A 72,089-nucleotide genomic window follows, 5' to 3' on the forward strand; every position below is an offset into this window, starting at 1 on the left:
GTCTTCACGCTTTCAACAAACTTCTTCTCAAGGGAGTCAAAGCAAATCTCCTCAAGTTTGTCACTCGCTTGCAATGACTCAAGGTAATGTGAATAGGTGGGATTTAGTGCTTTCACATAGGTTGTGTGGGGAACATCTATTTCAACACCGGTGGCCTTTATGTCATGCACAATGGATCTTAAATATGACACTAAGGCAAGAGGGTCATCATTTCTCAACTCAAGATTGAACAACTTAATCATCAATTGAACAACTCCAAGTTCAAAGTGTGAGTCATACAATTCCTTCAACTTCTTTAAGGCTTCAAAGGTATTGAAAATGGAGAAATATGACAATTCGCCTCTTCATTTACTAACGTTGCAATCAAGGCATAGCCCTTGATGTTCTTATTTTCCCAAATGGCAAGCTTCTTCTTTGAAATGGGTTTTGCGGGTGCATTGTCTCCTCCTTTACAAACTCTTTTCCATAACTCATTAAAAATTAAGGTGTGTTTTATCTTCTAGAACCACTCATGATAGTTCTCTTTGCCAATAAAAACTACTCCCACAATGGAAATGAGTGAATGCATCATAAAAATTGATATGCCCAAAATAATTACAATAATTTCAAAAAAACCTTGATATTTTTGCAATAAAATTTACTAACTACAATTTCATTTCCATAAAAGTCCATTTCCATATATTAAAAAAAACAAATGCATATCCCATCTATTTGTAAGCATTATGAGTCCAACCTATAAAAAATTATGAATAATATAAATTCATCCCAATCACTCACTTTCCATATATCCCATGGAAACATACGCACTTCATATTATATGTAGTTTATACCATCGTACGGCCTTTCTAAATTCATAAGATGTCATCGCTTATAATTTATACCATACGAACATATAAGCACGACCATTCTAAATTCATAAGATGCCACCGCCTCTAATGTGATCATCAAAAATTTCAACGATCTGTAAATACACCAGCATGGAACTCAAGGCACACACAGTCTCAAACAAGTTGCAACGTATACCAAGTCAATGCAGCGTTCAGAAAATTCAACGTACAACAGCATGGAACATCACATACCATTCAAAGCGGCCATTAACGCGCAGGTATAAGGTTGGGCCAGCGGTCATACAATCCACGCAAATGCCTTCACGTAGAACGCAGCACCATAAGCAGCCCGGTCTTGAACGCAGGGATGAGATCCAACGTACATGCAGGGAAACAATATTGCTACCAGGTCACAAAATTCTCAATCATAAAAGCCATCTTCCAAATTATTTACTCAGTCGATTGAGCTCAGCAAGAAGTGAATTTATGCTCTGTTGTTCATTACAGGAAACATGTGATCCTACTGCCGCCAGTACCGATTCACAAATTCTCCAGTCACTGGAATTTCACGAAAACTTTGATCGTCTTTATCAAAATTAGCGCCTCTTTCCTCATCCGCTTCAAATCTTCAAGCAGTTGCAGCTCGTTACGGAAATCATGAATCACTACCGTTTTTCTCAGCAATCTTCCACGGCCTTCACGCACGGAATGGATAGCAAAGGGACAGAAAATAATGGTAGGAAACAAAGGAGGACAATGACAAAAGTCACCGCATTAAAAAAACTAATTTTGGGGGTTGGCTTTGATACTATGAACAGGAGTAACTCCACTAACAAAGGGATGTTTTGCATTAACATAGAACATGGATATATACGTGGAGAAAAAAAACTATTTACAAAATTGCCATCGATTTACCTAATTTCAAAGATTAGGTGTCAATAAGAACAATTTTTTGAAGGATAGCAGGGAGCTCTTGGTTTGACAACCTCTGTGTTTTTGTGTTTTTCACCTGTCGAATAACTATCATTGAATCGATTTACCTAATTTCAAAGATTAGGGTCAATAAGAACAATTTTTTGAAGGATAGCAGGGAGCTCTTGGTTTGACAACCTCTGTGTTTTTGTGTTTTTCACCTGTCGAATAACTATCATTGAATCTGCAAACACTGAGACTTTTGTGATTCTCTTTTCAATTGTCATTTTCAATCCTTGCCAATGGGCAAGATATTTAGATTGGTTGGTGGTGATAACCCCCAAGCCCCGGGCAAATTGGGTCTCTATTTGTTCATCAAGGCCAAACATATTGCCTTCCCTTCCTAGCACTCCTAGAAAAACTGCGATATCTCCCTTGTTGAATGACTCTCATTGAATCTCCATGTTGAATAACTCTCATTGAATCTACTCTCTTTGAATCTCCAAACACGGTGACTTTTGTGATTCTCTTTTCAATTGTCATTTTCAATCATTGCCAAAGGGCAAGATATTTAAATTGGTTGTTGGTGATAACCCCCAAACCCTAGTCAAATTGGATCTCTATTTGTTCATCAAGGTCAAACATAGCTTTTGTGATTCTCTTTTCAATTGTCATTTTCAATCATTGCCAAAGGGCAAGATATTTAGATTGGTTGTTGGTGATAACCCCCCAAGCCCTAGGCAAATTGGATCTCTATTTGTTCGTCCCCTAGAAAAACTATTTTTAATAGAAAGTTTAATTTCATTTAAAAAAATAAAATTTTCAATTTTTATTACAAAAATTAAAATTTGTATATTATAACTATCATTGAATCTCCAAATACGGAGACTTTTGTGATTCTCTTTTCAATTTTCATTTTCAATCCTTGCCAAAGGACAAGATATTTAAATTGGTTGTTGGTGATAATCCCCAAGGCCCGAGCAAATTGGTTGGATCTCTATTTGTTTGTCAAAGCCAAACATAATGCCTCCCCCTCCTACCACCCCTAGAAAAACTATGTTTAATAAAAAAATTAGTTTCATTTAAAAAAATAAAATAAAATTTTTTATTAAAAAAAATAAAATTTGTGTATTATACTACATTAAAAAATGGTAATTTTGTGATTTTGTTTATGGTAGTGATGATTTTCTAGACTATAGCTAACAAAATATTGCAATTTTAATGCTCTAATGAAAGATTTCAAATTCATCATAATTTTAACCCAAAAATAAATGCTTTTGATAGAACCACTCTCTAATTTAGGTGTTGATTTTTAAGGTTTTTTTTAGTCATAGTATTTGGCTTTTAATGTCATAGTTGAACATGTTAGAATTTTAAGTTTGATTTGTACTCGTGATATTTGGTTTTTAATGCTATGGTTGAAAATGTTGTTGTTGTTGTTGTCTTAAATTTATCTAAAAGGTGACGCAGCATCATCGTTTTTCGATTTGGTGGTTTTTTTCATGTTTCTTATGCAAAAATATGGGTTTTGGGGCTAGAATTCTCCTTTAGAATTCACAGTCCTCCTCAAGTTTGTAACTTTGTTTTTCTATGATGAAGGCCTGGGTATAGAAAAGGTTATTCAAGAGGAAGCAACAATCTCTTCTCCTCTATAAAATATAAAATATGGAAGTAATAATTGAATACCAAGTTCCCATGAGCCTAAATCTATAATCTTTGAGTTTTTCTCAATTTTAGTCATGGCTTATCACTAAATATTTGGTAGTAAAATACCTTGCACCTTTTGTCCTTTATTTTTCGATGTTCCTCCACAAGAAAAATGTTGAGAAGACATAAAAACTAAAAATACACACCATGTCCACTGATGTGAGCATGGGGTACAACTCACACATTGCCCACATGGCCCCTTCATCACTAGGTTGACCCTATTATAATTACATTTACATATTACCTATATATTTAATCTCATATAATATTTGTACTCATGATATTTGGTTTTTAATGCTATGGTTGAAAATTTTGTTGCTGCTGTTGTTTTAAATTTATCTAAAGGGTGATGTAGCATCATCGTTTTTCGACTTGGGAGGTTTTTTTCATGTTTCTTATGCAAAAATATGGGTTTTGGTGCTAGAATTCTCCTTTAGAAGTCACAGTCATCAAGTTTGTAACTTTGTTTTTCTATGATGAAGTCCTGAGTATAGAAAAGGTTCTTCAAGAGGAAGCAACAATCTCTTCTCCTCTAAAAAATATAAAATATGGAAGCAATCATTGAATACGAAGTTCCCATGAGCCTAAATCTATAATCTTTGAGTTGTTCTCAATTTTAGTCATGCATTGTCACTAAATATTTGGTAGTAAAATACAATGCACCTCTTGTCCTTTATTTTTCGAAGTCTTCATTTCAAAATGACCTTCAATATGAAGATGTTCCTCCACAAGAAAAATGTTGAGAAGACATAAAACTAAAAATACACACCATGTCCACCGATGTGAGCATGGGGTACAACTCACACATTGCCCATGTGGCCCATTCATCACTAGGTTGACCCTATTATATATGCATTTACATATTACCTATATATTAATCTCATATAATCCCCTGGCCCCTTGACTCCTTCCCCCCCTGCGTTGGGGTCATACTATATACATTTAACCCAATATAGGGCCCCCTTGGGGTCATAACATAGTACCCTCCTATATCCATTTCATTTGTCTTCTTTTCAAAGACAATGCCCTCCTCTATCATATTTTCCTGGTCTTTCATTACTCACGCCTTGGAGATCATACCATCATATTTGGCATGTATATCCTCTAGATGGAGTTCGACTTCTTCAAGTATCTTTTGTAGACCTTGAATTTTTTCTTCTCTCTTTTTGAAGCTTCAACATAACTCCGTCTATGAAATCCTAGTGCCGTTCTTCAATTCTAGACCACATTTCTGATGTTACCTCACCCATATCTAGGGCTTCTTACATTCATATGTCTAAATCACATGTCCTCAATAATGATTATATATATTACATTTACATATTACCTATACATTTAACCCTCATATATGCCTCCTCATGTGGTTATACCATATATATTTAACCCAATACAGGGCCCCCTTTGCCATAACGCCATTGTTTTTCTACAACCTTCATAACATAAATGCTTTTTATGATGAAAGTATGGATATAGAAAATGATCTTCAACAATAAGCAACAACCTCTTCCCTTCAAGAAAATATGGGAGCAACCATTGATTACCAAGTTTCCATGAGCTTGGATCTATAATCTTTGTGTTTTTCTCCATTTTAGTCATGACTTGTCACTGAATATTTGGTAGTAAAATCCCACACCTCTTGTCCTTGATTTTTCGAAGTCTTCATGTACCTCATGCAGTACTCAATTAAGGGTTTGGAGCTCCATCCCATGGTGTGCCTCATATATGAAAAAAATAAATATAAACAAATATACGAGCGACAATGGATGAACAACAATAATTCTAAATTTTTAGCAGTGTATAGTAGGTGATATTGTTGCTGATGATGCGGATATGACAAGAACTAGAAGAGCCAGAGAATTCATTCTTCTTGCCTAAATTGACCTCATATGCTTCTTGCTTCTCAAAAAATGAAAATGGAAATCCGACGTTTGTTGTTGGTTTATGGGAAAAAGATACAATTTATGATGTATCTCTAGACGACCTACATTTAGAATACAAGGTTCATTTCCTAGTGAATGATTGAATACCATCTTTACTCTTAATTACATGATGTATTGAGAGAATTCATGATTATTGAAAACCCTCAAGTGAGTTGGAAATAAAAACATGTATCAATAGTAAAAAAAAGACAACAAAATCCAACATTCACAAGCAACAAATCCATCCATTGAGAAGGGGTAAAGGTTGTATGGTCTATACCTTCATCAACATACTTTCTTTTCTTGCTTATGTACATACTATTTAATCATGGATGGAGTTATGTTTCATCAAGGTGAAACATTTTTTTGCATGTCATTTGTAGACAAGGTTTACAATTTCCAACCTTTTCCATATTGTAACCTCCACTATCATTATTTTCCCTAATGACCAAGTACACTAACGAGTCTCACACACTAATTATATTTCTTGCTTGGTTGCATTAGCGCTACGTTATCACCTAGCGTTTGTAGAATAATAGAGCCCAAAAAAATACCAGAGGCCCAAATGGTGAGAAAGAGCTCAAAGCAAACATTATACAGTATACAAAGAATAAGAGACTTTGGATAGGAAAGAAGCAAAAGACAAGTTGTAAGAAGTTCTTGTCAAAGAAGATTCATTGAAGGAAACAAAAGTCAATTAAGAAGTGCATGTCAATGAAAACCTTCCAGATTCAACAACAATGGAAGCTCATACACAACAAACCCTTATGAAAGTTGGATCCCTGAGGAATAACACTAGAAAAAGCAATTCCTTGGGCAGAAAAAGACAATGCTCACTCACTAAAGGGTGACCGACCGCATTTAACCAAAAACCCAAGATGGATCCAAGTTGAGAAGGGGGGCAAAAACATTTCACCAAGGAAAATAAGCTAGTTAAGATCAAACCAAAAAGTGGTAAAAATGGAAGGCAAGTGTATTTGGATCTTGAGAATATTCTGGAAAAAAAAATAGCTAGAGGGGGAATAAAATTTGTTTCGTGATGTTCGCTTGAGGGTTTGGATTGAGCCTTCATGCTTAATATCAAACTCGCAAGGATTATTAGTAGCTTTGATGAAATGTAACAATTTTGGGTCGCATTACAATTTTCTTTTTCAATTTCATTTAAACAAAACAAACAAACCAAAAGATATAAGAGAAAACCAAAAACAAAACAAAAAAAAAACACAAAACAAAACAAAAACAAAAAACAAAAAAAAAACAAAAAACAGAAACAAAACCAAACAAAAAAAAACGAAAACAAAACCAAACCAAAACAAAAAACAGAAAAACTCACTTTTAGTGATCAAATTCCAGCAATAGAAAATAAAAAAATATAGGAGTTCATATCAATCAAAAACTTTAATCAAATTTTTGGGTTAATTCAGATTTGCGAAAAACCCCTGTTGTTCCCATGCACAGACATTTAATCATTGTAGAACTCTACTTAATGCCTAAATTTTTTGTTAAATTACTTAAAATTAGTTTACTTAAAATTATTATATTTAAATAACATATTTATAGATTTCATTAACATTTTCTATGGTATTTAGTTATTGAGCCTTTGTTCTCCATGGACTGTTGGACTTCTTTGTAAGAACTTGTTGGGCCTTGCAAGGTGCATCCTTGCAATTTGTTTTTATAAGCAACTTCGCTTCCAAGGATTTAACTTGAATGGTGCATCCTTCCAATTAATTTTTATAATATTTTGAAAATATATCGAGAAAAGTCTATAATTTCTTACATGTAAAAATATTATTAAAGAAAGAATGCCAGTTCCTACATCATACTTCAAAAACAAATACACTGATTATGTAAAATACCTAAATACATAAATTTTTAAATGATACTAATTAAAGATGCAAAGCAATTATATATTTGCAGTATTTAAGTTTTTAAAGAACCATGCAAGATGAGAAAAGCAAGTCTTAAGAAAAAATCAGTTTATGCATTGTTCCCACTGCAAAACAATCTTATTAACTTGGAGTCGTTTTATGCTTTAAAAAATTAGGGTGGGAGTCGTTTTATTCTTTAAAAATATAGGGATTCGAAATTTAGCCAAAATCAAATGACATAGGCCGAAACATAACAAATATAGATGTATTGACAAATCATATTTCCTATCAAACACATGAGAATTGCAATCTTGAAAAAGCCTCCATTCGTGCATATAATCTGACCCCTCTCGTCTTGAATCTGGATGCTAACATCCTCTAGGATAATCTTACTTCAACTAACTGGCTTAACAATAGAGTGCAAGTTACAATTAAAACTTGGGAAATAATAACTGAGTTAAGTAACCATAGAGGAACAGTGTTTTATCGTGCAAGACAAGAACCATACCTTACATTACTGTTAAGAGCTTAATGGACTCAATGGATGTAAATTTATTACCTAAATTAAAACAGTTAAAAAGCTGACCACATCAAATTTTTGTGGCACTAAATTCATTATACGATCTATAATTTCACCATGGAACAACTGCTTGTTTTGTAAAGCATTGATCCTTGTAAAGTTTCCAAAAAATGAACTAAAATTCATGTCTAGTCATGCTTGTGAAGTGCTCTCTTGCTACAAGGGTTTCTATTCTTGTTGGTTTTGAGAAGAAAAGCAAAAACAGCAAACCTCCGTAGCCATATATATATAGAAACACGCACACACACACAATCTTGGTAGGCTCTTATGCAAACACAATTCATCCTCAACAACAAATTTCATTTTTTTACCAAATACAAGTCAAGTTTTTTATAATCTTCTTAACTCATCCCCTAGAAGGAGAAAGCTATACAGAGCTCTACCTTCCTGGAATGTGTTGGTTATGCTAGCATTTAGGTCACGGCTAGAAACTGTACCATCTTGATTTCTGCTCTTAGCAGTGTAGAGCAGAAAGTTGCACCAGATAAAAGGGGGAAATTCCTTTACAAGGTGTAATGCTACAATTGGTTCGATAGTTAAAGTTTGGTAACGAATGAGATTGACATGCGGTCCTGGAAGCGAAATATGCAAAAGAAGGAAAAAATAAAAATGTACTTTCATAGCAAAAATCTACAACATACAAAAATATCATTCGCATGGGAACATTGATCTCTTTAATTCTCAAGCTTCATGCTATTTTAATACCAAGTCCAATGAATACAGAAAGTAAAACAATTATCAGTTATCGCTTACTCTGATAATTACAAATAGGAATTTTCTTTTTGTGCCTTACTCTTCCTCTATGGTCATTTTTTCTGAAGAAATCAAGCTCACTTGAACCAAAACATCAGGAAGAGGTCCCTTGGATATTAGGGCAAAACATCTGTCAAATCAAAAAACTGATCATTAGAGCTTTGAAATAATGGCTTACAAAAGTTCATCAGAACTGAATTTGTGCCCCAACTCTAGTGTTTGTTTCTCTTCACTCTTGGCATCCAACCTATCAATCCAACTGACCAGATTGCCATCCATCATATATAATCCTCAGTTTGGTTTGCACACAGATAACCACATCTCAACTCGAATAGTCTCTCTAGCTAGTTGTTCTTATCCTCTTATTTGCATTTGTGTCAATGGAAATATCTAAATTATCCGCAACTTTTATATACACAGACATTTTTTCACCATCCCCTTCCAAGCATAGATCCCCCATCTCTTGAATTATAGAACGTAAGTTACGATAACCATATTTTACCAGACAAAAGTTTTTTCCGAAGGCCTTCCCATAACTGGCTCCAATATGGCCAAAGGGTAACTTTCCTCCGTTCATAGAAACAACCCTCAGGATCTCATCCTTCAAAGTATTGACATCCAAAGTCTGCCCTGAGGACTTTGAATTTACTCCTTTTTTTTCAGAAGGCAAGCCTTGTTTATCCACACCTGCAAGCAACCATTTCTGAACTGATCACATCCACAAAGATTAAGCATGACAGTAATTATTTTCAATTTGAGGTCTATTGCAATACTAAACATATTTACCAAGTAGTCATATTGAACATTCATTGAAAAAACAGAAGTTGAAACTTCATTGAAAACCCCATTTTATAGACAAGATCCTGGGAGCAGATTTGAATACTTCTACTCTACAGGGTAATTTACCCTTTGTAAAACGGCTGTAGCCTTTGATTACTTTGCCATTCAAATTAAAACCACGCTATATTTTTTGGGCATATTTATAATGTGTTTCCTCGAAAGAACAATGCAATTTGTTGTAGAAAACTGTTTCATAACTAGCTCAATTAACCTCTAAATTTTGGTGCCCTAATACACGATTCCTGAGATGAAACCTGAACATTTATGTAGTCGTCTGAAAACATGTTCTGAACTCTTATGATTTTGAACGCTTATCTGACTAAACAATACTTCAAATGTGCATTACAAATTACTGCGTTAAAACTAAGTAGCTGACATTGTTCCCTGAATAGGGTTGTAAAAACTTCTGAAAACAGTGGCTGACACAGTTCCCTGAATGGGGTTGTCAAAACTTCTGAAATCATATTCTATACATTGCTTTTTCCTTTGGTATTTATGTCAATGGGCATTCCTTGTGGTGATCCCCTGCCATTCTTGGTGAATGGCAAACTGTTGGAAATACAGAGAGGGGCGGTGAATCAGTGTTTCTTTTCAATTGTTACTTTTACCAGTTATATCACTTATATTTAGAAAAGAACACAAAATGAACAATAAAAATAAATGCTTTTATTAATAAACTGTTGGAAATACAGAGAGGGGCAGTGAATCAGTGTTTCTTTTCAATTGTTACTTTTACCAGTTATATCACTTATATTTAGAATAGAACACAAAATGAACAATAAGAATAAATGCTTTTATTAATTTCTTCTTCATAATATATCAAGCACAATATATGTAGGGCTCCAACCCCTCCAACCTGTATTTGCCAAGCACCGACTTGAACTTCCAAGGCTCCAACCTTGTCAATTTTGAGGCACCAACCTCAAGGGCTCCAACCCTATATCTAGTTCAGGCTCCGACCTGATTTCGACTCTGATCCTCTAGGGCTCCAACCCTATCCTCCAAGGCACCAACCTTGTCTTTTCAAGGCTCCAATCTCTTGGGCTCCAACCCTTACTTTACTTCATCAAGATGTATTTGGTTATACTTCACGGCTCACGATGTCTTCTTCAACAAGCCCTGTCAATCTTCATCTATGCCTTCACTTAGTCTACACATCACATCATCAATGACAACCTTATTCTTCACATGAAGGTGTCACCACTGCTCTTCATTGTACCCAAAACAAAATCTCCAAGGTCACATCATGAGGGCCTTCAATCAATGCATCATGGTCTTCAATAACATCTCCAAGACCAGCTTCTACAAGTCTTCCAAATATCTTCAAGTATCCTCCAAGGTATCTTCAATAGGCAGCTCTACCAGCGTCTTGTAAGTCCTTCAAATGTCTTCAAGAATCAATCAAGGTGTCTTTAATAGACTTCTCCAAGAGTAAATCAAAAAGTGCTCCAAATGCCTGCTCCTTTAATCAAGGTTCCAAAGTTCTTCAAGGTTCTTATCCAACAACAAGATTTGTCCACTTCAAGGTCTCCTTTAGTTTGTCCCAAAACTGCACCTATAAACTGTGCTTCAAAACTGCTTTCAAAATTTACTCTAATAAGACTATCTCCAATAGTGCTCCAGGTGGAGACAAGGATGCCTGCTCTATATTAGCTCAACAAGAAGGATTAGATCAAAGTTCTGGTCAAGAAAGTCTGCTTCAAAACATTTATGCACAAGGGTCAACAGCTACTCCAAAGTCTGCATAAGTCTGTTCTAAAACAATGCTCAGTAATGCTTCAAAGAACTATATACAAAAACTTTGTTTGTAGCTTCCAGAAGGTCCTCTAAACAAAGTCTGATCTTTAAGAGTGATAAGGTCTGCTTCAAACAACTTCAGTAGAAGGTTGAAACCACAGGTCAAGATCTGTTTAAAACAAATCCCAATAGGATGCTCTCAATTAAGTGCAAAGAACTGTAGGTCCGAGCTACAAACAAAAATCACCACAGGTCTGAAGTATTCAACTCTTCCACAGGACTGTTTTATTATTGGTCCGAGCTTTACTCACAGGTCCGAGTTCTGTGAGCAGACTGAATTTGTGGAGAGAGGTGAGTTTCCAACCAGGGCCACGTGGAGCAAGGGAGGTCGAATTCTTCCAGTGTGCAGGCCATGTAGGAGAGGGGGCTGAAATTCACAAGTGGAGGCTGAGATTTGCCAAGGCCAAGTTGACTTTGGGGGGGTGGGGAGCGAATTTCTCTTGGGCCTAAAATCCAGCGAGATTTTTCCAGCTTCTATTATGGATGTTTTCTTGTGTATTTCTGAGAGCCACTTTCCCCATGAGTGGAGCCCTGGATTTTCCAGAGAAAATTTAATGATGGAAAATTTGTTTGAGACAAATTTGAAATTTACTACATTTTTTGACTGATTTTCTAAATATTTCTATTGCAAAATTAGTGAGTTAAAACTTGAAAGTGCCAGATTATTAATGTTTTACAATTTTCAAATTTTATTTTATGGCAGAAAATATAATTGATGATTTAAACTAATTTATGGGGATAAAATAGTTGTAGGAAACTTAAATACGAACCTAGTTCTTAGAAATTAACATAGTATCATAAAAAAGAGAAGATAAGTTGTGACAACAAAATTTATTCAACATATTTCATTTTCAGCTAGGGTTTTGTGGCTAAAATTTTAATTTGGACAAAATAATCTCGAGTAGGTTGAGATTTGAAGACTGGCTCGAAAGGGCATCTAATTCCAATTCATGGAAGGAGAGGATCATGAGAATTCTAATGGAACACAATTTGTGGGAGTTTGATAAGACCAATAACCAACCTCCTTCTGATGCTACAGCACAGGCTGCTCATAATTTAAAGGATGTGAAAGCTAGAAGCATCACTTTGGATGTCGTAAAGGATCGTGTGACCCCTCACATATCAAGCAAGAATACAACCCATAGCATGTGGACATTCTTGACAACGTTGTACTAAAGCAATAACCAGCACTGGATGATAGTGTTAAGAGAGATGTTGAGAAACACTAATATGCACAAATCAAACATAGTGGCTTCATGCCTCACCAGGATTCAACAAGTTCGAAATAAGCTTGCAACTGTTGAGGAAGTTGTGCAAGAGGATGAGCATGTTAAGATAGCCTTGAGTGGTTTCTCTAGACAATAGGCTTCCTTTGTGATAGGAATCCTCGCACATGACAAGCTTCCTGATTGGAATAACCTATGGGATGATTTCACCCAAATGGAGATTTGGGAGGAATCATTGACTCGTGGACAACGTAAGGGGGTGGTGAGGAGAACCTAGCTCTTTGCTAGGCAAGCAAAAAAAGGTAAGGTGAAGGCCAAGCAAAACTCAAGTGGAGGAGCATCTTCAAATAACACGAAGAACATGAGCAAAAGCCAAGCACTTTGCGTGTCATAAATATGGACACCATGCAAGTCAATGTCCATTTCCAAATAAGAAGAAGGGCAAGGGGAAGACAACTATGGCTACATCTGCATAGATGGATGAGTTAGCCAATAAGTTTAAGAAGGAAAATTCCTTGGTGTCTTGTCTTTCTAGCACCATTACATGTGTGGTGTGGTTTGTGGATAGTGGAGCATCTTGTCACATAAGAGGATCTCATGACCTATTCACCAATATGGCTAAGGAGCACAAAGACCTATACGTGGAGCTTGGTGGCAATGCCAAGTATGCAGTAGAGGGTGTGGGAAACATATAGTTTCAGTTGGATTCTGAAAGTACTATGAAGGTGAGTGAAGTATTGTACGTACCAGGGCTTCAAAATTACTTACACTCAATTTCGGCGCCGGAAGACATAGCAGTCGAAGGGATCTAATCCTAGCCATGGTTTTAAAACTCTAACTCCGAACCGGCCGAGGGTCGACTCCGACTCCGACTCTGTATCGACTCAACCTCGTTGATTTCAATGACTCAGTTTTTGTAAAAAAATACATTAAATGTTTTTTTTATGAAAAAACATAATTTTAAAGATTTTCATTCATGTTTCCAAAATCAAAACATTAGAATATAGAGAGAAGACAACATATGATCAAAGTATGCTCATGAATATATCTATTATATCAAAATGGCACCTAGTGCACTGTCCAATACATGTAATATATAGAGATTAGAAGAAAAACACATAACCGAGGATGCTCTAAATGGCCTCTACAACAAAACATCACTAGTCACTAGTCACCGCTACTAGAGAAACCAACATCATCTCGCTCAGACTCTGAATCAAAGTGAGACGGGAAAACCATGGCCTCCTCATCAAGATCTCCTACTGCAATTGTAGAAGTAGTAGCACTAGCATGCTGAGATAGACAAGCTATGCGCTTGCGTCGTGGCTGAGTAGAGGAAGTGCCTGCAACTAGAGGACTTGGGGCTAGGCCTGGTACTAGTGGATCTGCATTTAACTGAACATTATGTTCAAGTAATGCCTCCATCTCTAAATCCAAATCAAGACCAATATCTTCATCAAGGTCAAACTCTGTTGGTTGACTCTCCACTACAAACTCCTCACAAATGCTCACACAAATGCAATGAGATAGCTGTGAGGAAATGTGTGGGTGTTGGATAACCTTTATAGGCTTGGGAGAGGGTAGATGGAGTGCCAAAAACCTTAAACCAACAAAAAAAAATCACTTTTGGAGTCCGTCTTTCCCTCTCTTTTCCGTCGCAGATTGGCTCGGCCTGGTTAAGACGGACTCGGCCGAGCCGGCCGATTGGATAACATACCGGACTTTGGTCCGGTTTTTGTACCGAGTCGGCCCAACCAGCAATCCAGCAAGATCAACTCGACCATTTCCATTTAGGTTCGACCGTTTTTTAAAACATTGATCCTAGTGTAAGGCGAGTAATTAGATGTAAAGAGTCATTTGTACTTGTTGAGAGGAAAACCAATCCAAGCCCTAGTGCATGACAATGACTACCTGTGTGCACTATAGCACCAAGGGATGGGTCACTTGCACTATAGAATTTTACCATTGTTACGAGAGATGGTCATTGGTCTTTTGAAGTTCAGCGTTTTTTTTAAACACTGATCCTAGCATAAGGCGAGTAATTGGATGCAGAGAGAGTCATTTGTACTTGTTGAGAGGAAAACCAATCCAAGCCCTAGTGCATGACAGTGACAACCTGTGTGCACTATAGCACCAAGGGATGGGTCACTTGCACTATAGAATTTTACCATTGTTACGAGAGATGGTCATTGGTCTTTTGAAGTTAAGCGTAGAGTAGGATGAAGTGTGCAAGGGATGTGCACTTGGCAAGTATGCCAAGGCCACTTTTCCAAGCAACAAAAGCAGGTCCAAGGGTGTGTTGAACTTCTCATTTCAATTTGTGTGGTCCTATGTCAATGGAGTCTATGACTAAATATTGCTATTATGTGACATTTATAACGATTTTTCCAAGATGACATGGATATACTTCCTAAACGCCAAGAATGACATCTTCAATCGATTCCAAGAGCTCAAAGCTCTAGTGGAGAACTAGACAAGGAAGACAATCAAAGTTTTCTTATATTAAGCAATGGGAGTGAGTATACCTCCAACAAATTTAAGAATTTTTGCAAGGAGGTGGTAATAAAAAAGGAGTCGACAATGCCATATAATCCATAGCAAAATGGAGTGGCAGAGAGAAAGAACAGGGCTATCATCAAAGCAGCAAAGGCCATCATCCATTATCAGGATCTGCCTATGTTCTTGTGGGCAGAGGCATGTAATACAATTGTGTATTTGCAAAATAGGAGTCCTCAAAAGGCATTGAGGAAGCAAGACTCCCGAGGAGGCTTCCACAGGAGTGAAACTAGAGGTGAGCCACCTTCGTATCTTCGATACTTTGTTTATGTCAACATACCATCTTAGAAAAGAATTATTTGGAGCCCTCAACAAAAAAGGGAACTTTGTTGGAAACAACGAGATTTCAAAAGCCCATAGGTTCTACATTGTAGTGCAAAGGAAGACAATGGTCAAAAGGGATGTTAGATTCATAGAGGGTAGGGCCTTTAAAATGTCACATGGGTTGGATCCAAATACAAAAGGACCAACAATAGGGACACAATCTTTTGATTGGGAAGAGGATTGAGATAATCCTTCGAGCTCTATCAAAAGGAGGCTAAGATGGGTCGAGCAGGCTTTAGGGGATGTCGAGGAGAGCATGTAGAGGCTCCTAGCATCACTTTCATGGAGAGTACACCATCGAGGAGATTTTCCAGTTGTATGGCCTTAATGAGTAGCATCAATGATTTCGAGCCTTCTACTTTTGAGGAGGTAGTAGACCAACAAGTTTGGAGGGATGCAATGGTGGAAGAGTACAACTCCATGAAGAATGATATCTAGGAAATTGTACCAAGGCTTGGGGTGAAGTTGATGGTCACTTCTTGATGGATTTATAAGATCAAACATGTAGCAAATGGTAGTGTTGAGAAGTGTAAGGCGAGGTTCATATTGAGAGGGTTCTTCTAGAAGGAAGGAGTAGACTATGAGGAGACTTTTGCTCCTATCACCAAATATGCATTGATCAGGGTGGTCATTTCCATTGCTTTGAGGATGGAGTGGAGGATACATCATATGCATGTCACTGCCTTCCTCAATGGGTTAATTGAGCAAGAGGTGTATATTGAGCAACCTTAGGGATTCAAGGTGCAAGGGAAAGAGTCCCATGTATGCAAGTTGAAGAAGGCATTATATGGACTTAAGCAAGCACCTCAAGCATGGTACTCAAGGATTGATGGGTACTTTCTAGGCTTGGGCTTCACCAAGAGTGAGGCAAATTCCAACTTGTACTATGTATTTGTTGATGATGAATTGCACATATTTGTCTTCTGTGTGGATGATCTCTTTCTAACGAGATCTAAGAAGCTCATAGAGATGTGCAAGCAGAACCTTGATTTGAAGTTCGAGATTGAAGACATAAGGATGATGCAATACAATTTGGGATCAAAGGTGTGGCAACAACCGAATGAGGTATTCCTTAGGCAGGGCAAGAATGTAGTTGATATCCTGAAGAGATTTAAGATGGAGGATTGCATGTCGATGTCTACACCTATGATTATCAACTTGAGGAAGCTTACTGTTTCTAAGAGTGAGTTGGTGAATCCCACCTTATACAAGCAAATGATAAGGTATTTGATGTATCTGGTCAATACCAAACCAACTATTTATTTTGTTGTTAACACATTGAGCCAATTCATGGTGAAGCTAAAGAGCATTCATTGGGTGGCAACAAAACATGTGGTCAGGTATCTTCGAGGTATAATGGAGTATGGATTGAGCTACGTTTAACTTATAGTCTTTTCATACGATTTTGCAAGTAAATTAAGACTCCTAGCCACAATCTAATCAACTAGTTGTACTAGAATAGACCCTCCACACCGTGATATGACTTCACAAGTTATTCCATGGGTTACCCTTGTATCCCCTTACCATAATTTGACATCATTTACCTACTCTAACCAAGAGGACTTGAGAAATAAACACATGTACTAGGGGTAAGTTTGTCCCTCTTTGTTGATTCTAAGTAAATTAGTAACATTTGCTTATGTTATCTATGCATAATTGTCTTATTTATATTAGTGCCTAACAATTAATTGAAATTGGAAGTGTGATTATAGGTTGGGAACCATGCATTGGGATCCATGTACCATGCCTTGAGGTGCATGCACAATGCCTTTTGATCCATGTACCTGCACTAGGATCCATGTATCTATATACAACTATATTTGATCACACTGGGATATGTGTCAAAGTTTCTTAGGATGTGTGCCTGTGCATTGGGATTCATGTCAATTGAGGTGGACAATGACAAGGTCACTGCATCATCACCAAAGGTCTACATCAACATTTATGTAAACTCAACATTATTTGAGCATCATTATTAGTCATTGTATATGTATCATCTGCACATGTGCGAGGGGAGTCCCCTTCTTGTATCCATGTCTATACTTGAGAGCTTATAGGATGTATGTGTGAACTAGTGTGTCACATCCATGAATGACACTAGTCACCATTATTACTCCTCTAGAAGCTTCTAGGAAGTGATTTAATCATTTCCCCATAAGTATTTACTTCTAAAACTTCGAGAAAGGACAACCAACTTCAAGGAGAGTTATCTTTTGACAGAGTGCCATAAGTCTGCCAAATCAATTCCATTGGATGAAAATTGACTACACGAATCTCAAAATTGGGTCATAATAGAAAAATAAATTAGGAATTGTCACATGCAAATTATCACATGTTTTGATCATTTGACATCCAAGCCTGTGAACCACTATTGAGTTAGTGCTCCACTATTTTTATTATTTTTTACCTTGTCTACCTCACATATACAAATAAAGGTTGGTTAGAAACCACTTGTATTGAGCACATTGTATTCTTTGAACACGTGGATTGTAATGAATGGTTCAGAGGCTTCCTTCTCCTATTAAAAAAAAGACACTCCACACCTCATTTTGTTGAGTTTGAGATTAACAAAAGAATTTCTTTGCAACAAGATGTTGGTTAGAGTCTTCTTATTTCCTTTGTTCCTTTAGCAATTTTTTAAGTAAGTTCCATGAACCTTTGTCTTAGCAAGGAGAGAGGCAAGTCTTTGAAGTAAAATTTTCAAAGGGTATGTTTTGCATTAAACTTTACCTTTTATTTTACTGAATTTATGTTGAAATATTAAAGTAAATTATCCATTGTGAATTTCCTTTTTATATCTCTCACACATTCCCCCAAAGAGAGGGGGGGGTGGGGGGGGTGGGGGGTTATGCCACCCACATTTTTCACACTCCAAGGGCACTTAGAGTAGTGTTTCCCCACATTCCCCTTTAGGGAAAACTCTAGGAAATACAAATAAATGTTTCATTAGTATGGGGGATGCATTTCCCCTCGAGGGTGTCTTCATTAGTATGGGGGATGCATTTCCACTTGGGGGTATCTTCATTAGTATGGAGGATGCATTTCCCCTCGGGGGTGATTAAGTGCCCTCCCCCCCCCACCCCCCAAAGAAGGGGTGTGCTCGGTTCTATCCTTTTGTAGAGTTTAGGCTTCTGTGATCCATATCAAGTTTACAAAAATTCTTCGGCGAAGATGACATGAGACATCATTGGACAAATGATGTCTCATGTGATCTTCGCCGAAGAATTTTTGTAAAAAAAATCTATCCTTTTGCTTAGATTTTGAACGCTATCATTAATTGCTTTGAGATATTTGAGAGCAATTACAACCTCATCTATAGAGAAAGTAGAATTTCATATCCCATTTAAAATTCAACAAACTTAACAGTTTTCAAAATTTTAGTATTAGCGGGATTACAAGGGGGGGCATGTCACCCACATTTTTCACACTCCAAGGGCACTTAAAGAAGTGTTTCCCCACATTCCCCTTTGGGAAAAACTCTAGGAAATGCAAAGAAATGTTTCATTAGTATGGGAGATGCATTTCCCCTCGAGGGTGATTAAGTGCCCCGCCCACCCCCCAAGAAGGGGTGTGCTCGATTCTATCCTTTTGCTTAGATTTTGAATGCTATCATTAATTGCTTTGAGATGTTTAAGAGCAATTACAACCTCATCTATAAAGAAAGTAGAATTTCATAGCCCATTTAAATTCAACAAACTTAACAGTTTTCAAAATTTGAGGATTGGCGGGATTACAACATTTCCACTAGCTTACACAATGATGAATTTGAATGGAAAGAATTAATATTGTTAAGATTATATTATTATTATAACTATAATTTTAAAGATGAGGAGTCCCCTTGAATTTCGACAAAAAATTGAGGGCACTCCTACATGTCCCCCATGTGCATCTCCCTACTCTTGCATTACATTATCCTGAAAACTTGGTGGACATTGTAATTCTTCTACACAGGGACTATGAATCTTCCCCTAGTGGCTCTAGCTCTTTCAATCCAAAAGAGCCCACTAAAGAGATGGAATCTAAAACATAAAATATTGTGGAGCAATTTATAATTTTTGAACCAAAGAGTGAACATTTATGTATATGAATCACAATTTCAATTTACATTGATTAGTTTCCATTGTAATTATATAAATAAGGATGTACATTTATGTGTTTCGAATATGAATGAGGATGAGCATATAGAGAGAGAGAGAGAACATATTCAAAGAGAGAGAATATGTACTTTCTATATGACTTGCCATGCATAACCAATAATTAAAAATGAAAATAAACCTTAAGAACCCTATAATGATACTAGTAGGAAAAACCTGAGAATTGTTGCTTCACCAACCATACTCATTTGTCTTTCTCATTTCTGAGAGCTTTGTCTTAAAGCACTACAACAAATAATAACACACTTAAAATAGGAGAAAAAATGGAGCTAGGGTTTTTTCTTCGCAAGAATGAGTTTTTGGGAGTGGTCGCCTTGCTCTGTTCTTTGGATGGCTCGAAAGGTGGTCATGGTTCTTGGAGGCAATGGAGGGGTTTGTACCAAGCGGCTTCATCGACCTCAACTTGTCTACCTGGTTCATTTTCTTCCCATGGGCCTTTGGTGGTCTGTTCTCACCGGTCGACTAGGTTGTTGTGGGCTCTTTGTTGTTCGTTGAACCAGCTGAATTTGGAGTCACGACGGCTGAAGAGGGCTTCCCTCCTCAAGTTGCTATGAGCTCAGGATGCAAGCCAAGCATGGGTTGAGTCCAGTGGCGGGCCAGGTCTTGCAATTTGGTTTTCTTCTTCCGAAGGCATGTGGCAGGGGGTCTTGCTGGGGGTTCTCGACAGACTTTTTGGCTCGGTGGTGCGAGCAAGTCAGACGCTCTGTCTACCCTAGTATCTTGACTTCTCAGGCAACAGCCTCTCCCTCCTTTTGGCGGCTTCAGACTCGGGAAAAACAAAGAAGGCAGACAATCTGTTTCCAAGTCTCTATTCGAAGCAATTTCTCTTCAGGCCAAGGTTCTCCATGGCGCAGCCAGCTCGTTTGCTAGTTTTGGTTGTTGATGTGATGGCCAGGGATTTTTCGCCTGCAATCAACCGCTCAGACCGGCGCTTTGTGGCTCTTGATCTTGCCCCTGTTGCGCGGCATGGGGGCAATAAGCGGGAGGATGGCTCTCAGTTCCGGGTAATCCCTTCCTATTTTCAAATTTTTATAAAATCTCCAGAGGTGATCCAAATTGGATCCTAGAACACTCTCTAAGTTTTCATGAACTCTTTAAAAATCATGCCAAAGATTAAAATTCTTATAAAGATCAAGCTTATCGGAGATATACTCGTAACAGTAGCAATTTGTGATCAGTGCGGAGCAACAAGGACCGTTGGTCAAGCGCGCAGACCGTCGGCCCATGGTAATGCATGTTGTCGCAAATTAGCAAATCCAAAAGCCATTTCAAGAAATGGGAGTAGTTTCTGATATGCGATTTGGGCAAACCCCTCAAAGAAGGAAAGGCCGCAAGCACCCGGACCCGAAAAATCATAAAATGCAACGGATATCGTTCCGATTCCGTCAGAAGCGGGGTCCCACAAAAACCGACAGGATATCGGAAGGGCTTCGAGCGGTAAGCGGTTTCAACCGAGTCTCACCCGATGCCATACAATGGTTGCCACGCGTCTGGCGAAAGAGAGAGAAAATCGCTCACATTGGTCACATTGGATGGGTAAACATCATGTTACTTATCCACCCGATATGGACGATGACCGTAGGATTTGGAGGCTCCAGATCAACAGCGGAGACGCGTTCCGATGGATGACCGGATTTGACGAGGTTAACAAGCAGAGTTGTATAGGATTTGAAGTCCGATGTGGACAATGCATTGGCAGAAGGTCGTGTTTCGTGGGCATTCTTGGAGTTAACGGAAAAAGCGGTTGTTTCAAATATGTCCAAGAGAACTGACACTCATCCGTTAGGAAATAGGTGGCCACCTCCCTATGAGGCGTTATACAGTGACTGATTACGCAGGACAAAGGGATTCGAATGGACAGAGGCAGGGGAACCTGAACGCTGGGAAGCGAAAACGAACAGTGAGAAATCATATTGGCTTTAAAGCCACACGCTGACAGAGAGAGAAGCAGGTGAAGAAGAAAGCTAGGAGCAGAGAACAGAGAGAAGAAGTCGAACTGACCTGCAGAAGCAAAGGCAACATCAAGCCAGAGTCAAGACAGAGACAGAGAGAGTCAGAGAGTCTGTGTGCTCCAAAGAAGGCTTGAAAGGTTCAAGCGCACTCCTCTGTAATGCCTGTCATGTATGAGTCCCAGATTGGGCTCATACTACTGTGACCAATAGAGGTCGATAGTCAGTAAGGAGAGCCTGTGTACTCCAGAGACTTGAGGGATCCAAGTACAGTCTTGCTGATTTATATCTGTTATGTGAGACTCAAATTGAGTTCACTGTTGTAAAAGCTTTGCTTTGAAAACATAATAGAGAGGCCACCATTGAAGGCTAGACCGAGAGACGTAGCCCATGAGTATTGGGTGAACTCCTTATTAAACTTGTTGTGTTCATATGTTTGCCTGTTATGTTTTCTTTAACTGCTTCATTGCCTGTGTATTTCGCAATCTTATCGATACGTTGCATAAAATAACATAGGAAAATTCATGCACATGAGTTTGTAATACCTTATTTAATTGTCTTGGATCGATTTCAGATCAAGAGGGGCTTTCCCTTTCGATCTAGGTTAGACATACAAATAGTGTGTTTTTCCTGAAGCACTCCATTATGCAGAAAGTTGGATATCCAACACACATGCAAAATTTGATTTATGGAGGCAGAGCTTTACAAGATTGCAGGTCTCTGCAGGATTACTATATACAATCTGTTGCATCCACCATCGTCCTCAACCTGTGATTAAGGAGGGGGGAGGGTCTGCCAAAAAACCTTCCAATGCAGGTAAGGGCTTCGGGAGCAATACTTCAAAAAACTCAGAAGTCAATAAGAAACAAATGAACGAAGGCCCCTCGTTTAAGAATATATTGCAAGGGAAAAAAACAGCGACGAACAAAAAAACAAGAGGGTTCAGTCTCTAGCCCATACATAGTGGAGCTAATGAACTCAATCCCAGAACTAAATATAGATGATACAGAAGCAGATGTGCACTGTGCCTCTTTCGAATCACAAGCTATTATTTGTCGATTTAATTGTTTTTGGCCAAAACCTGAGGAACTTTTTCATTGGATTTTGACCAACTGGTCCCCGATTGTGAAATACACCTTTTCTCTAAAGGATTTTCTATAGTAAAACTCCCTTCTCCAGAGGCCAGAGACAATATTTTGCAGGAGGGGCCATGGTTTTGGGGAACAACGAGACTTTTCATCACTCCTTGGTTCCCAGCATTCGATGCAAACACCATGGTCATCTCCAAAATGCCAGTGTGGATTCGTTTGCACAATCTCCCTCTTCATTTCTGGGATGAGCACATACTTTCAGGTATTGGGAACAGCATTGGGAAATATCTCAAGATGGATTCCCAAAGATTGGATGAAAGGATCTATACACATGCCCAAATTTGTGTGGATGTAGACCTCAGCAAAGGCTTGTCGGACCGTATTCAACTGATCCACAAGCAGATGAACTGGACTCAGACTCTTGACTATGAAAACACAGCTTTCAAATGTAGAATCTACAGAAAAACAGGGCATATTCAAAAATATACGCCCGGAAGCCAAAAAAGACAACATCAGAGGGAAGAAGAATGGGAAGCAGCCAAAAGGATGGAATTTCCATCCACCCCAACAAGAAGTGGAGGAAGCTGAAGCTGATGAGGAAACCCCACAACCCGGGATCAACCAGACATCACAAGTACCAGAAAAACAGGGGAGTTCACTCAAGAACCCAAGGGAACTCAGGAAATTTAGGTACAAACAGCATCCATGCCAGAAGCTATGGAAACCAGTGGGTATAAACATACCCACAGATTAGACACTTCAGATTCAGACAGGGACAATGCAAGGCCTGGTCCTAGAAACCAACTTGCACTTGTCTCTTCTTCGCCATCCCAAGGGGAATGGCGCAAGGTGGAAAAAAAAAAGAAAGGGAGAAAAGCCTAGGTTTTTCTCCCCTTTTGTATATTAGTTTGTTTTTTATTTCTGTATGTTTCAGCCTATCATCAGTCATGGACTTGATGTTGTTATGAATATTTGAAAATGTAACATGTGATTTTATTTTCACTAATAGAATTACGCTTTTTTTCCTAGGAAAAAAACACACTTAAAAATAATCGCATCAAGAGGTGACTTGCTCAAAAAAAGTAATCGCGCCAAGACAACAATTTGCTCTACAGCTCAGATGGGGATGGGTGATCGATCCACGCTGGCATTAAGTGCAATGAATCTAAAAACAGCAAACGTGGGTTTGGCATATACAATATGGACTGTAGCACAAACCCATCTCTCTAGTATGGATTTCAAGGTTCGTGAAACTCGGGGATGCATATCTCGAATTCATCTCATGTTGCTCCCTTGTATGATACTGGTGATTTATAGATAGGGACGTTGTTTGGTCTGTGGTGATGTCATTTGGTCTACAGAGAAGTCATTTTTGGTCTAAAGAAAGGTCATCCAGGCTAAAGCCAATTGATGTTTGTTCCAAGTGTTAGGGTTTCTCTACTTGCCCTTGTTTGTGGATGTTTGCTTTTGCAAGACCCTTTTTAAATGTTTTTTCAATAGAGTTTAAAAGAAAGTAGTTTCCAAATAAAAAGTTTGAAATACGAGATTTGTAAACATAAGCTTCACAACTTCAGAGAGGAGTTTACGGGGTTTAGGGGGTATCAGATACAAGTTTCGATGAGTTCGCAATAGGAATAACAACATATCAGATAGAGCTTACTGGATATAACGAGTAAACAATATGAGAACATACACACCTTTGGCATTCGTTGTTTCTTGCTAATGACCTTGACATTCCCCTACATTCAGGGAGCTCTTGGGGAAATATTCCACCATGATATCCAAATTGAATCTCGAAATCGTTCCAAGACCCTTATTGCTGACCATATTATGCCAATCCCACACAAATTTCCCGGCATTTGAGAGCGCAAAATGCACTTTTACCCTAGGTAGCGCAGCCGCGATAGTGTAACCCCGCTGACGCAACTTATGCAAAGCGGGAGAAAAGTCCACATCGCTAGACATCAAAAGAATCAGAGCAGGAGGGCTATTGTCCAAAGCAAACAAAAACATGTCGATCGGTATGGGCTTATCGGTCGCATCTTTATTCCCACTGGGGACATCAATGAGATTGATCCCAGCCTTCTGGCAACCCTATTTGATATCCTTGGACAAAGGGTTGTAGTCTTCGTTAGTCAAGAAGGTAGTGATAACTCCCTTCACTCCTCCATGAACCATTAGTGAGTTTCTAAGGTTTCCTGAGACATCCATTAGAGGGACTTCCGCCAGTATAGGGCAGTTTTCTATGTCCCACATAATGGCCATTGGTCCCTTCCATGTCAAGGTCATCCATTTCTTCCGCTGCTTCTGCGTTGCCCATATCTAGGCACCCTGTGCGTGTTTTCCTCCTCCACCAAGTCCCCATTCCTTTCTTCTCAGATATTGAAACCAGGGTAAAACAGAGACAAGAAAGGCTCCAAAAAGGCGTAGGGATTCGTATTTAAGTACATTTAAGCCTAGGCAGATGATAGGTGGGTTTAGGGTTTAAATTGGTTCCATTGAGTCGGGGAGATGGTCACACGGTTTAGAGTCCACGTGGCATCAGAAGAGTGTTTAATAAACCCACTAGCATGTTGAGAGAAGAGTTGGCATGTTATATGTTTTAGATGGGCATTCAAGTAGCAGGTATAAAGCCACCTTGTTGAGGAGTTCAAAGATAATTCTTAAATGGATCTAATTTACCCTTGTTTGGTGATGGATGCGTGTTGCTTTTCAATCATGAGATTTAATAAATATTTAATAAATAATTAAATAATTAATTCTAGGTTGTGGTTGTTTTATTTTTGGCATAGTTAAATTTATAGACAAAATGGTTTTTTTATGATATTTTACTAATTAATTTTAACCAAAATCTAGCAGAGATTTTGGTTAAAATTAATTAAACCTAAGTTGCAGGAAATGTTGGAGAAGGGTCCGTTTCCGGCCGAAAAAGAAATGGAAACAAGGCAAACTCATACCGTACGATCTGGAAACTCGTATCTGGCCGCACTGGCCCATTTCTCGAGGAGAAAACGTGGCCAGTACAGGCCGTACAATGGAGTTTCCTCTTCTAACTTGACTTTTTCATGTATTTTTATTTTATTTTCTCGCTTCTAATTTTTTATTGGGCGACTAAAATATCTTCTAGATGCTTCTAGATGCCTCTCAAGTTATAAAAAAGAGGATTTTTTGAGTGGGGCGGCTTAATTTTCAAGCCTATGTTGATATGCAGGAATTTAAAGTAAAAGTGACATTCTCCTTTATTTTTCATTTTCATCCTTTTACTTAAATTTTTAACATTACCATGAAATGACTCAGGATGTTTGAGAGTGGTTTCGCCCTCATTGGATTTCATATGGAGAAAGAAGAATTTTAGATCTCACTCAAAATCTAGCAGACTTATCTGTTTTTCAGGATTTCAAGATTGAGGGGATTGCAATGTTTCCATTGGATTTTGTCATGTACTAGGGTATGGAACTTGTATTTAATCAAGAGAACCAAGCCCTCTATGCAGGGGAAACTCCCAATAATCAATAGCACGTAGGGTACTAGGGTATGGAACTTGTATTTAATCAAGAGCACTAAGGTCTCTTTGACATGCATTGACCAAGCGTTGACTCATCAAGGGTGTGGTTTTGGTGTGGCTGCCACTCCTAAACAGGCTGCAGATTTTGGCACAAAAATCGAGGCAATCCGTCCACAGGTTTGACCAATGTTGACTGCCCTAGTTTTGGGCAACAAGTTGACTTCAATCAACAATAGTTTGACTGCGTTTTGGGGGTTGTTCAAGCGATGTTTCTTCAAGCTATTCAAGGGCTAGTTGACCGAAAATTGACCAAGCATATTAGAGGTCAATTTCAACTCGTTTGAACAAGTTTGACTCTGCTGATATAAAATTACAGAATTCTGATTTTGTACTATTTCTCTATGCTAAACTATTGAAGATAAAAGAAGATTTGATCAAAGCGTTTCCCCGCATTGGGGTTTGTCCCTGGCTAGCCGCCACATCTTGTGTCTCTTGTCTTGGCTTGTTTTCTGTTGATCGTTTAATGTTCTATTTGCACTTTACTCAATGTATATGTGATTGCTAATCTGTGGCTAATAAGAAGAGAAGAAGTAAATTGCTCTAAGCATAGAACATACCATAATTTAACAAGGATAAACTCCCATGTGGATGTGGGGCAAAATAAGGTTGCACATTAGTTGCATTTTTCCCTCTTTGCCTTGTTCTTGTATGTTGATGTTGAGTATTTGTACTAATCTGAATGGCTAAATCATCATTCCAAACTCACTTTTCTTAGGAGCTCGACCTTCGAGTCGAATAGGCTTATGTGTGTGAGCGTTATAACCAAGCATTGGGGACATAGAAAGGCCCAAAACATATTTGCATATGTAGTAGGGGGTTGAACTTCATTAGCTAAAGGCAGAAGGAAGCAGACTCCTTATCAACCATATGCCTAGGTGCCATGACCAAACGTGCACACGCTGAAGATCTGAGATGTTGAATACCATAAGCGTTGCCACCATCAGATGGATCCCACAGGTTTTACCCCGGATATTTCAAAGGGAGATCAGGATGAATCCCATCGAAATTGAAACAAAAGGACAACATGGTGGGGTGGAGTTGGATGTTAAGATTTTGGGCACATCGAGGCGGAGGACCCCCAATTCTTCACATAATGTGGAAGTTGTAATTTGTAGGGATTCGAAGACTTATGTGGGACCCAGGCCACGTGAAGGATGTGAAGATAGATGACATCACCCCAATGTTTAGTTTTGGTCATGTCACCCCAAATCTCAGAGTCTGAAGATTTCGAGTAGAGGGCTTGATAGAACTCCCAGGATTTAAATCCTGGGGTGACAAGGCGTGTAGGGCTCGTTAAGTGGGGATAAGTGTTGTGTGGCGTGAATGCATCTATGTATAGGTCAAGGGGGGGGGCTTAGCCTTATTATGAGGTGTACATTTCCATGTAGCCCTGAAGGTAGACCCTAACCCCAATGACTTCAACAAGGGACGATATTGAAACCCGCCATGATTTTATTCCTGGGGTGACGTAGCATTGGAGGACCCACACCCATTTACATTGCCTAAATCATATATATGTTGCGGGTTGGTCCAAACCATATGAATCAGATTATACATGGCACAGTGTGAACGAGTTAGCAACTGGGGTCGTGCTGCCAGGTGGTGATGAGGTGGATATGCCATGGATAGCCACATGTGCACCAAATGGGAAGCACGTGGTAGGCCATGTTGATGTGGCACTATTTGATAGGCTAATATTTGAATGGCCATATATTTTGATCCGAAGTCGGATTGAGACAAATGTAATATCGTTGAAAAAGGTCTCAACAAGATGGACCTGATAGTGTCATCCGTTTTAGGTTTTGAGGAAGTTGAGGAAGGTCAAAAAGTTTAGACCCCATTTCCATAACTATGCATTAAAGGTCGAGTCAACATAATAATTGCCTCCTTCTACCCTTAGTAGGGGCTATGGATAGTAGGGAGCATATTACATTGATAAAATATTATCCTGTAAAAATTGAATAAGATGGTCAATATTAGCTTGCTTTAGTGTTATCAGGTTAGGCCATTTTGTAAAACGATCACTGGTTATTACCATGTAAGAATGGCTCATATTGGATTTAGGATTTATAGGGCCAATAACATTCAAACCCCACTATGTGAAAGGACTCTCAACTGTGATTGTCTTTAGGGGCATATCAATCCTCTTATCTCTATCAATTTTTTTATGCATGGTAAGCACTTCTGTATAAAAGCATGTACATCTCAAAATAATGTTGGACAATAGAAACCTGCTCAAATGATCCTATGAGATCTCGCCATTGGAGCAAAATTTCCACTACAAATGCCTTTATGCATCTCCCTGAAGACCTTAATAGATTTGGAGTAGCTCAAACATCTCAATAACATGCCATCAAAATTTCTTCGAAACAACATTCAAGAAATCAATATGTAAGCATCTAATTTCATCTTCAGTGATCACCTTTCCTTAGCTATCATCCCATTTGGAAATTGTCTTGAATTCAAATGAAATATGGTGTCTATATACCATTAAGGTCTTGCTAACATTTCGTCTTATGTAACAAGGGTTGTTTTATTTGATAAATCAATGTTGAGCACTTCAATCCCACCAATCAACTTACATAATCCTTGTCCCTTCGTAGTTTTTGGTTCTTTATCTCTATGTCATACTCATGTAATTTTGCCAACTAGTTGACCCATCTCCCCTCTCTAAGTTATTGAGACAACATCATCTTGATAAGAGGATATGGAATATAAGTAGTCACATGTGAGGTTGGAATATAACTCCTAAAGTAAGAGACAACTTTGACCAAGGGAAATGCTTCTTTTCTCCATAGGAGAATACCTCACTTCATACTCTTGTAGGCATTTCTTCCTATTAGTAGGATCTCTCTCTCTCTCTCTCTCTCTCATGTATTTTGGCATCAAGGTCTTCACATATATATGGGGCTTCGAACCTTTCTATATAACCACTTATTGGTGATTATTCTAGATTAACGGTCCATGTTAACAATCTTTTGAGCCACTCTTCAATGTACTCCTTCATTGACAGAATTGTGATGTCTTGCTTAACCCAGAGTGAAAGAAAATATGTATTCTTCTATTTCTTTAAGCTCAAAGCACAATTGTTTAGTTCAGTGTTACTTTGGGAGCAGGAGCGAAAGCAGGGAGCAGGAGCGAAAGCGGGGAGCGAGAGCAAAAATGGGTGTGGGAGCAACATTTTCAAAAGTTCCCGGTTTGGGAGCAAATCCCGAAGCAGTTTTTATATATATATATATATTTTATATTTTTTATATTTTGATACATATATGTCAACAAAAACATGTAGAATGATGAATTAGATATAAAAAACATAAAAAAGCATAGATTGATCATTGAACTATATAACATCAATCATCTAGAAGTTATAATCTTCATCAACCACGTCCACAAGTTAGTAACATACAACATATTGAGTCTCGTGAATCATGATTCATCAATCTTAAAGTTTCAACTTCAAGCTTTCAAAATTGAAAATTCAATATATAACATTTATGATCATTGATCACCAAAGTTGTACTTGTAAGCTAAGTTTAACCATTACTAGAAATAATATCTAACATGAAATGAAATGTTATAAAATGAATTATGAAATGAAATGAAACAACTTTCACGAAGCATCATATTCATAATTCAGAATCATTACCAATGAGTTATAATTGCCAACTTCAAACTTCAAACTTAGATTGTCAGAGTCATATATTGTTTACAAAAAATATCATTATGATATGAAAGAGTCAAGACTCAACAGTGATGAAAACTAATAGAAACTAGAAAAGACAAGTAAACTGTAAATCTATTATCTACTACTTCATGTGGCCCTTGCCACGAGAAGTGTCTGATGTATGAGCAGGTTGTGGTGGTCTTCTAGGAGTCTCCTCCCACAAAGACCGACGACCAAAACCAGAAGGCACGTCCCCTCCACGTGAGGGTGTAGATGGAGGCAGCGACAGCAAAGGAACAAGACTCGGAACTCGAGCACTGCTACTGGAGGGTGGAGGTGGCATGGTTGTTGCTTCATCTTCCTCTCATAAGTTCTGCTTCCAGATCTCCAAGATGTATAGTGCCATCCTCCAAATTATCATCCTCTGGGTGGTTGTCCCAAATTTTATATGTTGGATCCTCATGAGCCCGATCACAGTAATGACTCAACAACCTCAAGTTGTAGTGATCCAGGTGGGATGTTGGTGGCCACCCACCTATCCCATTTGGACCCCCACAACTGTCTCTTTCAATTTTTCAGTTTCCTTAATTATAGCACAATTTACTATTTTTAGCAGTTTTTCGGGTCCTAAACTTCCGGAGCCGTTTTGAGGCCCTAAACGACGTTTTTTGGGAAATCCACCGCCAGCGATTTTTCTGATAAAAATCGCCTTTTCCGTCGTAGTCCTCGGAGAGATCTTTCCAACGGGCTATCATGCGCGTCAAACGGAGATAATACGACCAATTCGCGACCCCGGGAAGTTGGCTATCCAACTCACCCCAAAACGGGGCCCACAATTTGGCGTTTCATCTTCTAGGGTTAGGTTTTGGAATGTGAAGGGTTTTCCATTGTTTCTCAATAATAAATAGGCCTTCGAGCCTCATTGTAAACACAGTTCGAAACAATTCAGAGGCATGTAGCCGACACATCTCTTCTCAGAGATAAGCTACCATCGCCCTAGCTGGGTTATTTCTATTTATAAGCATATTTCAGTATTCTCCATTAATGAAATGAAGTATTATTTCCGCTGCATCTCTGTATTTATGGTTATCTTTGTAATCTATTGCGTTCCTGCTTAAATCCGGATCAGTGGTATCAGAGCGGTCTGCTTTTTCTCTGTTTTTCTTTGCATGTCCCCGACGAGGTCGGGATATAAGGAGTTAGGGATTGAATTGATCGAACCTTTGCAAGACCAGCCTCGCAAATCTCGACAACCTCCCATGGCGGATGAGAAGAAAAACGAGGGGGCAGGTGATCCTATCAAAATCTTGCTCGAAGAAGCCCTCGAGCGGCAAAGGAACGCGATGATGGATAGCTTTGCGCAGATCCTTCAACGGCTACCCAGAGGCGACGCATCGGCTTCCAACAGCTACTCTGGAAACGCCACACCGTTTAAGGTACAAGTTAATTTTGAAATCCCCATATTCGAGGGTCAAATAGACACAGATGCCGTAGATAAATGGTTAAATCTACTAGATGGGTATTTTTCTGTTCATGAATTTTCAAGTCGGGAAAAGATTGTTTTCGCTCTTCTCAAAGCAGCCCCCCACGTTAAGGACTGGTGGGAAACATACTGCGAGCAGAAGGATGGAAGTACAGGCTCACTGTTTTCAACCGCACCCACTTGGAATGACTTCCGGGATGCCATCAAGGAGAAGTACTACCCTGTCGGAAGCTATGAGGACAAATACATCAAATGGACCACACTGCGGCAGGGACGAGACCAAGATGTGACAGAGTTCACAAATATTTTCCATACCCTTCGCACACAGTTGGGTATCAAAGATTCTGAGCTGCATCTGGTACTCAAATACCGCGGCTGCCTACACAGATACATCCAGTAAGAGATGGAGTTCTTGAACATCTCCTCACTCGGCACAGCATACCGATACAATGTTAAAATCGAGCAAAAGTTCAAACAGAAGAAGCGAGACTTTGGATCTGCAAATCCGAAGCCCAAAGGACAAAGCCAAGGCGGGGTGACCCAAGACAACTCGTCGAAACCGCAAGAAAAGAACACCACCACAAAGCCGAGGAAGGACACAGGAAAGTGGTGTGAATTCCACAAGAGTCCCACTCATAACACAAGTGAGTGTCGGACCAAGGAGTCGCTAGTGGTCGAGTTGAAGGCTTCTGAATCAGATGCATGTTCTGACTCTGAGTCAAAACCTGACAAGGGGAATGACAAAGGGAAGCAGATCATTGATGCGGATCCCAGCGCCACTGTTGCTACTGCCAAGATCCAGAAAAATGAGCCCGAAGATCCAAAGGAGTGGGAACGTCTTTTCCACTCACAGATGTGGGTGAAGGGTTCGCCGCTGCAATTCATTGTCGACAGTGGCAGCCAAAAGAACCTCATTTCAGCAGAGGTCGTAAAGTGGTTGGGCCTACCAACTACACCACACCCACAGCCGTACAGTATCGGTTGGCTTCACGAAGGACGAGATCTCAAAATTCGCCAACAGTGTCGCCTTCCCTACAGCATCAAGCCCTTCACAGACGAGGTATTGTGTGATGTTACACCTCTAGATGTTTGCGATGTACTATTAGGCCAGCCATACTTGTGGAGGCGACATGCTGTGTATGAGTCAAGGCCTCGCGCTATCATTATTTCTTTGGATAATTCATTATACAGGATACCGGAGGTAGCGCCACCTATCGCCACCTCTTTGATCACTGCCAAGAAAGGAAGCAAGCTCATCCCCCAGACTAGGAAATTCATTTTCTGTCTGGTTCGCTCCCAAAGTAAGGGGAAGATCGTTGCTACATCCATGACCCCCGCAAAGGGTTCCTCCACACAGCAGCAGCAGCAAAGGGATACGGTCATGACAGAACACAGGAACAACTTCTCCTCACCCACAGGGGTACCACACAAGTTTCAGGTGGGCAACAAATTTAGGTTACATCTACAGAAAGAACGCCATACCAGAACCCATCAGAAACTCAGACCACTCCGACATGGTTCTTACACCAGTAACAAGGCTACGGGCAACAATGCTTTGAAGCACAGCATTCCTCCATTCCTTCGCTTGCACCGACTGTTCAATATGGATCGTCACCGACCATGCTCCCCACCATTTCTAGACACATCAGAGATTGCAGAACAACTCACCAGAGACCCAGCTCAGCAGAAGCTTCCTCATCTCAGGGAGGAACTCAACGCAATGGGGACCATTGCTTCCTAAGGGGGGAGGAATGATCCAGGTGGATGTTGGTGGCCACCCACCTATCCCATTTGGACCCCCACAACTGTTTCTTTCAGTTTTTCAGTTTCCTTAATTATAGCACAATTTACTATTTTTAGCAGTTTTTCGGGTCCTAAACTTCCGGAGCCGTTTTGAGGCCCTAAGCGACGTTTTTTGGGAAATCCACCGCCAGCAATTTTTTTGATAAAAATCGCATTTTCTGTCGTAGTCCTCGGAGAGATCTTTCCAACGGGCTATCATGCGCGTCAAACGGAGATAATACGACCAATTCGCGACCCCGGGAAGTTGGCTGTCCAACTCACCCCAAAACGGGGCCCACAATTTGGCGTTTCATCTTCTAGGGTTAGGTTTTGGAATGTGAAGGGTTTTCCATTGTTTCTTAATAATAAATAGGCCTTCGAGCCTCATTGTAAACACAGTTCGAAACAGTTCAGAGGGATGTAGCCGACACATCTCTTCTCAGAGATAAGCTACCATCGCCCTAGCTGGGTTATTTCTATTTGTAAGCATATTTCAGTATTCTCCATTAATGAAATGAAGTATTATTTCCGTTGCATCTCTATATTTATGGTTATCTTTGTAATCTATTGCGTTCCTGCTTAAATCCGGATCATGTAGTGCACATAAACCAATCCTTTTGCCCGATTTTCATTGAGTCTGTTTCTTTTCACATTATGTATGAAGTTGTTGGTGCTCCAACACCTCTCTACAGAAGAAGTATTTACAACCTGTGAGAGAACTTTTTTGCCAATTTTGGCAAAAATCCCTGGCCGCCATATGATTCCCACCATGTGAGAGCATCAAATCTGTCTGTATCTTCCATTGCATGAAAGGTACCAAACAAACCAGTGCAACTGAAGTATCTGTCTAATTCAAGACGCACACTAGCACATTCCTCCGTGTCAGGTATCAACTTTTCTAATGCTTGCAAATATCCTGTAGATACCTCTTCATCTATATGGGGTTTGACCCTAACCCCACCCCCTGGTGCAGGTTGGCCCAACCAAGATGTAGAGTAGTATTTTGGTGTAAGGATATACGCCAAGCAATGTAGTGGAACATTAAGTTTATCCCACCGTATACACACACAATTGTGAATCAGTTTAGACAAGTTGGGATCATTGTTATGAACAATATCTTTTATTTGCCCCAACATGGTATCCATCTGCTCATACACCTCACCAATCACTGGTTTATTTGTATCTGCAAACCAAATCATGTGACAAACGGGCTTGGTGAAATCCAATACTTGCCTCACATGTGCCCAAAACATACCATCAAGAGCGGCCTCCTTCACTTGTTCAAAACCTTGCCTGTCAGCTGCATTTGTAGCCCTTTCCTTTAATACCTACCAGTGTGGACTTGATACCATGCTAGCCAATGACTCTCTTACCTTCAAAAGGCGCCTGTAGGTGAGGTAATAGCTACCAAATCTAGTCATCGCAATCTTCAACAACTCCAATCTTGAGCGTGCAGAAAAGGCCATGGGTATTGCTTTGTAATAAATTTTATCATTTGTTTGCCTCTCTTGTACAAATCACCAATCCATTTGTATTGTTCATTTTTGTTCTTAACAATATCATGCATCAAAAGGTTCATTGTGTGAACCAAACACCCAGACCAAAATATGTTAGCGTATTTATCCTCAATAATTGCTCTCGCTACCTTATAATTAGGAGCATTATCAGTGATGACTTGGATGGCATTGTACGACCCAATACACTCAATTGTTTCAAGTAATTGTTCTGCAATGTTGATGTCAGTCTTGAACTTGTCTGAGTAATCATATGCTAAAAGAAAGATGGCACCACTAACAGACACAGCAAGAACATTTATTAATGGCTTGCATTTTACATTTGTCCATCCATCAGATACAATGGACACCCCATGGTCAGTCCAAGAAATTGTCATTCTATTCAAAGAATGTGATATTTTTTCTTTTTCATGATCAAGTCCAACGGTTCTTGCCTTGTCATACCCAGGGCTCTTATATCCTTTAGGGGGCATCATTTATGGCAGAAACCATTTCGTGCCAATAAGGTGAGCGAAAAACATTGAATGGTATCCCACACGCATAGAGAAACTTGTAAATTTTTGAATCCACATCATTCCTACACCCTTCATCAAGGAAATTTGATATGCTTCTAAGCCTTAAACCTAGTGACCCTGTGCCTCCATATCCACTGCCTTGGGAGGACGCTGAAGGAGTTCTCTGTGCATATGATTGTGAGCTTGGTTCAAAAAAACCCTTTGATTTTTTAGATTTGTATTGGGCTTCCTTGTCTTCCCTTATGTATTTAGCTCTATCTGCTACTGATACACCTGAACAAGTTTTGATTCCTATTTGTTTATCTCCATCGCATGGCCTTTTCCTGCAGAGGTGATTTCTGGCACGAGTGTATGAACCTGTGTAATTATTGTTGCAATAGGGGCAATGAAATTTAGTTGTTCCACCCCCTTTCCCTGCTTCAGGCCTATTAACATATTTCCACAATGGAGTTCTCATGTTCACTCTCCTCCAGCTCCTCCTCAACGGGGTTTTCATCAAATCCTCTATGACCCCCTTCTTCATCCCCTTCTTCATTTTCAACCCTCATTTTTCTACTCTCCAAGGCCATAATAACCAAAAAGGAACCAAGAAGAAGAAAATGCCAAGAAATATAACCATTATGTTTGAATCTGCAAAAAAATGGAATGGGAATGGGAATGGGAGAAAAAAAATTATTTATTTATTTAGTAATGAACATTAAAAAAAAATTGCTAGAATAGAGCCTACTTCTTTGGCCTCCAATCTCCCCTCCTTGCTTTCTCTTGCTCCTTGCTCCTTGGCACTTGCTCCTTGGCATTTGCTCTCTCCTTGCTGCTCTCACTTGCTCTCTCTTGCCCCTCGCCCTCCCTTGCTCTCACTCTCGCTCTCTCTTGCCCCTCACCCTCTCTTACTCTCCTCTTGCTCTCGCTCTCGCTCTCTCTTGCCCCTCACTCTCTCTTGCCCCTCACCCTCTCTTACTCTCCTCTTGCTCTCACTCTCGCTCTCTTTTAAAATAATGAAATTGATTGGAGGGAGGGTTTATTTATATTCCCTCCATCCCTCCCTTTCCTCCCTTCCCTCCCTTTTTCCCCCAAAATCGGCGACCTTTATTTTCCGGCAGGAATTTTTTTTTCATCCGTGCAATTTTTTTCATCGACCGGGAGCGTTTTTTATAGCCCGGGAGCGGTCAGGAGCAATCACTCCCCGAGCGCTCTTGGGCTATAAAAAACGCTCCCAGAGCGATGGGAGCGATCGCTCCCTAATTCGCTCCAACAATTGGCAAGGAGCGGAAATTTTTTTACGAGAGCACGCTCCCAAGTCGCTCCCGCCCGGAGCGCGGATTGGGAGCGGGATTGAGGGGGAGGCACTCCCCCGCAACACCGGTTTAATTAATATTGGGTGGTGTTCATTATCATTAACAAAAGTAACTAACCACCACTTAATTTATTTATTTTAGAAAATCAACGAGATTGTCAAATTCAGTGACCAATGAAGCTCTAGTTATTCTCAATTCCATCTCCAATTACTCCTTGGGTATAACCATAGACCCTCTTATTAATTGTGGTATGTTAGGTCCCTACAATACTAGTGTAACCTCCTTATTGTTATTGTTAGTGTAGCCTCTTTATTGCTAATGTTGTGCCCATGTAGCCCCCATATTGTTATTGGTGTGCCCCATATAAGCTCACTATTGTTATTGTTGTGCCCTTACATTATTATTGTTATGTAGGCTCTTATTATATTGTGACCCCTTAGAATACATACCAAGGAAGTCTTTTCATTTGTATCATCCAAGAATTGTTCATTTATGTGATGTAAAGGAGGTTTCCCTCTTTAAGAGGCTAATTTTCAATTTGTTGATCTATCATTTCTTCTGTTTTGTAATCTGGATGCATAACATTTGGTATCAAAGTTTTGGATTCTAAGGTTTTGTTGCTTCAAACAGGTCATCATCTTGGAATTTTCACTATAACTTTTTTTTCTACAATGCTTCAAAAGGTGGAATTTCAACCACGTAGAGCCGAAATCTTAATGAACTTCGTGTAAAAAGTTCATATCTCGGCTCGCTATATTTTATGAGATATGGTCAGAAGAATTTAGGGTTTTTGCATGCTCCAAAATTTAGTCTCAAATAGGTGACCTAGGGGAAATCATCATAAATTTCTCAAAAAGCATTAGATTTGAATTCCATAAAAAGTTATTGAAATTGCACATATTATAGTTTCTTGTATATCATTTTTAGGGTTGCAGGTTGAAACATAACACGTGGAATTACATACAAGTTTGCTTTACTGATCCAGTGCATAACAAGGTCATCGTGGGAGATTGGGCATAACTTTATCCTAAGGAATCCAATCTCGATTTGACTTGTGGCTTTGGAAAGAAGACTCAGAGAGCTACCACGAGATGAAACTTAAAACCTTAGAGAGTCAAAATTACAAAGATATAATTGTTTCACAATCAAGCTCCTAAAAGCAAGAAAAATGTGTCTTTTTTTTTAATTACATAGCTTTTGTTTGAAAAAACAGTTTGAAGTGATTCCAAGGGTATAATGAAGCATAGATATCAATATTTGGTTCTGAAATGTCTCTCAAACAAAAGGATTCTACACCCATTAAGCCCTCAGAAAGATGTATTATGACGCATGAAGAGGAAAAATTGCAACATAATATATCAAATTACGAGACCAAGTGCAAAAAATTTTGCTCTCACAAAGAGCAACCAAAGATGAACTAAAAGGGGATATGGATTGTTTAAAAGCAAAAATAAAAGGCGACATGAATGGTTTAAAAGAAGACATGGAAGGTTTGAAGGAAGTTGTTATAAGAAATGTTTCCTAATGGTGACAAGGTGTTCCATGAAACTCATGATGAGAACAAAAAGAATGTTAATCATGATTTTAGAGACTCTAAATTTGGGTTGAAGCCCAACCACATTCTAAAGATCAATATGAAGAAGTTTGATGGCAAGGATCCAGTAACACGGATACTACAAATGGAGCAATAAGAATGAACTCCCTATCACCAGTGACTTCTCCAATAGATAGGAGATCATTCTTGATTTCGGTAATCCTCATGAAGTAGGATTGAATGGATTATCCTCTATCCATCTTGATGTCTTTCAACTTGTTCTTAAGAAAGAGGACTTGATTTGCATTATTTACTTTGAACATCCCAACCAGCTTGTCATACATCTCCTTAGATGTTTCGAAATCAAAAATATAGGCAACCAACGGCTTGTGAATAGAATCAACAATAATTTTCTTAACTTTAACCTCGCCTTTCTTGTACTTTGTTTGTGCAGTTGCAGATGGCATTTGAAAGAGGCTCCACTACTCTTCCTTTGACATAGTCCATGGCATCATTTTCTTTCAAAGTCAAATCTAGATACATCTTCCATGCATGATAGTCTAATTTGTCCTTAAGCTTGTCCTTGGATTTGAAGTAGGATGTAGTCATCATTGGGACTAGTTCCGAGTTCTTGTCCAACAACTTCCCTTAGTGATTGTTTTTCCTCACTCTTGCTTGGGCTTTTTCTTCACCTGAGCTCTGATACCATGTTAATTTTAGATAACAATGGTATGTTCTATGCTTTAGTACAATAGCATAATTTAATTCAATGTTCCTTATCAACCCAATGACAATTTTCAATAGTAGCAATCATATTAACTTAAACACGTTGAGAGTAAATTCAGATAGAACATAAAAAACATGTGCAAAAGACAAGCCAATACAAGAAGACACAAGATTTGGCGGATGTTAGGGAAAAACCCCAATGTGGGGAAAGCCCTTTGATCAAATCTTTTTATTATTATTCAATAGTTCAGCACAGAGAAAGAGTACATAGATCAAATTTACTTGCCCAATACATAGTCAAAATAGTCTTGTCAAAATCAGCAGTCAACTACAGCCCTAACCAAAAAGTCAATGTTGGTCAAATCAACATCAAAATGTCCTCCAAGCAGCTCGATCAACAACATACTAATTCAACCTTCAAAGAGAATCAAAGTCAACCCAAAACAATTCAATCAAACCAAGTCCAAGGAGAGTGAAACATTGTTGTAATTTCTAAAGTCAAATATCAAGTCAAAGTTGAAGTCAGCCTACCCAAAACACCTTGAATTTGTGCTCAACAACTCAGCCTAGAGAAATCAAAATTTTGCCTTCAAGATCGAAGTCAAACTTGGTCAAATCAACCCTAGTCAACACTAGTCTGATTCTCTAAAATTTCGCCTATTCTGTCCTAGAAAAATTCAACCTCCTGCCACACGTGCAAAGAAGAGAGAGATTGCCCCCAAGTTGTACGAACCAAACAAGAGAAGAGAGGGAGATGAAATGATGTGATGAGTGATGTCCAAATGAGGAGAGAGGTCACTCCTATTTATACAATGCGTTGAGGTGTGGAGACACATCTATTGGGCTTCTTGAGCCTACATTTGACTGAAGTCGACCTTGACAATTTGTGCATGAGAGAGAATAAATTCAAAATTCCATTTTTGCTTTGTCAGAATGAGATGATCTTTATATCAAAATTGGACCTCTCGAAAAGAGGAATCCAATGCAATAATCATCTCCATCATATGAGTTTGTCCTAAGGTGGAATTTTGCCCTAGTTGCCAATTTTAACAATATTGAAACTTGAAAGAGAGATAGAATATGTACTTTTTATGACTTGCCATGCATAACCAATAATAAAAAATAAAAAAAATAAACCTTAAGAACCCCATAATGATACTAGTGTGAAAAAACTGAGAATTTTTGTATCACCAACCATACTCGTTTGTCTTTCTCATTTCTCTGAGCACTGCCTTCAAGCACTTCAACAAATAATAACACTTAATAATCGCATCGAGAGGCGAATTGCTCTACAGTTTGGGGGTGAGTAATCAATCAAAAAAAGTAATCAAACAAAGACCAACGAACTGTTCTACAGCTCAAATGGGGGCGCTCGATCCACACTTCGTGTAACAGTGCAATGAATCTAAAAACAGAGAATGCGGGTTTGGTGTATACGGTATAGACTGTAGCACAGACCCATCTCTCTGATATGGATTTCAAGTTCATGAAACTCGAGGATGCATATCTCGAATTCAGCTCATGCTGCTCCCTTGTATGATACCGGTGATTTATAGAGGGACGTTGTCTGGTCCGTGGTGATGTCATTTGGTACAGAGAGGTCATCCACGCTGAGCTAGTCGATGTTTGTTCCAAGTGCTAGTTTTTTCCTACTTGCCCTTGCTTGTGGAACCCTTTTAAATGTTTTTTCAATGGAGTTTAAAAGAAAGTAGTTTCAAATAAAAACGTTTGAAGTTCGAGATTTGCAAACTTAAGCTTCAAAGCTTCATAGATAAGAGTTTAGGGGGTATAAGATACAGGTTTTGATGAGTTTGTACAAGAATGACAACATATCAAACAGAGGTTACTGGATACAGAGAGTAAACAAAATGAGCAAATAGATACCATTGGCATTCTTTGGTTCTGGCTGATGACCTTGACATTCTCCTCCATTCATTGGTTCTGGCTGCTGACCTTGACATTCTCCTGCATTCAGGGAGCTCTTGAGGAAATTTTCCGCCATGATACCCAGATTGAATCTCGAAATCGTCCCAAGGCCCTTATTGCTGGCCATATTATGCCAATCCCACACGAATTTTCCGGCGTTTGAGAGCGCAGAATGCACTTTTCCCCTAGGCAGCGCAACAGCGATAGTATAACCCCGTTGTCGCAACTTATGCAAAGCGGGAGCAAAGTCCACATCGCCAGAAATCAAAAGAATCAGGGCAGGAGGCCTATTGTCCAGAGCAAACAAAAACATGTCGATCAGTATGGCCTTATCGGCCGCATCTTTATTCCCACTGGGGACATCGATGAGATTGATCCCGGTCTTCTGGCAGCCCTGTCTGATATCCTTGGACAAACGGCTGTAGTCTCCGTAGGCCGAGAAGGTAGTGATGGCTCCCTTCATTCCGCCATGAACCATCAGTGAGTTTCTAACGTTTCCTGAGACATCCATTGGAGGTACTCCCGCCGGTATTGGGCAGTTTTCTATGTCCCACATAATGGCCACCGGTCCTTCCGTGTCAAGGTCATCCATTTCTTCCGCTGCTTCTGCGTTGCCCATATCTAGGCGCCCTGTGCGTGTTTTCCTCTTCGCCGCACCCATTCTGTTCTGCTGAGATATTGACAGGCTCCAAAAACCCCAAGGGATTCATATTTAAGTACGTTTGAGACTGATCGATGTGTTTAGGGTTTTATGGGAGGTGGGTGTAGGGTTTAAATTGGTTCCATTGTGTCAGGAAGATGGTCCGGTAGTTTGGGGCCTAGTTTTCCATAAGGTTTAGAGTCCACGTGGCATTTCACGGTGTTTAATAAACCCAATAGCATGTTGAGGAAGGAGTTGGCATGTTGTATCTTTTAGATGGGGATTGAAGTTGCAGGGTAGTTTGTTGAGATTCTCAAAGATAAATTTTAAACTCGGATGGAAAGTGTATTTCTGGTTAATTTTAATTAAAATTTGGTAAAGGTTTTTAAAAATTTGAGTTTAATGTATTTTGTATTATTAAGTGTTTTTTTCATGTGTTGAATTTATTTATGCATTCAAAAAATATATTTTAAATAACAAAAAATCACAAAAGTGTTTGAGATTCTATTGTTGATTCTGATTTTGTCAAGTTGTACTACACTATTTTTAAATGGGTTTTCTTTTAATCATGAGATTTCATAAATAATTAATTCTAGGTTGATGTGATTTTATTGTAATTTTTTATGATATTTTGTATTTGATTTTAGAATCAATTTTAAAATTGTGTTTAGTTGATTAAGAGTGTGTCCTTTTCAAACGTAAGGAAATAAGTTAACAATCTAAGATCTAGATATTTTTGGTAGAAATGGAAGTATGCCCCTTACAGATTACTAGTGGTTTAGTTAAGTATAATGGTTTTCCTTGAATAGTAATGATGAATCAACATATATTCACAAATAGCAACCAATAATCGTTGTCGTTGGAACACGTGAAAAATGGAGAGCAAATTAGATAAAGTGTGTAATACATATTATTCAAATTATACACATATAAGTAGAATTTTACGACCTTTGGTTTCATCTTACAAGAGGTCTCTTGGACTCCTCATGGTTGTTATATGGGTCCAAGAAGAGAGCTAAAATACATAGGTGGGTAGTAGCCAATTGCTAGATGTGCTCTCTAAATATGGTGGTTTAAAGAAGACCAAAGACCAAATGGGGTAGCAAAAGTTAAAGTCTTCTATTGGTAGTGGTTTAAGGAAGGCCATAAACCAAAAGGGTAGAAGATGAAGTCTTCTATTGGTGGTGGTTTAAAGCTAACCAACAACTTTGGAACTTGGCTTAAAGTAGTTCATAAAACAATTCCTAATCTAGCTAGAAGTTGATGTCTTCTATGAAATGTTGAGTGCACCTTGATGATGGTTTAAGGATAACCAGAAACTGTTGAAATGGTGGTTTGAAGATGACCACAAATTGTTGTATAATATAAGTAGTGAGTCTTCTACTAAGTGGTGATTTAAAGAGGACCACAAACCAAATGGTTATCTCTAGCTATAGCTTTGACTCTAACTTTGGCTAACTCTGGCTTTAGGCTTTGGTTGTTAGATGTGGGTCTGGTTGTGGCTCGAGTTCACTTCATATGACTTCAAGACTAGTAGCTAATTATCAATTCCCACATGTCAGATATAAAGTGAGAAGATGAAAATATCTCTAGAGTAAGATGTGTTGATGAAGACCATTGCCAAGAAGCGATCCATCCAAGGTGAATCTTTGCTCTTGTAGGAGTCTTGTGTATGAAACATCTATTTGAATAACGAGTATGTTTTCCACAATGACCATAATGGTGAAGATCAAAACATTGATTTCTCATGTGGCCAACTCAATGATAATGTTGCCATTTGAGAATCTAGTGTAGCTATGGAGCAGGTGAAAGACAAGATTTCTTGAAGAAACATAGCATTTTGAAACTAGATTGGTTTGGAGTGATATGGAATGTAAAAGGTTACTTCCTCTTTATATATGAGACCAATTATGTGCTTGGTATGGATGACTTTTTCCTAAGGTCTAATGATGGGCTTGGGGAGTGCAGGTTAAACTTCTACATCTTATTTGAGTGATCACTTTTTTGTTATAGTTCATCTCGTTGAAGCTATGATTCACATTGGAGAAACTCAATTTTGTCATGTGCATCTTGTAAATAGTTTCGAATATAGGTGAGAGTGGTTTTATTAATTTTTAATTATATAACCATAATCGAGAGTATTGGAGTATTGAGTGACACTAATGACTCGTCCATTTTGAGCCATTTTCTCAACAATTCAAGTCCAACAAATGAAGGATGACAAATTCCACAAAAAATGGCACCTCTTTACAATGAATTTAATGAGTAAACTCACAAAGAAACAAAAACACTTCGCAAGTTACCATTATATTTGACTCTAGAGTTGTATGTAAGAGAGATCTACCTTTGTAATGCCTATGCAAAAATACCATAATCAAATTTGTAAGAGCTCAAGAAGATGTACAATATTAGCAAGTTCTGAGCAGCATTTTTGAAGAAGTGGTAGTAAAAAAGGGCACTTTAGAAACCATACTTGACTAACAATGCTCAAGGAGAAAATGAGGGTTTATCACTTTGTGTGTGATATATAATTGTCAATACACTAACAAATGGGTGACTTAAGTGTAGTCTTGGGATCCAATACTTGGAGAATAAACAAGCAAGCACATTGGCGCTTATGAAAGGTAACCAACAATAACCAAAGTTATTATTTCAACTGCAAAGTAAGTGCAAAGTAAGTGGGCATGGTAAGAGAAATTTTAAATCTTACATCCTAACCTTCACCTCGAGAACTACAAGGATTAAGTAAGGATTGTTGCATCTCACAGCAAAGAAGGAAGAAGTAGACTAGCAATTACCCCTAAAGGTGCAAAGGTACACCAAAATAATAGAAGATTTGGGACGAGCATATTGAAAAACTAAATCACTAAATATAAAAACTCTTATTTTTAATAGAGTAAATATTATATAAAGTTGATCTTCGTTGAGGTCCTAGAGCCTAGTGACTCATTCCTCACATTGCACAATGGGTCCTCGTGGGAGATTCCATTAGTCTAGTCAACCCTACTTCAGGAATACACATATAAGTAGAATTTTATGACCTTTGGTTTCATCTTACAAGAGGTCTCTTGACTCCTCATGGTTGTTATGTGATTCCAAGAAGAGAGCTAAAATATGTAGGTGGGTAGCAACCAATTGCTAGATGTGTTCTCTAAATATGGTGGTTTTTAGAAGACCACAGAGCAAACGGGGTAGCAAAAGTTAAAGTCTTCTATTGGTAGTGGTTTAAGGAAGGCCATAAACCAAAAGGGTAGAAGATGAAGTCTTCTATTGGTGGTGGTTTAAAGCTAGCCACCAACTCTAGAACTTGGCTTAAAGTAGTTCAAAGAACAATTCCTAATCTAGCTAGAAGTTGATGTCTTCTATGAAATGTTGAGTGCACCTTGATGATGGTTTAAGGATAACCAAAAACTGTTGAAATGGTGGTTTGAAGATGACCACAAATTGTTGTACAATATAAGTAGTGAGTCTTCTACTAAGTGGTGATTTAAAGAGGACCACAAACCAAATGGTTATCTCTAGCTATAGCTTTGACTCTAACTTTAGCTAACTCTGGCTTTAGGCTTTGGTTGTTAGATGTGGGTCTGGTTGTGGCTCGAGTTCACTTGATATGACTTCCAAACTAGTAGCTAACTATCAATTCCCACATGTCAAATATAAAGTGAGAAGATGAAAATATCTCTAGCGTAAGACGTGTTAATGAAGACCATTGCCAAGAAGCGATCCATCCAAGGTGAATCTTTGCTCTTGTAGGAGTCTTGTGTATGAAACATCTATTTGAATAACAAGTATGTTTTCCATAATGACCATAATGGTGAAGATCAAAACATTGATTTCTCATGTGGCCAACTCAATGATAATGTTGCCATTTGAGAATCTAGTGTAGCTATGGAGCAGGTGAAAGACAAGATTTCTTGAAGAAACATAGCATTTTGAAACTAGATTGGTTTGGAGTGATATGGAATGCAAAAAGTTACTTCCTCTTTATATATGAGACCAATTATGTGCTTGGTGTGGATGACTTTTTTCTAAGATCTAATGATGGGCTTGGGGAGTGCAAGTTAAACTTCTACACCTTTATTTGAGTGATCACTTTTTTGTTATAGTTCATCTCGTTGAAGCTATGATTCACATTGGAGAAACTCAATTTTGTCATGTGCATCTTGTAAATGGTTTCGAATATAGGTGAGAGTGGTTTTATTAATTTTAATTATATAACCATAATCGAGAGTAATGGAGTATTGAGTGACACTAATGACTCGTCCATTTTGAGCCATTTTCTCAACAATTCAAGTCCAACAAATGAAGGATGCCAAATTCCACAAAAAAATGCACCTCTTTACAATGAATTCAATGAGTAAACTCACAAAGAAACAAAAACACTTCGCAAGTTACCATTATATTTGACTCTAGAGTTGTATGTAAGAGAGATCTACCTTTGTAATGCCTATGCAAAAATACCATAATCAAATTTGTAAGAGCTCAAGAAGATGTACAATATTACCAAATTATGAGCAGCATTTTTGAAGAAGTGGTAGTAAAAAAGGGCACTTTAGAAACCATACTTGACTAACAATGCTCAAGGAGAAAATGAGGGTTTATCACTTTGTGTGTGATATATAATTGTCAACACACTAACAAATGGGTGACTTAAGTGTAGTCTTGGGATCCAATACTTGGAGAATAAACAAGCAAGCACATTAGCGCTCATGAAAGGTAACCAACAATAGCCAAAGTTATTATTTCAACTGCAAAGTAAGTGCAAAGTAAGTGGGCATGGTAAGAGAAATGTTAAATCTTACATCCTAACCTTCACCTCGAGAACTACAAGGATTAAGTAAGGATTGTTGCATCTCAAAGCAAAGAAGGAAGAAGTAGACTAGCAATTGCCCCTAAAGGTGCAAAGGTACACCAAAAGAATAGAAGATTTGGGACGAGCATATTGAAAAACTAAATCACTAAATATAAAAACTCTTATTTTTAATAGAGTAAATATTATATAAAGTTGAACTTCGTTGAGGTCCTAGAGCCTAGTGACTCATTCCTCACATTGCACAATGGGTCCTCGTGGGAGATTCCATTAGTCTAGTCAACCCTACTTCAGGAATGAGGCTAACGTCTTTATTACAAGAAAAAGGAAAAATTTGTTGGATTACAAAGAGCAACCTTCTACTTCAGTGGTTGCTTGCATAGTGAAGACAAAATGGATAGTGGAGGGAGTGGTGGTGCTTGAAGACATTATAAAAGGGGATGATATGCAAAGAACTCATGCATGCATAATGAAGAGCCTATGATTGGCCTTTTTTCTAAGAGCACTATTTCGGATTGTCTCATTTAGATTGTAAATGTTGGAGCTTAAATTTTTTGTGACTATCCGAGTCAATGAAGCCAGGGATTCCACCCATTTATAGATGGTTGTTGTTCCTATTTTTTTTTACTGCACCTAAGTACACTACCCTTGAGAAGGATGTGATGGCATTCTATTTTGCCTATTGGCTTGGATTCTTGATGATGGAAGCTACAAATATTGAATTTGAGGTGTTTGTGAGTGATGGCAAGGCACATTTGTTTTGTATTTGCCAAAGAAGTGACAACATTTTGTGAACAACATTCACATTCAAAAGAAATATTACTCTTGGAGAAGGAACATTTTTTATTACTCGCATAAATAAGAGTCAAGAACTTGTGCTTTTTGGAACAATTTTTTTGGCATATCTGAATGAGTGGTGATGCTTGGGTTGAGACCATGTTAACTTAATTTTTATTAAACTTATTTAAAACGAAATGTTCGTAATTACCTCCACCACCAAAATATGAGGCTCAATATTTTTATTTATAACTCTACGCTTAAAAAAAAAAATTACATTCATTGAAGTATTTATAAACTTTCAAAATCGAAAACAATGAAATTTACTGCATCATAATCATAAAAACTTAATTAGATGGAAAATTTGAAAACTCATTATACTTTATATAGAAATAAATTCAAAAAATATACACCATTTTAAGATTAGCTTTTAAAATTTTAAACATTCCTAATAAATTTAAGGACACGTGTTTTGCTAGGTACTTAATAAAGTAGGAATGATAATATGATTTTCATATACGTAATCACACATATTCCTATATTTCTTTAAATTTTAATCATCTATACTCCTAATTTTATTGAGATTGACCAATCCTTAGTGATGTGCTGATTAACGATGTAAATGTGTCCAATTCTAAAAACAGAACATATTTATACAGTTTTGAAATTTGTATATATATAAATTTTGTTTTTATATTTTAATAAACAAAATTATTAATACAAAATTTTAAAATTATTATTTGTTAACTAATTAAATCAAATTATTATGTCACCCCTCTCATTAAAATTACAATTTAAGGAGAACCACTCATTATAGACAATTAATTTAAGGAGACAATTCGCCACAACGGATATGATGAAAAAATATATTAATATCTCAAATCTATACTATGAGGGTTAGTTTTACTTCTGCTTTTGGATTTATGCATGTAATTGATAAAATGTGACAATAGAGAACAGTGAAAAACAAACACACACCAATCACAATGAACACTAGAAATGACCTGGGAAACCCTTTCCAGAGAAAACCCAGTGGGAAGGTAAGGTTGCTTCGCTCTCTCTTTCTCTAGATTGAAATGATGCAAACACAAAGAAGTGAGACATGTGGCCTGTGGATTGTTACAAAACACAAACCCTCTTTGTTTTACCCTCTGTTTACCCACTCTCAATGACTATATTCTACTATGGAACAAAACACACTCAAATATAAAGTAACCATTTTTCCTCATAGTGGCCAAGTTAAAACACAACTTAATAGCCAACTAGGAGTTAAATTGACCCATTCAACCCTCAACATGAGCTACAACTCAACCCTTCTAAAGTTTTCTTTTCCATACACGTGGTTAACCCCTTTTCTATGAGTAATTCGGGTTGATGTTCCATACTCTAGAATTATGGTGGTTAAAAATTATAGGTCAACTTACGAGTGTCATAAATTTTGTGTCTGAACTCTGATTATATGATTCTTGCATCATTGAAAAGGTCTTTTGAGTGTAGAATAGTGCTAAGATGTGCCATATTTAAGCAACAAAGTTTTACGCTCCAAAAAACATCATTTAAAGCCTCAAACTAGCCAGAGAAGGTTTCTGACTCCTATTCTCCAAAACTGGGTCCCACGGCTAAAAATACTCCTCTAAGTTAATTTCTCTAATTTTTTCACTTCAAAAGCAACAAGATGGATGACAAACAATATAGAAATCTAATCTGGATCAATGAGCCTTGGTTTCATCTTCCAAGTGGTCTATTGGACTCCTAATGTTTGTTCAAGCTCACTTGACGCTTTTCACATTCTTCTCAAGTGAATAATACAATTTACATAATCCCTTAAGGATTTTGTTTCCAACAATTGTCCTCACTGTCGATTGAATAAAGAATTATGACAAGTTTTACCAACTAACTTCAGAGCCATGACATGCATTTACTTAACTTCACATCCTTTCCCAAGTTGTTGCAATAACAATATGGAATACTTGTGAGAAGGATCAACCGCCCTATTTTCCCCAACCTTGGATGTGTTTCCCACGATGTTTTCTCTGGATCTTAGGCCCCTAATGTTAATCATGTGCATCATTATCTACATATTCTTTATCCCATTCTTTGAATCGCATGTTGCCATAGCATGCAAAGGCTTACACTAACACATGGCATTTGTGCGCCACACATTGCACTGTTCACAGTAAAATTATACTCTTGTTATTTGGATTAATAAATCTTTTAGTACCATGTATCTCTTTTTTCAAAACTTGTGCAGTTTTGAATATGTTCTAACCATGCCCAATCATTTTGCATGCATCAAGGGTAGCAAAGATGTGTTGGCCATTACATTTTTTGTGTTTATTAACACAGTGTTGATCTATTTTCTTGTCAAGACAAGAGTCAACCTCCTAGGGTATTCTTACAGAATTTATTAAGATCCCTCCTACATTTTTATAGATGTGGTACTCCTTTTTCTCATATAGATTTTCAATATACTTGTTCAACGAATAAAGCCAAACTTTCATTGTATCTGCACCTATAAATGGACTAAGTGGTGGGATAATTGAAATGGAACAAATAAATTATAGTAGAAAAATAATAGCTTCACATACAATAAACAAAATAACTACATCCATTCCATCACTTCCATGCATTCAAGTAATGAGAGAAAAATATTTGAAGTAGGACTCATAGACAAAAAATAAGATTAATGGTCCACACATTTAGAGAGCTTTAATGATTCCATTCATTTTAAATTAGAATATGCATAGGAATAGCATACATGATATCCCATACTTATATAAAGTCTGAAACCGCAAATGTTATGAACTCCTAGAATGGTTCTTTGCAATAGTAAAAAAGATATTGCAATTTTGATGTTCAAGTTCGAAAAAAAAGTGTGTGTTTATCATAAAACACAATGTTCCTAATATTTAAACAATTAAAAGAAAAGCATTTATCCAAAGGGACTGGGATGGGGCTCCCATGGACCAAATAAAATAGTAGCGGAAACCTGGAAGAAAAGGAGAAACGCAGTCAAGGGTCGATTTTACAAATGAAGAAGACACCAATAAAGCTAGATGATCAAATTATGGGATGAAAAAATGGAAATACTTTAATAATAAATGCGCTCACAAGAATAGTAGAGAAATGGTATCTCTCTCATGTCTTTTGGCATCGAGGTCTTCACATATATATCTGGGACTTCAAACCTTTCTGATATAGCCACTTCTTGGTGATTATTTTGGAATAGTGATCAACATTAATTATCTTTTGAGCCACTCTTTTATGTACTCCTTCATCGGTGGAATTGTGATGTCTTGCTTAACCCATAATGAAAATATTTCCTCTTATTTGTTTAATTCAAAGCGTGGTTGTACAAATGATGCCAAGTGGTTTGCATTATCATTCACAAAAATAACTAACTACTACATAATTTCTTCTTCCAGAAAATTAGTGACTCACTAACCAATGAAACTCTAATTACATTCAATTCCATCTCTAATTGCTCCTTAGCTACAAGCATGGACTCTCTTATTAATTGTGGTCCCTCAAGATCTTCAACAATTTCAAGTGCTTTAAGGAATACATCACTTATTTTGTCATTAATTTTTGTAAAATTACAATTGAATCTTAAAGCATTTGTATCCTTGCCAACCATGCTACTTTTACTTCTTAAAGATAAGGCTTGTTGATTTCTAAGGAAATCACTTAAAGTTGACACCTACATAACATAAGTACTTAAATCATTTTCATAAAAAATAGTCGCCATGTTCCAAATCCTTCTACAAATATTCCATAAAGGTGGAGATCCAAAGTGACAGGTCCCTCAAATTTAAAGTGACCTCCTAGCCTTCAAAAATAGTACTTACTTTCTTATTGATGTTCTTTGCAACATATAATCTCACTCCACTAAGCAATTTGGTGGCTTTCTTTACTGGAGTTCATGTCCTTGGTGTACTTTGAGTCATTTGGTCTAGAGCAACAATATTTAATGACTCTGTGAACAAAGGTTTAAGACTCAATATGTCCTTGAGTTAGCTTATTCTTCTTTTTAATCTAATATTTGCTTACTCCTACTCTGAAACACAGTGAGCAAGAGCATCTATAGTGGTTATATGCAATTTTAGGAGTCCCACTGTTTGACTCTTGAAATGTCCACTTTTGAATTCTATTTTCAAATTTATTTTTTTAATGTGTACCTTTTATATTTGCAACTTTCTCTCTACCTTATTATACTTGACATTATGCATCATTAAAGATTGCTCTTTGAAAATAGTTTTTTCCTCTTTGACAAACTCTTATGTTATCCACTGACTTTTAACAAATCACAATGCTACCTACTTGGGTACAATGGCATTTTCAACATCCATATCAATAATATGTCTTGGCCCTTTAGAATTCTATGAGCTTTTATTACTTGAGATTCTTTCCTTTTAGGTTGTGTTACTGCATCTATTCTTTCAATGTCAATGTGGGGAGAGTCATCTTCATCATCTCCTCTAACATGTCTTTCCTTGTTCGATTCTTTGCTTATATTTGACTCTTGTTTCTTCTTTGCATAGGAGGAACTCATATGTGGATGAGGGGAAGAAGGAGGTTTCACATTAGTTGCATTTCCCAGCCTTTGCCTTCTTCTTGTCTGTTGAAGTTGAGTATTTGTATTAATTGTTGGGTCATCAATTTGTCATTTTCTCGCCATTTAAAACATCTTTTTTTGACCATTTTACTGCACACTGTCACTCATACATTTCCCTTCTTACTCGATTTTCTCATGAATATGCCGAATGAATCTAAGAATGGTAAAGTAGTTGATTGTCATCATTTTCCTTTATTTTTAATGAATTAGAGAGGATTATGCTTGGTTTTACTAATGATGGTTGTGCCTAGTTTTTGTAGCTCCTATGTTGTTTTGGTAACTAGCCTTTGAGGTCGGCATACCTACACAACTCCAAGGGAAATTTCAAAACACATTGTTGTTCCTAAGTATGACGTCATGGTTTCATGTTATTTAGATTGTGCCTAGGTCGATTCCACATGCTTCCAACTCTGGATCAACAGTTTGGATAGCTTGTGCTAGGCAAGAAGGAGTGACTGAATTTGGGTGTGATTTCCAAGAATAAAAAAGAAGAATATGGAAAATCCAAGACATTGGTTTTTTTCATAACATCCCCAATTAGATTGCTAGGGGAAAAAATCTCCAAAAATTACGTGGATTGGGAGATATATGCGATTATTTTAAGGGTATTTTTCTGGTTGCAGCCATTGACCAACTATGCCCAAAACTGATCAACCAGTTAGCAAAACAAATCAAATCAATCTATTCTTAGAATATTTCATGCTAAATCAATCCTCTCTAATCAAATTTCAACCAAGAATACATAAAAGATAATCTTTTGTAAATTGATCATTGTTTGTTAGGCCATTGTTGGGGGAATTGGTTTCAATCCACCCCCTGCTCTTTCTTGTATAAATGTATTGGAAAAGAATGGGTTGGGGGTGGTAGAGGGGAGGTTTATGTCATCATTACAATCTTGCATAGTGATCACTTGAGTGCTCCTGCATATTAGTAGAAATGTAATCTATGGATCTTTTCTTAATAAGAGATTGTTGTTGATATTTGGATTTATGTCCTATGCAGTAATATGATTTGAGCTAAGTTTGTTTATAGGAAATGTTTTTGGATTGGAAAGGGCCCACCAACCCAACATGTTGCCTCATTTATCGGTGTGTTTATAGTAGGTAGTTTGGTGTGTTTTATTATAGTTTGTAAATATACCCTAGTTCATTCTTTTAAAGCACTTTGTGTTTATTAATAGATTGATTATATAATGCTTGATGGGTATATTTAATCCTTGTGATCACTTTGTGTTGTAGCAGTTGTGTGGATTAACGCAACACGAGTTTTATTTGGCCTTTAAACTTTGAATATGAGTTGTGTCACCACATTCTATATATAAATAGTGCACATGATTTTGCTTACTGTAACCATGTTAATATATCAACTCAGGCCTTGTTTTGTTACATATAAATTTATGTAACATGTGGTCTTTGCCACTGATTTGTGAGTTCAGGTCTGATTGGTAATGTTAAGGATCAAGGGTAGCATAGAGTGATACTTTGTCTTTATATTGGCTAATATGACAAACTACATATTGTGAATACTCAATGCATAGACTTGACCTTTAGCATTCACATTTTGGTAGAAGGATTTATTTCATTGTAATTGGATATGCATAACAAGTAATAATTTGTTCAATAGACACAAAGCAAGTACACAAGGGTTTCATTTGATTTGTGATACATGTCTAATTCGTAGTGTTTATGTTATGTTTATAAATACAGATTAATACCCTATTTCTCAATAAGATCAAATGAATGATTGATTGCTTCTTGTTCGTGGTGTGGTTTGTAATATAAATAGATTTAGCACTCAACATTATAACTCTATAAATGACATAGGGATTCATTTAACAAGTTAATAGGTTTCATATATGATATTTACCTTGTTTTGCACCTTGACTAATTGATAAGCACAAAGTAGGACTTAATGCACATAACAATATTTTCATTGATGAATATAGGTTTTCTTTTGTTAATGAAGCTACACCACTATGTTTTGAGATTTATTTATGATATTGGTTTGGAAGCATTGTGCATAGTTGGTGATTTCAAGTTTGCTTATGATGCCTTTGGTTCTCTTGTTTCAGATTGCTTTTGCTTTTGTTAATGAAGCATTACAACCTTCTATGGTTGTAAGAAAACCCCCCTTTTGAGTGTGAAATACTACAACCCTTGAGAGAAGAGCTATGTGACACATACCAATGATCTCCATAGGTTAGGGTTTCCTATCAAAACATTAGAGTAGATTCAATTTTATTGTTACTGGGTACAAGAGTTATATCTACTGAAGGCAAGACCTAGAAGTACCATGTTGGAACTTGAGTGACCTTGTAGGAATTAGTCTTCTAAGCTTTTTTCCCATAGAATAAACTCTTGATATCAAATAAAAGCCTTATTATAGTAGTTGAGGAGAAAATATTATCAGCATCTATATTTTTGCACATATTGTCTAACGCTTCTAATCCTACACTTTTGGATTGACATATGTATGTCATGAATTTGTTTTCAATAAGTTCACCTAACACTATCTCATTGTAAAAATCGTCATTGCATACTCACTTTTCTTTCTTGTTAAGAGTATTTGGGTCATTGTCACTAATTCCATATGTGATCTTTGTGAAAACATTGTGATACCTCGTGGATGCCAAAAAAAATAACCCTTTAAGGTCAAAACCTTTTAAGGGTTATGCTTCCTTTAGATTGAATACATTAAGCATTTCAAAGACTTCTATTAAATGATAGGAACTTCTTATTGTCACTTTAGACACATTAAAGGGCAAGGAAATCAATTCTCTTTGTTCTTTTTATCAAAAGGGTGGACCATGTCTTGTACTACCTACAAACTTCAACAACAAAATATTGATCACAAACAAATGTAGAAAGAAGAAAAGAACATCCATCATATACATACAATCTTATGTAAGTATGGTCTTTAGCTTGCACATAGATTCCATTTACTTTGAGGAAATCATTTACTTCTTGAGTTACCCTTGTTGGTTTTGCTCCAATAAACATGTATCTAAACTCCTTAAGAAATTTATCCTTAATAAGGAAAAATTGGGATGGTTCCTTATGCTTCCAAAGAATTGGTGTTTTTGGGAAAACTCCCTAGGGCTAGGATTGGAAGCCTCGACATAGTAGAACATACAATTCAATAGAGAAACTCAATAAAGCATGCATACAACTTCAAATTCACAAATTAAGTATAAGGTACTCACCTTTAGGTCCTACGGTTGATGAAGATCCCGCGGGATCCAAACCTTGACTTCTCCTTCATGGTTGCAAACTTGTAACATAGACAAGAAACCAACCACGGATCATAGAATTCAAAGCATATAAACATGTAAATCAAATTAGCTCACAATTAAATCCATTAGACATTCACATTCATGACAGATTAATAATGGAAATAGGAACATAATATGAGTCTCTTTATTGAAAAACAACAACAAAGAAGTAGTTATGATACAATATGATCCTGGTTGTTGGCACCAAAGAAACCCTCCTCCAGATCCCTCCTATCGAGGACACTGAAGACCTCCTCTCCGATAGTAGCAATGAGATGCAAGATAAAAGTGCTTAACATCAAATGAAGGAAACTAGGGTTTCTTGGAGGCACAAAAGTGCTTAAAAACATGGGATAAGCGGACCTAATATGGGGAAAATTTGGTAGAGTATTGACCTATATTGGATCATTATATTGTTTTTCATCCACCTCGGTGCTTTTAGAGTAGAAAAAATGGAGGATTCAACTCAAAGAACCCTTTTTACCAGCGGGACACCGTTTAAAAAACTAGGGTATGAAACCTTTTGGGGGCATTTTGAGGCATCAAATGACGTTTTCTAGGGGGTAAAACTTTGCCATGTCAACATAACGCCTTTCAATTCCTATTTACACATAGATACATTTCCAACAACGCAAGAATCACGTCAATCGAAGTTCATATGCGAAATTTATTCCACTTAGAAGTTGACCTTCCAATTTTCACCACCAGAATTCGAGAGGGTACCATGTCAACCCGCATAATTCATGGAAAATTAGCTGGCCACATGATTATGATGAAGAATACTCTAGAAGATTCTACATTGTGCCTATGGTTAAGAGTTGAGGTAGTCAAACCTAACCACTAGTAGGTTATCGATTTATGTTATAACAAGGCCATTAGGAGGGAAAGGGGTTCCATTCGTTTGAGTGCATTTGTCCCATAATTAAGCAAAAATAGTCGATAATTATAGGAGATAGAGCACATAGAGAGGATTTGTGCATTGTATTAGTCCACAGGCTATAAACCATAGTTCTTTATACTTGCAGACATTTTCTATTCAGAGAGAGAGTAGAGTGGCCTCACCTTCCAGTTGGGTTTTTCTCTCCAAAGGGTTTCCCATGTCATATCTTGTGTCAAATGTGTGTGAACTTTTATTTCATCGTTCTCTATTTTTTGCATAATTTAATTTACATGCATACACGATTAACAATAATCTATAGATCTAAAAATCTAAAGAGAAAGAAGAATGTAATAGTGTAGCTCTTGGATTTTTAAGTATAATTTTATCAGATATGTTATGACGAATTGTCCAGTGGAATATCCATGACAATTTATGGATCAAATGTGGATGCCAAGTACTAGGATGATATGAGGGAAACCCATGGTATGTATATATACCACTATAAATCAAGTGGGTTGGTTATGCTACGAGCTCTTGTAGGTGAGTTTCCAGTCTAACCTATAAACCCCACCCAAAAAATAATTTAATAATATTTTTTTTCCCAAATTTTACAAAGTTGTACGTGGGAATATTTACTGGGAACCATGTACATACGTGCCTTTACAGTGGGAATGTCATGTATATATTTTCAAAAATGTTTTTTAAGATAATCATAGGTTTGCATGGGAAAAGGGATTCTGCCCAGGCCAACATAAACATTTGATGAAAAAGTGTGGCAAAAGATGTTATAATAGATGCCCCCTGATGTATGAGGTTAGAAGAGGGTCTAATTGTTGAAATACATTAAGTATAGAAAGTAGAAGTCACTAGAAGGGCATAGGAGGAGATCAAAAAATTCAGACCGCATCAATACCCATAGAAGGAATAAAAAAGAAAGATCATATCCAAGGCAGGCATACCCATGCTCAAAGAAAGGAAAATATGGTTGCCAATCAAATAGAATGTGGATCCATGATGATGTTTATGTAAGTACTTAGTAAATATCACAATAGATCATAGCTGCAAACAAAACATAGTGGAGCTTATTGAAAATTGTAACTAGGTTTAGTATTCATTATGATGTAATTGTAATCATGATATTGTATATTCTTTATAAAGAAAGAAAAACGAAAGAAATAGAAATTATATTTTATTTTTGGAGTATGGGTTTCATACTCAAGTTTGAGTCAAAAGCATGTTCTTCGTGCTTTTAGGTCTTTATAGGATAAAGAATAATATTGGTCATGTATCAGAGTCCCATTTGGACTCATTGTAATGAAGGCAAATATTTATTTTATCTTGTAAAATCCATGGATAAGCCCAAGACCAAGTCAGTCCAAGAGAAAGGATGAGTTGGCCTAAGCGAGGGTTATTCAACCCTCGAGAAAGGTTATAAATAGGAGGGAGCTCGACCTCATTTGGACACTCATCTCAAGCTATTTTGTTATGCAATAACAAAGGTGAAGAAGAGTTGCTAGAGGACATAGAAGAGGAGTTGAAGTCAAAGTTTTCCAAGGGTTATCTTTCCCTCTCTGTCTCACTAGGGTTCATGAAGCTTCCAGGTACAAGAAGCCAAAATTTTGAAGCAATCACATAGGGCCGAAATTTTGTAGATAGGGTCGAAGTTGCAGTAGTTGTGTTGTAGTATCAAAGTTTTGAAGTTGTTTTGAAGCAGATTTTGTTGGGGGTTGACTTGGGGTCTCAGAGGGTTGGTTGGTTTTGGTATTTGGGCCTTGGAAGTCTCTTTGTAAGCATATTTTATACAATAAGTGAAGTGTTTTCTGTGTTTTCCCCTTAGAGGGGTTTTGCCTTGGGTTGGAGCCTATATCTTGTGTACTATGTCTCTTTGTGATATTCTTGTTTTGGTAATTGCTTGATGAACAAAATTAAAGTAGTAACAAAAGAACATCTAACATCACAAGTAATTATCAAGCTAAGGAAAATAAGTTATAATATGCAAGTCTCTAAATTTTCCAACATGGTATTAGAGCTAAGGTACAAGAAGGAGACTGAAGATCACATCTTTGTTTGTGTTATAACAAGAGTTATAAGGAAGGGTTTCAAGATTCTTGAAAATATCGCTACATCTATATAAAGGTATTTATCGAAGATCGAGTCTTATGAGCTTGAGCATCAATAAGGGTTCTACGGGAACGAGAGCGATGGCGAGGGATTCTATGAATGCATTTTGCACGGGCATCGCTCTCTAGCCCAACGATCTGGGCATCAATGGAGATTGCGCCCATCGAAGATCTGATGTGCACGTTGATTTCATCAATTTGTCAATCATTCGGCTCCTCCACTAACCAGAACATGAACTCGCAGTGATAGATTGACTCCTACATGGCTTAGGGGTGAGCTCTCCCTTCTTGAAACGAGGCATTCACCACAGATCGGGACAAGGGCTATCAGATCTAGGCTACCAGATGGTAGATCGGCCCCAGCATTGGCCAAATCCATAAAATTGTAAACGTTTGGGCTCTGATTTCTTTTAGCCCACTGTCTCCAAGTAGAAATGCAAATAAGAATCACCTTGGGAGGTTGGCATAGCGCAGGATTGTGGTTGGGATATCCGATTGGGTATTTTTCCTTCAGATCTACTCCTCCCATACCTCACGCAGTACTGTCTTGATTATGGAAAGGCAAAGATTCTGTGTTTACCTCGCAACAAGGAGTCGGCTTGTGGGAAACTCACAACTTTCCAAATATTCAGTAAAACCCCAACAGGAAAATCACTTATATTATGGGTTTGGGCCTCTGATAATGTCTGTGATATAAAGCAAAATATTCTACAATCTCTGGGCATTCCAATGCACTATCAAATCTTGATCTACGAAGGCAAAGCTATGTAGGATGAGTTGAGAATTCTAGAATACAACATTCTTCCGTCATCTACCGACATATTAAATCTGCGACTTCGGGGAGGCTCTCTAGGTCCAAGCAAACCTAAAGGAGAAGAATGAATATCCAGATCTAGCCTTCCCAAAATAACGGAACCACATCAAGGATCAAGACACGAAGGCCTTTCATTCAAAGACGTTCTAAAAGGGAAATTTGGAGTATCAACAAAACTAGATCAAACACCCAATCTACCCATCCCCTACATAGTAGAGCAAATGAATCAAATACTAGCTAGAACAATAGAACTTATAGAAACAACTGATCTACGCACCACCTGTGAATCTGTTGAAGCCCCGAAAATCGGGTCGACAACAAGGGGGATACCCACCCGGTCCGGACCTTGGTTAGTAGCTCCTTATCCATTTGGTATAGCGGGTCCGACTGGGGATAATGGGACCAGTTTCCAAATCTAAGGGTGTGTGTGTGTGCAAGGTTGGATGATGTTGATCTACAAGTTCTAATCTAAGCTACTTTAGTCTAATTCTATGATATTGTAATCTATTGAAAACAACACATCTAATCTATGCTAACCCGGGATGTATTTCTTCTATTATGCGATCTAAAGAGATTTCAGACAATAACTGGTAATAAAGATCATTCAGCTATCATAAGAATAGAAATTAATTAAGATGAACCAATTTGCATAAAAAGTTAGGCAAAACAATTGTGAACAACATATCACATAATAAGTTATTCATATATCAAACATAAATAAATGACTCCACCGTACAAAAGTGCCAAATGGTAACTCACACATTCATGCAATAACATATAAACAACTAAAAATTGTATATCACTTCAAGAATATAAGCAGAAATGGCCAAGAGATAAAAGTACCATTTATGACTGGTCCTACTCATAAGCTTCAAGCAATAATGATTTATCTCTCCTTGTTCTGATATCTACCAAGAGTACAGAAGTGCAACATCAGTAGCAGATATCAAATGCAAAAATTAATAAACCTTGATCCATTCATTTATCAAAACCTCCTTTGAGGGTGCAGAAGTGCATGTTCTGAGGACAAGTTTTTGACAAATTTCCAGACCCTTCTCCAAATGCATGAGAAGGGTTTAAATACTGCTAACTAAATAACTTAATTACATAAATTTCGGACACGGTTTAAAATGACCTCCCTTTATCTAAGCAAACTTATTTCTAAAAATTGAATCTAATCTCTAACTATTTCTGCATTTGCTCCTTAGTGCTGTGAGCATGCAACATTTGCCTGGGAAGAGTCGGCTGGTCGTCTTCTGCTTTTGTTTGAGCTATGAAAATAGAAATGGCAAGCGCTGGCACCTCTTTTTAGTAATACTAGAAGATATTTTTGAGAATAATCTTCTGGTTGGGCGAATTTACTGCGTGTATGCTTGGTAACAACCCAGATTCTTCTTCAACTGCCTCTGCTTTTGCTATCTCGACTTCCGGACTCGTGGATGACTAAGCAAGTTAGGGACTTTGCTTTTTGAACAATTTTCTTAGCGATGCGCGATTAGCGCTAGGCACTAATCACACATCAAAACTGCCTCTGTTCTTTGATCCGGGCCTTTCTGGTGCGTTTTCCGCCTTTAGCGCTTTTTCCTTTACCGGGCATGAGCTTCAGAATTTTGTAAACATGCTGCTTTTGTGAGTTTCTTGACCTTGAGTGTCGAATCGCCTATTGGCATCCGTGTATGAGGGCATCTCTTTTCTGTTCTCCGAGCATTGACGCTTTCCCTTTTTCTTTAGATGTTTCCTGCTTTTTATTCCTGCAGTTCACGCAAAGGAAAAGAGTAATGATAGTAAATTTTGACACGAAAGCTTTGAGCTCTATGAATGTATAAAATCATGACACCCACAGTGAACTGACTCTTTGAAAAACACAAAACTGTCCTTCATGAATACCTTGGCGTACATTCATTAATTTTCTTTAAGCCGTGCGCTCAATTTTTGGTTTAGGGACAGCTTTTCTTGGGTGCTGAGATGAAAAAATTTGCGATGGGTGATTTCTGCGACTCACAAATTTCAGTTATCACAGATCACAGTTATCGTAGATCGCATTGATCGCAGATCGCATTGATCGCAAATCGCAGTTATCGCAGTATCGCGGCATCGCAGATCGCTGCAATTTGTCAAGTTATTCGTGTGTTGTTTATGTGACGTTGCGATATGCGATATCGCATATCGGCCATCAGAGATTTTCTTAAGATTATTCATTTATGGGCGCTTCTCAATATATGCGATGTGATGAATTTCGCGCCGGTTCTTCGCAGCTGTCTTAATGTGCTCATAAAGGAATGCTTGACTCTTCTCCGTGCGATGCATTTTTTAGGAGTATAATACAAAAGAATTTATAAAATCTTTTTGAATTTTTTTTACTAAGGGTCCCCACTTCTTTAGCGTTATTGCTAATACTAAAGAAGGAGGGGGGTTGTTGGAGGTCACAACAGAATCACAGGTAGTTTATGCAGATTCAACGGTTTATGGCCAAAACCAGTGGATATTTTTCATTGGATTCTCACAAAATGGTCATTAAATTGTGAAATTCATGTTTGTTCCAGGGGTTGTTTCATATTAAAGTTTTCATCCTCAGAGGAATGTGAATATGTATTGCAAGAAGGGTCATGGTTTTGGGGGTATGCGGGGCTTTTTGTCACCCCATGGTTCCCCAATTTCGATGCCAATACAATGGTGGTATCGAGAATGCCAGTATGGGTAAGATTGCATAATATCCCCCTACATTTTTGGCATCACAAAGTGCTTGAAGGCAATTATAATCTCTTAGGGAGATACATTAAGAAAAACATACAAAGAATGGAAGAGTGAATCTACACTTTTGCCAGAATTTGTGTGGAGGTGGATCTCAGCAAAGGCTTGTCAAATCGTATCATCCTTACACATAACAAGCAAAGTTGGACACATCTTCTAGATTTTGAGAATATGACACTTAGATGTCAAACATGTAGGTAGATAGGACATCTACAAAACACATGTCCTATTAACCAAAAAGCATCTCGAAGGAAGAATAAACTAGGCAAACAACCCAAGAGTTTGTAGTTCCCACCACCCAAGTTTGAATATGAAGAGGAAGAAGAAGAAATGGTGTCTCCTATCGCAGAATAAACACAGATATCTCAAGACAACGTAGAAAAGAAAAAAGCAAAATATGAAGGCACAGGACCCCCAACACACACAATGAGGTAGGTTACCTTTACTGAAGCAAAGGAGACAGGGGTTTGCAAACGTCATCATATCTCTGATAGCTCAAATTTAGATAAGGAAACCCAAGAACTAATGAAGGATCCCATCTAGCAATTGTATTGTCCACTCCATCCCAAGGAGAATGACAAACGGTTGAAAAGAAGAAATGGTGAAAAACATAGTGCGTCTCTCCTTTTCGAAGCAAATTTTTTACTGTGTACACTAGTTTAGACTGGATTGCTTAAATGATTTATAAGCATCTACAACATGTGATTTTGTTAATTCATTAATAAAATTACGATTTTTTCTTGGGGAAAAAAAGGTATCTATCGAAGATCATCTCCAAGCTTGCAAAGGAGGCAATAGATGGAAGTTTTCTCTCTGCTTTATCCAACACATTCAAGGAAGAGAATGTATGGGTTATTGACAATGTTGGTTATGATGAAAATATGCTTAACAAAAGATGGCTTATCAACTTGACTCTTGTTATGAGAATGCTTAAAGATTGTGATTCCTTGTACCATGAATACCTCCCTAATTAAGAGCGAGTGTTGAAAATTGTAACTAGGCCCGTTCTTCATTATGATGTAATTGTAATAATGACATTGTATATTATTTATAAAGAAAGAAAAATGAAAGAAAGATAAAATTTATTTTATTTTGGAGTATGGGTTTCATACTCAAGTTTGATTCAAAAGCATGTTCTTTGTGCTTTTAGGTCTTCCAGGGATTTGTATGATAAAGAATAATATTGGTCATGTGTCATAGTCCCATTTGGACTCATTATAATGAAGGAAAATATTTGTTTTATCTTGTAAAATCCATGGATAAGCTTAGGACCAAAACGACCAAAGAGAAAGGAAAAATCGACCTAAGAGGGTTATTCGACCCTCAGGAAAGGCTATAAATAGGAGGGAGCTCGACCTCATTTGGACACTCATCTCAAGCTAGTTCGATCTGCGATAGTGGAGGTGAAGAAGAGTAGCTGGAGGATGAAGAAGAGTATTAGAAATCAAAGTTTGTCAAGGGTTATCTTTCTCTCTTTGTATCGCTAGGATTCATGAAGCTACCAGCTACAAGAAGTTGAAATTCTGAAGCAATTGCAGGGGGGCGAAGTTATAGGGCCGAAATTCTATAGTCGGGGTCGAAGTTGCAGTAGATGTATTGCAGTATCGAAGTTTTGAAGTTGTTCTGAAGCAGATCTTGTCGAGGTTTGACTTGGGTCTTGAAGGGTTGGTTGGTTTTGGTCTTTGGGTCTTGGAAGTCTCATTATAAGTATAAGTAGATTATACAGAAGAAGAGAGGCATTTTCTAGGTTTTCCCCTTGGAGGGGTTTTGCCTTGGCTTGAAGCCTATATCTTGTGTACTTTTTCTCTTTGTAATATTCTTGTTTTGGTAATTGCTTGATGAACAAAATTAAAGAAGTAATAAAAGAGCATCTAACATCAAAAGTAATTATCAAGCTAAGGAAAATAAGTTATAATGTGTAAGTCTCCATATTCTATGTCTTCGTAACATATAAGAGGATATATGTACAAAGCATGATGTAGAACTGATCCTCCACTGAAGTACCGGAGTCATATGTAAAGTAGTGGTACTGTATAGTACTCGAGTGTCAACATGTAAGATGCTAATAAAACTAAGGGTAGCATATTAGAGTGGATGTCATTGGAAAAAAAACTGAAGGAATGGTAAAGTGATCATGAATGTTGACAGAACCTTCTTCAAACTAATCATCAATGGTACATTTCTACACTATGGGAATAGATGAGTTTAAGTTGATAATGTGAGAAATAATTTCATTTACCAATCATTGATGTATATCGTTAAAAAATGTGAGGCAACCCATCGATAATGATAATGGGTGTCAAGGTACCATGTACAACCTAACAAGTGTGAAAACATGAGTTGAAGTTGAACACTTAAAAGAATCTATCTAAAAAGGGAAATTGATGTATTCCCACTATCAATAGGGAGGGAATCTGCCACTAATGACTGTAAAACTCCAAGGTAATGAAGAATACTCTAGACCTTACTTCTAGATAAATGAGTTGGAGTCGATGGGAAAATATCCACTAGAAGGAACACACTAGGGCATCCCACATCAACCAACACAAGTGTAACATGAAAGCTAATAATTTTGAAGATTTCAGACGAAAAAGATTGAAGAAACCACCACCAAGTATGCCTCTCACGTGCCCTATATGGAATAGAACACAAAAGATACCCTCTAACCAAACAATCATGAAAACTGACATAAAGGCGAGGAATCCAGCAATAGGGTCAAATGGAAACCAAGGTATTGCATGAATCCCAATGTATGATAATATATGTTGATGTCGAACACAAGGGAACCACTCAGTCAAATATCAATGACGTAAATCAATGTTGAGCACAAGGTCACCTATCAATGATGGAATAGGGCCAGGGTGCATGTAGTTCCCTACTTTGGTTGCTGGAACCTTATATGAAATTAGCCTTGGTACATTATTCTTTGAGGATCTTAGGTTGAGGATCCAAATATTTGAATCTTACTATGGATGGATGTGATAACAATTGTTTTTGTAGTTTGATGTTATGATGATAATATTGTGATGGACATGTTTTATAACTATTTCTAATCATATGATGGATTTGTTATGCGTTTATTTACATTAGTTAATGCTCATAGTGACAAAGATGTTGATGATTATGTCATGGTGATGATTTAGAATACATGAGTATATTTGTGACCATTATTTTGAAAAAATGCCACTGATGATTATTGAGGGTGGCAGGAGACCACCCAAATGCACTTGCATATGATGAGTCAACAACCTCTTGTTTGGTTTGGATTACATACTATTGTCTTAGGAAATTTTTAAAGTTCAATTTAAAACTCCATTGTGAATTCTAATGACTTGATAATGGTTGCAGGCACATTGTAGTTGCTTGGTTGAATGACTCACACATGGGTGATGGGGTTGTACAGATAGATGGAACTTCATGGGAGGGGCAGGACAACATCCATGATTTCACCTGATAACACTCCCGTTGTGACTTAGGTTGGAAGGTGTTGGGATACCTTCGCCTTGAAGATCACAATGTCGTGGGGGAAGACCTCAGATTGAATCGCTTGTGATGATTTTACTAGGGGGTACGCATCAAGGTGGATTCCTTGATACCTAGGGCCATTACTCTCACTATAGAGGGCAACATAAGAGAGGATAGTAGTCTCCATCATTGCACCTAGTTTTTCCCCTCGTAGTCATTGGATGCTTGAAGGGAATGTTGTGTGGCACCCTTGGAACTTCGAAATGAAGTTCTTGAAATGCATGACATGCTTGGCACCCTTGGAATCAAGAAAAAACTATTGAAATACAATTAAATATGTTATAATCATACTAATGCACATAATGTGGTAAATTGGGTTTTAGAACCAAGTTATCTAAATCAACAATAAAACTCATGGTAAATGGGAGAATAGGAATAAATAAAAAGAATGGACCACATGAAAACTCTACCCTTCCCGCATTGGAAAATATTAGGTAGATAATATGCATAAGTGTTTTAATAAACAAAAGTGGGGAAGGGACATAAAGGTAATTAGAAATGTTAATCCTAAAATAGTTTAACCTCATTAAGAAAAGAGGGTGGTGAATGAAATAAAGGATAATAAATTAAATTAGAGAAATTTAATTTCATGAGAGAACCTCCATGTGGCAAGAGCCAACACAAGGATCTCCATCTAAGAGTCAAATTGAGTTAAACTAGGGTGTAGTTGGGGGACCAAATCCAAGACATACCAGTTGAATTTAGAAATGAACCCAAATCAAGGAACATAAAGGGGGAATCAAGAGACAAGTAGGAGAAGAAATAGGGAGTCATGTTGGGGTAAGGAAAATTATTATTTTTGAATTAGAATTTAAGTAGATCATTTAGGAGAGCCTTGGTGAGAGGACACATGGGTGGGTGAATTATCAAACTTTTAAATTAATAAAAATAATTATTTATGCATGAAGTGTCAAGTGTCACCTATGAAGCCTCTTATAAAATAATGGGCGGGCTATGGGTGAAGGGGATTTTTGCCCTGTTGTTGGATGGATGAAATAATGTTATTGTGAGTGAATATGAAGTTATAATTAGTTTGGTGAGGTGGAGGTCATTAGAGAGGGGACTATTGAGCCAAGAGTGCTCTCCTCCATTAACTAGCATTTTTCCTCTATTCTACAAGCCCCATTGCAGCTCAGGGGTATGTGGGGAAGTAGAGTACCCAAGGAGTAGGTTGGGAGGCCAACTAGTGAGCCATCAATGTTTGATTGGGATGCCTCATTCTCCATGCGAGAACATGAACAACAACAAGGGTACACCCCACCTAATACTATAGGCTCACGAAGCCTTGAACATGTTATAGAACAAGGGCATGAATATGACATGTAGGACATGGGAATAACAACCCACTTGTCATCTATAGGATTATAGGCAACAACAACATTTCTATTACAATTTTTTGCAAACAGAATGAAGAAAAGGTCTTGTGGGGGTAGCCTCTTGTAGGCCATCATAAATGAATCTGACTGCACACCATTGAATTCCAGGTTGTGCAAACTCTCAACATCTTGAACATATTTGAAATCAATAGTCTAGCCAAGATATTCTCCCACAAATGATATGGAATATCAATTGCCTGCAGTCCTTGTATTTCGCTCTGCTCCTTCATGGTAAGAACCAATCTAAAAAGCAATAAAAAAGCCTCCTTATCCCTTAAAAACTTCGCAAGTCATAATCCAGAGAAATAATTAATCAAATATAACAATACTAGAAGACAAATATCAAATAACTCTACCAATGGCTATGGGAAAACCTGAAAGCATATAATATTAACCCAATACAAGGGCTCAAAAATACTTTTCCAGTAGTAGTAACCACCTTACCTCAAACAAGAGCGCATTCGACCAAGGACTAAATAATTTGCACACCCACACTATAGAATTCACACACCCGCACTGTAGAATTTACGCATGCACAACTTACACACTCGCAACTCAACAATGGGAGTACAAAATTTATATAGGCAAATCCCCCCGTGAATTCAACTCTACCCTCGATTTCCTGGAATAATAGAGGGTGATTGCAACCAAATACGACTTACAAACTAGGAAATCGGGGAAATTTCAGCCAAGTACAACCTACAAACCAGGAAACTGGGGCGCTTGTAAGCTAATCCAACCTCCAAACCAGGGGAATCAAGCCTTTGGATTATTTATCGGGCTTATTTTTTATGGATAAAATGTAATAATTATTTATTTTTTAAATATTTTTTGGGCTAACTATAGAAAAGGGGTGTAATATAAAAAATTGGCCCCTCCAAAATATAAAACCCCTTAAGTTTCGCCCCTAAAATTTTCTATGGGTTCTATTCAAATTCTAGCAATTTATAATCCTTGTAGCCTTCCACTATTTGCACGAGTCTCTAGATTCAAGTGGTACACTAAGTCTAGGTTAATTAGTATAGGTTTAATGAAGGTACTTTATTGTCCTCAATCCACATTCAGGAGATCTTGCAAATATTAGGTCATAGGTATGGGCTCCTATAGGTTATTCATATTCTTTATTTTCTTAATTTGATTGATATTAGAAGTCTCATGCTCATAACACACACACACACACATGCCAATATTTATCATCAAGATTTATGCATCGAACATAACTCTCATTCAAATATCATTTTTATCTTTAAGTGTTTTATTTATGAGTTAGAATATCATATTTCTCTTTTTAGTGATGCTTTCATTCATGAATCATTGATATGCATACCAACTTATTCCACATTCTATTATCAATTCTATATTAATAATGAAAACGTAAACAATATCCATTCTACATCCATTCTATATGACTAGTGCCACGATGGGTGCCAGACTTTTTAATGGAGCTTTATAGGCTAATATACATTCAATCTCCCTTTAAACATCAATTGCTCATTTTCTTTTGCATCTTCTCATTTCGTGTGGAGGCAACATCTCTTCTTTGGTTGTTCTTCATGTGAATCCTCTTGCTTGGAGGCACCATGTTCACTACTTTGTATGTTTTTTTAATGTTTTTATTTATTTATTTAGATTGCTCTCAGGTCCGACTTGTAACTTGTTCTCAGGTCCAATTTACAACTTCTTTGGAGGCACCATGATCTCTCTCTCATTTTCTGTCTTACTTGGCTTGCTGGGCATAACATGTTGTTGGCATTTAATGAATATTATTATTGAGCAATTGTAATATCTGTAAATTACAATGGATTTTGCATATAATTCTTTCATAGACATCGTAGATAGTAGTGTATCTATGACGTTCACAGTCAACCATGTCATAAGCAAGTGCTTGAAGCTTCATTCGGTAGCGATTCTAATTTCTTTAGTAACTGTCCGTAGCATTTTTAGTAGAATATAAATTTTTGAGCTTTGACATTTATGCTATTATTACTTCTTTGATGAAAATAATCTCTGCATCTTTGTTTCCATCTTTCTTGGTCATTTTTTCTAGTTGTGATCTCTTATGCAATGTTTTAGAGGAAAACATGTTGCTAGGCTAGAAGAGTGAATAACATAACATGTTGTTGTTGTCTTTGGCTGACCATGTGATTGATGTCTCATTGTCTCTATATAATTTTTTTACTGTATAAGTTCTATATGTGTTAGTTCAACTGTGATCTTTTGACAATGAGATCCCATAAATAGAGAGATCCCATCATAGAAAGGATTTCTTTTGAGAAATTTCAAATATAAATTGTTAGATTGATTGGATTCCAAATCAATGATATCCTAATAGTAAATAGGACTCATGTTATATAGAATATAATGACTAGTGATATTAAACATAACGCATGATGCTCTTACACCTTCCAAGATAGTCTTCTCGAATGTTGCCTCACTTCCTAACCATGAACTTCTTCTCCACTAGTAAAATTACTGTCCATTTTTTAAGTTGTTGCATGTGTTGAAAAGAATCAATGTGAAGCTTAACAAGGCATGAATCATAGTTATCATGGCCCATCTAACAATTGAAGACAAATATAGTGTTCCTAGAAACTAAGGGAATCTTCAAGGCCTAAGCATCAAAATCAAAACTCTTAGGAGCTTTTCCATCAATGATGGAAACTTATGCATACTCTATAGGAAATCCTTCAAGCTCCAAGCCTTTTTTTGGACAAGAGTAATACTGGGGGAGGTGAATCAGTATTATGAGAATATTACAATTTTTTTTGCAATTAAAACTTATTCAAATTTTCACTTCAACTAACCACCACTAGCAATGGAGCACCCACCCCTTGACTGAAATGAGAAATTTTGGCCACAACCAACTTGGAGCACCCACTCCTACAATAGACAATCAACATGCACTTAGCTTGAAGCCCCCACTCCAAGTACAAACAATTCTCCGACAAGAAAATATGATTCATAACTCAAAAATACAATTGCATAAACAAGACTAGAAACAAATGAGCACACTCATACGATCACAATTTTACACTCCAAACGAGAGAACAATTCTCTCTACACACACTCTCCAAACTGATCTTCAATCTATGCTCAAAAATTTGAAACATTGCTGAAGAATAATCTCTGAAGCACACTGCAATTTTGAAAACTCTGAACTCACTGCAATACTCATTGGTTGTGCACTTGTACTTCATGCACAATCATTCAGTCACACTGTTAGAGAACTTACCAAATGATCAACCTTTCTCCACATATTTGTAATATATGAGATAAATTAATTCCTTAGGTGATGGGACTCACCCAAAACCTATTCACATGCTTCAGATTTAATTGAGTTGGACTTTTGACCAAATCAAGGCACTCATTCCACTAGCCTTTTGATAATTTCAACTTCGATCACCTTCTAGAGATCCCACGACTTGTCTTGAGCGTTTTCTGGAAAATTTCGACAATAAAGTTTGCCAAAATCAATTTAATTCCAAATGAGCGTTCAAAAACCAATTTTTTTTTTGTGTTTTTCTTTGATTCCACATACAACACTAAGAAGATCTAGCTGGTCTTTTGCATGACACATCTCCCATAAGCCTTTATGCATGAGACTGGTGCAAAACATCAGGATAAATAAGCGTTCTTGCTCTCAAACTTGCAACAAAGCTTAAGGGGGTTGATTTGACCTCTAAGACTTCCTTCCAAGCCCAACTTGACATCAGGAAACCAACGGTATGACTCAACAAGGCTACACACATCATCAACTAGACCTCTAGCACACTTATAGCTCGGATTCAAATGAGGCCTTATTACCTCATGATATCTCTTCTACAAACCTTTTAAGAATTATCTCAACATTTTGCATCAACATGACAACCCTCAACATGTATACACCGAACTCAAGATGATACATAGAGACTCATGAGTACATAACTTCAACAGGTGACATCAATGGCAACACAAACATGTTGACAAACTCCCCCTTTGCTAATGATGTCAACCTGTAGCTTCTGAAAAATAAATATGACATTTACATACAACAATCTGAAGCTGAGCATATACACAACTCACTCTCTCTCCCCTTTGAAATCAATGGAAAGGAGTTTTACATTGTAAGAGAAAATACATAACAACAATGTGATATATGGCCAAAAATGAAGTACTCCCCCGAAAATGTGCAAAAAACACTCCCCCTGAGCTGCTGAACATTCTCCCCATGAATATATATGAGACCACACCATCTTGAAGAAGTAATATACATGAAGAAGAAGTCCATTTTGAAATGAAGCAAGAAGAAGCAAGCAAACAATTCATAATGCCTTGAAAAACATGCAAACAACCAATCACCACCCATTCCCAAAATTTTGAGCTGAAAGTCTTCTTAGTGGTAGCCATATGGCAAATAAAAACTTCACGAAAAACTCCTCAATGTCTTCAAAAAGACACAACACCGATCTGCTCTCTAAGATATTCAAATTGCTCCATTGGAAGTGGCTTGGTGACGATATCTGCAATTTGTTCATTTGAAGCAATATATTCCAACTTCACAACCTTATTGACCACTTGCTCTCTTAGAAAATGATACTTGATTGGTATATGCTTGGTCTTGGAATGAAGAACTGGATTTTTGGAGATGCTTATTTCACTTTTGTTGTCTAAGATGATGGGAAGAGGTGCTTCATACACAAAATGCATGTCTTGAAGAGTTTGCTTCATCCATAAAATGTGTGTGCAACAAGTGGTTGTTGCTATATATTCAACTTCAACAGTGGACAAATAAATATAACTTTATTTCTTTCTTTCCCAAGAGACCAAACATTCTCCCAAAAGGTGAAATGCTCCTGAAGTACTTTTCCTGTCATCAATACTACCAACCCAATCAATATCAGTAAAAGTAATCAAATTGAAATTTTTACCTTTGGGATACCATAATCCATAGTCAAGAGTGCCTTGAAGGTACTTGAAGATCCTCTTTACAACATTAATACGAGTCTCCTTGGGATTAGCTTGAAATATTGAGACCAATTCTACCACTTGCATAATATCAGGTCTAGAAGCAGTTAGATAAAATAACTTGTCAATCATGGAATGATACAAAGATTGATTTACTTCTAGTGACTCATCATCTTTGCTCAATTTACAACCGATTACCATAGGAGTGCATACTGGTTTGTAATCTTCCATGCCAAATTGTTTTAATTACTCTCTAATATACTTTGATTGGGAAATCAAAATGCCTTTATTATCTTGAATAACTTGCAAACCAAGAAAGAAAGTAAACTCACCCAACATTGACATCTCAAATTCTTTTTGAATTTCTTATGCAAAATTTTGGTCCATCTTCTCCAAATCGCTCCCAAAAATAAATATGACATTTACACACAGCAATTTGAAGCTGAGCACATACACAACTCACTCTCCCCCCCCCCCACCTTTGACATCAATGGCAAGGGGTTTTACATTAAAAGAGAAAATACATAGCAACGATGTGATACGTGGCCAAAAATGAAGTACTCCCCCTGAAAAGGTGCAACAAATACTCCCCATGAGTTGTTGAACATTCTCCCCTTGAGTATATATGAGAACACACAATCTTGAAGAAGAAATATACATGAAGAAGCAATCCATCTTGAAATGAAGCAAGAAGAAGAAAGAAAACAGTTCATAAGGCCTTGAAAAGCATGCAAACAACCAATCACCACCCATTCTCCAAATTTTACAGACGGAAGTAGTGAGAAATCTTCATCAGAAGAAGAAGAGCACAATGAATACGTTCTTATGGCCTTTGAGTCCAAAGATGAATCATATCTTGAGGATGGAGAGATTGATTATGAAGGTGAGCTCATTACTACACTCTATTATCTAAGCAAAGCTAGAAACAAAAATAAGCTGCTGAAAGAGGAAATACACAAACTAAAGGAGAATAAACCGTCTTTGATTGATAATTCTTTGAAGACCCAGTTGGATGAGGTTGAGAAATTCAAATAGAATTTGCTGCAACAAATTGTG

At 37.6% G+C, this 72,089-nt stretch overlaps 1 protein-coding gene across 1 annotated transcript; it reads right to left on the minus strand.

Annotated features, from left to right (window-relative positions):
- Nucleotides 1-8,481: 8,481 nt before the first annotated feature.
- LOC149266343 (uncharacterized) lies at nucleotides 8,482-41,256 on the minus strand. The gene is made up of 2 exons (XM_089430338.1): nucleotides 40,469-41,256; nucleotides 8,482-9,256 (listed from the first exon to the last, which is right to left on the minus strand). The coding sequence occupies exons 1-2, from the start codon at nucleotides 41,169-41,171 to the stop codon at nucleotides 8,910-8,912; spliced, it is 1,050 nt and encodes a 349-aa protein (XP_089286464.1). The 5' UTR covers nucleotides 41,172-41,256; the 3' UTR covers nucleotides 8,482-8,909.
- Between the last annotated feature and the right edge of the window lie 30,833 nt (nucleotides 41,257-72,089).

This window comes from Pinus tabuliformis, chromosome 6, assembly GCF_031772625.1.
Source record: "Pinus tabuliformis cultivar Carrire ecotype Pingquan chromosome 6, CPIR1, whole genome shotgun sequence".
In the NCBI taxonomy this organism is placed as follows: domain Eukaryota; kingdom Viridiplantae; phylum Streptophyta; class Pinopsida; order Pinales; family Pinaceae; genus Pinus; species Pinus tabuliformis.

What these genes read in the sequence shown, in the direction of transcription:
- LOC149266343 (XM_089430338.1), bottom strand. Translation starts at nt 41,171, where the DNA reads ATGGGTGCGGCGAAGAGGAAAACACGCACAGGGCGCCTAGATATGGGC. An exon ending in AGAACCAAAGAATGCCAATG is followed by an intron (nt 9,257 to 40,468) that starts GTATCTATTTGC and finishes GGTTGCTTGCAG; the next exon opens with GTGTGGATAAACAAGGCTTG.